Source organism: Ambystoma mexicanum, chromosome 3q (genome assembly GCF_040938575.1).
Source record: "Ambystoma mexicanum isolate Mex_15411 chromosome 3q, UKY_AmexF1_1, whole genome shotgun sequence".
Classification (NCBI taxonomy): Eukaryota; Metazoa; Chordata; class Amphibia; order Caudata; family Ambystomatidae; genus Ambystoma; species Ambystoma mexicanum.
Genome location: NC_090926.1, coordinates 566,153,316 through 566,225,404, shown reverse-complemented (window position 1 = coordinate 566,225,404; position 72,089 = coordinate 566,153,316).

Genomic DNA, 72,089 nt, shown 5'->3' with positions numbered 1-72,089 from the left:
GTCTTGTTCATCTGTGCACCCTGTTCAGCTTTGCACCTTGTTCCTGAAACGAGCTGTCAAAGCAGATCCTAGTGGATCACTCCATCTCACGCTTCAGGAAGGATGAGGAGATCCTACTTTTCAAAGAACATTTTGACAGTCACTGATCACTCCACTCAACCATGCATCTCTCCTGCCCGTCTCAGATACTTATGCTAACCCCCGCATCCAATCCGTAACCCCTTGTGTGACTGTGCTCCATTGCTTCACATTTAGACGACCACTTTATGACTCCCATAAAAACATGCACACAAACCTTCACACTCAATTCCGCAACACCTTGAAATGACAGGGGAATGTGGGTGACATCCAGTTTTAAAATAACTGGCCCAAAGTTGCTTATAAAATTAAAATCATATGAACTGAGAAGGGCTTTCATTGGCTTAACTTTGAGCCAATCCTGAACAGGTTTGTCTAAGATCCTAACAACTAGCAATGTCTCTGGCTGACCATTATGGGCAGGGCATTGATGTTTAAAATGGATTCTCTTTCACAGTTCCTATCTGTGGAGAAAAATTACCTCTACCTGATCTCCAAGTCCTACTTCTGTAAGATGGAAACATAATTGGGCAGATTGCTATTAAATGATCACACGCCCAGATTTGCCCTGGTCACACTCTTCAGACCAGTTTTGGATGGATGCTTGGATCGCCCTAATATACAATGGTACTTTTGGGCCACCCACATGATAATATGAAACAAATGATTACATTTACCAAGATAAAATCCCTCATTACAAAGAGACATGGAAATATTGGGTGGTAACCCACTGCTAAACCATATGTTTTCTAAGCTAATCACAAAAAGGCTTCAGCCTTCCTTCCGCACAGAAGACTTGATTAGGATTTCAAAATTGGGTGAGGTGCTCTAGCAACGTATCTTGAAACTATGTGAAAGACCTTAGTGATGAGTGTGGCTTGCATACATATTAATTCCACCAGGTTTTAGAACTTAGTGAAACTGTAAGCAGGTCTAGGGCAGTCTTGAGGATGTCCATGATGCCTCTCTCATAAACTCTTGTGTTCTTGGCAAGAAAGGTAATAGGAAGGCCATTTACAAACATCACACTTTTCAGTTGCTGGCACTCCTGTATCCCTGGAGAACTTTAAAATGTGCTAGGAGTCAAATCTTGGGACTTAGGAAGTGGAAGAGTGGTCTAAAGCCCCCTCATAAGTGGCAACTAAAAACGGGCTTATATTGAAAATGTTGATGTGTCGCCACATCTACTTGACTGGAGAAACACTATTTAAAATAGATTAGCTACCCAAACATTTTGCCAATGTGAGGAAAAGACAACAAACTTCCTTTATAGTACTTATGACTGCACAGCACTGCAGGAATTCTTGGAGGGTCAGTTATGCAACCAGTTCTGGTGCTTCTTGAGGTGGAGACTGGAGCCAGCTTCCAAGAAGTTCTTGTTGAGGACCATCTATTGTATAGAAGTTATCCAATGCATTAAACATTGGCTTTCCTTGTGGTTGGTGGCTGTCTGGCTTAGACATTGCAGTCTAGTACAAGCAGTTGGTCCCATCAATGCTTACAAAATGAATGAGAAGGATGGACCAATGCATAGCGGTGGAAAGGGTTGTCATTTTAAACAAGGGATCACCACAGAAGTTTGGTAAAGTGTATGGTGCATGGGGACAATGTTTTAGAGGTGAAATAAAGGTGTGGTTCTTTAGCCCAAGTGGATTACTGACTGAATGTACTCATTAGAAGGTGGTGTGGTGAGTGACCTGCTGTGAAGCATGGTCTTCATGTTAGATTAGATTGCACATCGAACACATTGAAGATTGACATGTCATATTGGGCAAAATACAACGAAATTCCAGGTATTGTTGCTAAAATCCCATGCATCTTTTTTCTTTGTAATGTATTAACATTTTTGTGTTTTTTGAAATTGAAACAAAACTAATATATATAACATTGTTCATCTCATATTCTCCTTCCCCAATGTTAATGAGAACAAAAAGGATTACTTAAATTGGACAAGTGTGCTTTGGTTTTTATATTTTTTATATATGTGGCTTTATATTTCAGTCTAACTACAACTGCATGAATTACCCAATGTATAGTGGGATTGATACTCTATGCTAGGAGGAGTGAGTTACACAGACGAGGGCCCCTGCAGAGAAAATCTGGAGAGGAAAAGAAAGAGGAGAGTCTGAATTTCAGAGTGTCCAATCTCTGCACCTCCTTGCTACAAGTCTTTCTAAAACCACCAGACATCGGAAGTTTCTTCATGAGATACAACGGATGGACCAAGATGAGAACTGTGAATGTGAAATATGCAAATGTAAGTGGCTGCAATGGTTTAGAGGAGGCCATTGAAGAGTACAGATGATGGGAGGGATGATATCAAATTTCTTTGCCATGGAATGGAAATTTCAGGGTCCAATGTGGTAGCAGACAAATGCATCAACACAGCATTGACACCATCTAATCTGGACACCATCAGATAACAGTTCCTCATGCAATAGTAAGTAGCTTCCGTTTGTGAACATGTTTAATGAAATCTTGCAGCCCTTATGGTCTCTTATGAACATGTGTATGTGAACTAAAGATTGCTGTTGTCAAGCAAGTCAAAATGGCGGTCCTTCTCTATGTCGACTTTTCCACCGATGGTAATGAAAGTTTAAAAAAGTAGAATAAGTCCCTGGTGATTGTCTATCATTTGATGTAAACGCCCATTCTGCCATTGTATGACATTACATTATATTGTTATTCTAATGTGATTGAAAAATAAAGATTCTAAAACATTAAAAAAAAACTAGAATAAAGATCAGCTGACGACTCGCTTGAAACCTCCACCATTATCAAACTTCTCAAAAAACTAACTCCAAACCCCACTGTAGTGTGGACCGACAGCTGATAGCTAACCTTCCAATTTTACCAAGCGACTGTAAAAAAAAGTTTGTATGTGAAACAAAATCAGTAAGTAGCATGTAACTGAGCTGATCCAGTGCAATCCTGATTCCCAACTGGACATGCCAGTGGGAGGCTCTTGGTAATGACTGTGATGATGCCCTGAAGATTTCTAATGAGGATCACTTCACTACTGCTATCCTATACACTACATTTCATTTGGAAGGCCACATGAAACCAGGGTCTACCAGATGGAAAAAGGGGGAGCAAGACCACAGTATATTCCATGGCCGCAGACTGACAAGGATAATCTAAGGTGTAAGTTCCCGAGTTTGACTTTGGGCACTGGAAATGGATATACAAATTAGAAAAAAGGACAGGAGGAAACACACTGGCCATTGGGGACATAAAAGGTCTCCTGGCAGCTGTTCTTGGGGAACGAGCTGATGACATATGGAGGAGAGCAGGACATGACAGCACAAAACTGAGTGCATGAAGGAGTGCCATTTAATAATTGCAGAGCAGACGTGTGGAGGGCTCTCAGGGTAAGTATCCCGATACATCATATATGAGTGCAATTATGACATGTAAGATGAAGAAAGATGAAGATTCTATTGCTTACATTTAAGACTTTCAAGAGAAATGGCAACTTGAAACTCGCGAGCTGTGGGAAAATTTGTGGCATTATTTTACCACATTTTATGCCAGGGGTTGACTGAGCCAGTGCAAAGGCAGATGAAGAAAAAAGTGGGATGGAAGCGAAACCATGGGCTGAGATGAAGCTGACGATAGTGCATCACTGTCGGTTATTGCAAGAGAAAAATAAGAAGAAAAATGAGACTAGGAAAATCGAGGAAGCCAAGTTAGTTCAGAAAGAATTGTCTAAATTTGTCATAGAAGGGGCGGTATTAACAAGCAGAGAAGGATTGGGAATGCAGGAAGCAGTGGTTACATCCCAGGTGAATAATCAACGCCCAGTGGACAAAGGTGGATATGGGTTTGTGTCACGAGGAAGAGATATGGGCTATAGAGGAAGAGAAGGAGGATGACAAAATAATCAAGGTGGGTTTCAGAATACACAAAATGAGAATCAGAGTACCCAGGAAGGGTATAACCAAGGGGGACCTGTCCGACGGGCACCCACAATATGTTGGACTTTCGGGATGACAGGGCACATTGCATGCGTATATGGAATCCAAGGGAATGTCCAATTTTCAAGAGGGGGACAGCTTATCCTCTACCATACAGCAAACAAACTAGAGAAGGGTTCATCCCAAGATCAGACATTGTATCAGACACAAGCGCAGCGAGTACAGCAGGTACAGCAGCAAGAGCAGACACAGCAGTATGTGAACACAGGACAGGTGCTGACACACAGAATAGGAGGTGTTACTGTGGTAGGAGGACATCTTTTCACAGGGATGGGGATGAGCCTGTACCCACAAAAGGGCAGCTCACAGCGTGACTTGTTGTGTTCATTACTATCTGTGACACTAGACCCCCAAGAGGAACCAAGGGTCGATGTGATGATAGGAGGGAAATCTTTTTCTTTTCTAGTTGACACTGGGGCTACTCCTTCATGTATACGAGAGGGAAAATATCCAATGTCAGGAATTGTCATGAATGCTCAGGGGTTCTCTGGAGCTATGAGTCAAGTACCTTTTACTGATGAATTAACACTCTGTAGGAAAGTGTGACATGTCTGTTCCTTTGTTATATTCACGACAGACACCGGTTAACATTTTGGGAAGAGATTTAATGATGAAACTAAACATTGCGATTTCATTTACCGATCAAGGAATAGTGTGTTCCACTCCAGTAATACATGATTTAAACGTGGGTGGATTTATACTGGCATTCACAGGACAAGTGGCTCTTCGAGGCATTCCAGTAGATCCAGAGATTTTTCTATATGGGTTAAGCATTCTACTGACATGGCTACCTGGCTTAGTGGGAAAGATTGTGAGCATACCTGATGAGTTTTTATTAAGACCACAAATACCCATGGACAAAGAGGGGGGACAGACTATCCCTATAGAATTAGAAGCAGCCATAGTACGAAGGGAAATTGCAATGCTCAAAGGAGTAGATGATGAGGGTAGACCATGGAGAATGGTAATAGCTCTTGAAGAAGGGTACAGAATAACTGATGACTGCATGTTGAGAGAAGACCAAACAGATGATGAAGTGGTGTTCTTTATGAGCATCACGTACTAGATAAGAATAGAGAAAAAGGAAGTCCCACAGCGAATGGCGATAATGCGGCAGAGTCCAGCTTTTTTTAAGGAAGACTTGGAGAAGAGGCCAAGAGTCCTATGCACCACATGCCCTTGTGACATAGGTTTATTAAAGGGAATAGGGGAAGTCAAAATAAAGCTGAAGCCAGGAGCAATTTTAACTTGAGCAAAACAGTACCCCATGTTTCGAGAGGCTGATGAAGGTATATTTCAGACTATTTCAGCACTGATTAAACAAGGGATTCTGGTGCCATCAGAATCATAGTGTAATACCGTGGTGTATCCAATCAAAAGATCTAAGGGAGAGTTGTGGAGATTTATACAAGCTATGAGACTGATTAAGCAGATTGTAGATGCAGAGTTTCCTTTAATTCCTAATCCGGTGACAATACTATACAGTATCCCGGTGGAAGCTCGATATTTCACAGTGATCGATTTGAAAAATGAATTTTTCTCAATCGATTGCACAAAGACTCACAAGACATGACTTCCTTTACGTCCCGCCAAACTCGTCTGAAACATACTAATTTGCCCCAGGTACTAAGAGTCCCCATCAATCTTTAACAGAGTCCTACAGATGGATTTTGGCAATATTGATCTTCAGAGTGCAGTGATACAGTACGTAGATGACATTTTAATTTGTAACACCACAGAAGTTGAGTGCAGACAAGATTCTATTCAGTTAATGAATATTCTAGCAGAAAAGGGATATAAGGTAGACAAGGAGAAGTTACAATATTGTCAAGAAGAGGTGTTATACATAGGGCAATTGATTTTGCATGAAGGAAAGAAGGTGACACCTGAAAGAGCTGAGGCAATTATGAAAACTTCAAAGCCAAATACAGTGAAACAGTTGCCACAGTTTTTGAGGCTATGCAACTATGAAAGAGTCTGGGTGTTTGATTACAGTACATACACGAAACACCATTTGCAAGCTTTAAAGAAAGCGCAAATGGATAAAGTAAAAATAGAATGGACTGAGGAAATGGAGGAAGGGTTTGAGGAGCTGAAAAAAGCAATTTGTACAGCCCCTGTTTTAGGAATTCCCAATCATGCTGAGGAATTGTATTTGTTTTTGCACATAAATGGAACAGTCATGAAAGCAGTGCTTAAACAGAGAAATATTTTGGGGTACAAGCCTTTAGCATATTACAGTGGGATTTTAGACCCAGTTATGAGAGGACACTTTCCTTGCCAACAGTCATTGGCAACTGCCGCTTTTGCAATTGAGAAGTCTACAAGTATTGTTATGGGCTGCTCTATGGCTCTCTTCATGGAGCATGCACTGTTTGCTATTTTAGAGAAACCCAAAGGCACATTGACATCTCAGAGAGCTTCAGCTTTTGAGTTAAGGATTTCAAACCCAACGATTAAAATTGTAAGATGTAAAATAATGAATCCTGCCACATTTGTAGCTGAGCAAACAGCAGAAGGCGGTCATGTGCATGACTGTGCTAATTATGTTGAATTATATGATAATATACCCTGTGTGAAGGAGAATGCTTTAGCAGCGGGGGAAATTCTCTTTATTGATGGTACTTCGAAAATTGATCAGACTAGTGGGGAAAGGCATTCAGGTGCAGCGGTGGTAAGACACAGATTAAATGGCGACTTGAAAGTTGCAGCAAGTGCAAGACTACCTTCTCACTTTTCAGCGCAAGCAGCAGAATTAGTGGCGCTTATTTTTGCACTTGAGAAACATGAAGGGCAGGAAGTGACGTGTACAGTGACTCCGCCTATGTGATGTCAAACGTACATGCATGATTAGCACGTTGGAAAAGGGGGGCTACCTCCGTGCAGACGGCACTCCAGTGCAGCATGCATCATTATTGGACAGGCTTATTAAGGCACTACAACTCCCAGTGGCCATAGCGGTCATTAAATGCGCAGCTCATACTAAGTGAACAGATTTTATCTCTTGGGGGACCAAAGCCACAGATGCAGAAGCCAAAAGGGTTGCATATTCCCCAGATATTTCCAATTTTGATACTGAGAGGATTAAATAAAAAGTCGTTACAATCATGTTAATGCAAGAAGGGTTTAATAAATTATCAATAAGCCAACTAATGGAGATTCAAGGGAGTGCACCACAGGAAGAGCAGGAATTATGGAAGCGAAAGGGGTGTTCATTATTTACCACAGAAGCATTATGGTGATAAGACAGCACTGGAAAGTAGGTGATGCCAGAAAGAGCTGAGGCAATTATGAAAACTTCAAAGCCAAATACAGTGAAACAGTTGCAACAGTTTTTGAGGCTATGCAACTATGAAAGAGTCTCGGTGTTTGATTACAGTACATACACGAAACACCATTTGCAAGCTTTAAAGAAAGCACAAATGGATAAAGTAAAAATAGAATGCACTGAGGAAATGGAGGAAGGGTTTGAGGAGCTGAAAAAAGCAATTTGTACAGCCCCTGTTTTAGGAATTCCCAATCATGCTGAGGAATTGTATTTGTTTTTGCACATAAATGGGACAGTCATGACAGCAGTGCTTAAACAGAGAAATACATTGGGGTACAATCCTTTAGCATATTACAATGGGATTTTAGACCCAGTTATGAGAGGACACTTTCCTTGCCAACAGTCATTGGCAACTGCCGCTTTTGCAATTGAGAAGCCTACAAGTATTGTTATGGGCTGCTCTATGGCTCTCTTCATGGATCATGCTCTGTTTGCTATTTTAGAGAAACCCAAAGGCACATTGACATCTCAGAGAGCTTCAGCTTATGAGGTAAGGATTTCGAACCCAACGATTAAAATTGTAAGATGTAAAATAGTGAATCCTGCCACATTTGTAGCTGAGCAAACAACAGAAGGCGATCATGTGCATGACTGTGCTAATTATGTTGAATTATATAATGATATACCCTGTGTGAAGGAGAATGCTTTAGCAGCGGGGGAAATTCTCTTTATTGTTGATACTTCGAAAATTGATCAGACTAGTGGGGAAAGGCATTCAGGTGCAGCGGTGGTAAGACACAGATTAAATGGAGACTTGGAAGTTGTAGCAAGTGCAAGACTGCAAGCAGCAGAATTAGTGGCGCTTATTTTTGCACTTGAGAAACATGAAGGGCAGGAAGTGACGTGTACAGTGACTCCGCCTATGTGATGTCAAACGTACATGCATGATTAGCACGTTGGAAAAGGGGGGCTACCTCCGTGCAGACGGCACTCCAGTGCAGCATGCATCATTATTGGACAGGCTTATTAAGGCACTACAACTCCCAGTGGCCATAGCGGTCATTAAATGCGCAGCTCATACTAAGTGAACAGATTTTATCTCTTGGGGGAACAAAGCCACAGATGCAGAAGCCAAAAGGGTTGCATATTCCCCAGATATTTCCAATTTTGATACTGAGAGGATTAAATAAAAAGTCGTTACAATCATGTTAATGCAAGAAGGGTTTAATAAATTATCAATAAACCAACTAATGGAGATTCAAGGGAGTGCACCACAGGAAGAGCAGGAATTATGGAAGTGAAAGGGGTGTTCATTATTCACCACAGAAGCATTATGGCGACAAGACAGCACTGGAAAGTAGGTGATGCCAGAAGCATTATTAAAGGTCGCGCTTGAACAGCTGCATTACCCCATGCATGTAACTAGGGAGAATCTTGCTGCTACAATTCCAGAAGACTGGTACATTCTAAATTTGTTGGAACACATTGCACTATTTATGGTAAACTGCATTGTGTGTCAAATGTTTACTGCTGGGCATACACTGAAAACAGTTAGAGGGGTAATACCTCAACCGAATAGTCCATTTCAGCATTTACATATTGACTATGTCGATTTGCTGCAGGTATGTAATGGCTATAGGTATCTATTAGTGGTGGTGTGTCCCTTCTCTAGGTGGATCGAGGCATGTCCATGTACACACCCTGGTGCCACTTGCGCAATAATGTTTTTAGTGTGTGAAGTCTTCCCGAGATGGAGTGTGTGTTTGAAGTGCTGAGATCCGATAATGGGCCACATTTTGTTAATGAACTATTTGAACAGATAGGGCTTCTATTGAATTTAATACAGGTTTTCTTCTGCTTATCACCTGAAAGCAAATGGGATATGTAATAGACTCAATGGCCTCCTTAAAGAAAGGATTGGCAAGTTTAAATTGACTTTGAAGAAGGGATGCCTACTCCTAGCGTGTTATGCCATGCCGGTAAGATAGCTCAGCGGGTTGAGCACTCGCTGCTGTGATCTGAGCGTGATCTGCAGGTCACAGGTTTGAATCCCGGCAAGGCCAACTCAGCCTTTCATCCTTCCGAGGTCGATAAATGAGTACCAATTTCGGTTGGGTGATATAGTATGTAAATATGTGCTCTGTAAAGTGCTTTGGATTAAGGAGCTATATAAATGACACATCATTATCATTATATGCCCTTTCGGAATCAGCCAGGTTCAGACCATCACCTCACCCCTCATGAACTAGTGACAGGACATTGAATGTGAATGCCCCTTACTGCTCCATGTAGAAGTGATGTCCAGAGCGAAGCTAAAACTTTAGGTGATGAATTGCATGACTATTTGACATGTATGACCTCGCGCATCTCTCTCATTTCAGATCAAGTCACGCGCAAAGGGGGTTAGTCTCAGAACACAGAAGAAAACAATTCAACAACCGAGCCAGCTCAACTTCTATTGGCACCTAATTTATATGTTGGAGACCTAGTCTTCATCAAGAGCTTTACCCGAAAGTGGCATGAGCCGCGTTTTAATGCCCCCTTTTGCATTGAAGATATAACCCCTTCAGCTGTGAAGGTCCAAGGGAGACGAGCTTGGTTTTACTTAGGAGATGTAAAAGCCTATAAAGGTGAGACCCACCCTCCCACTGTTGCAGGTCCAGAAGCCAGGCATAACGAATTTCTGCGTGTACAGACTCGATCGATGACGAAGATGAAGGACGATAAAGCAATGACCAGTGAATGATACAGATTTAGCTTGGACAAAAAATTCGGTGAACACTCCTTATAGATACTTTAACAGGAGTGCAAAGATTTGCTGAGAATTTTAGTAGGCCAAAAATGAACTTAAGAAAAACATTAACGTATCAAATTTTTGCCTAGACGTCAGTTCTTGATCAGGAATTGGAAACAAGATCAGTATCCAGATTAATTTCGTGGGGCATATCTGTTCTAAGCAGTTAAACATATGGTACTTACTGGCAATGATGTTCATCGGCTTGTGCTTGCTGTTTTTATATTTATACTTCAAGCTTATCCTGCTCTTGTCAGAAGAGATGTTGATATTCACACTTTTTTACAGGATCCTAAAAATGGCCCTGTGATTAGAAGGCACTTAATTTCAATAATTGAGCAAATTTTACAGTTGAAGGTGTAAATAAAATTTGATGATTGTATTAAAATGAGAAATGAAGTAGCTGGCATGGTTCTAGAGAAAGTACCAGTGCAACAAGCACCAGGATGGCGCAAAAGGTAGATGCCTATGTTTGTGTGCATAATATACGCCTATACGATTACTCTTATTGTCTTTCTGTTTCTCATGTTTCAAAGTCTCTATCATGTTAGTAATAGTACTTCCGCTGAGAGAGAGGCCTCTCTGGATCTCCCTACTATGAGAACTGCATTTTGAGTTGCTTCATGATTATTACAAAAACTTTGCATATGGGAGACATAAGAGAAATGTAGAAGAAGATAATGAGGGGATAAATATCTATCTAGACAATGCAGCACACTTGAGTAATAACCTGTGGTATCAGCAAATGAAAAGGGTGGGAGAGAGAACATCTAAGGAGAATTGCTACATCTGCACTCTCATATCATATGCCATGAATGTAGTGCAAACTTTCATCTCCAGAGACGTTCCAGAACACGATGCCAGGTGTCTCGTTCATATTGCAGCATGTATAGCCAGAGGACAATTCCAGGGAAGTCAGACTACTTTACTATGGAGATCGAAAGGGTCATTTCTCTTCCAGGATGATTATATCAAGACTTCACAGATGGAAAAGGAACCTGGGTGACAGAGCAATATGCTTATGTATCCTGCAGAAGGACAGGAAGAGGTAGTCATGAAAGACATGAAGAGAATGGAATGCCCTGATATAACAGAAATAGCTGGATCAACTGGTTGTTGGGAACAAACTCAGATCTTAGTCTATGGACGAGTGAAGTCCAAGAAGGGATGAGAAGGAAGACTGATGTCCTGTACAGCTCATCTACTGAAGTCAGAATATGTGGAAGAGGTACAGAGAGTAAACAATGGGTGTTTGAAGTCATGGGCTAAGCATGCCAAACTACTTACATGGGTAGAAGATGAATCATGTCCACTTGTTATGATTCCATTGGCGAATGCGACATTGTGTTTCCGAAGAGAAGGAAAGAAGCATGTGGGAGGTAATATAGGCTGCAAAACTGCAGTTGACTTTTCAAGAATAGGAACAGGGACAGCCGTCCTGATGGATCGATATTGGACTTGTGGGCCTAGGGCCTACATGAAGCTGCCTAAGGATTAGGAATGAACGTGCTCCTTGGTGCTCATCCATGTTCCAGCATTAGTGATTCCTCAGAGTGGCCTGAACATTGGAGAATTTCAAAAGTAGATGCCCATTTGAGAAAAGGAAGAGCACTTCAATTTCTCAATTTAACCAGAAGAGAGAATTACTTCTCAGCCAAGTAAATAGAAGTGTATGATGCCATTCCTTATGAGCAAAACTTGTTCAGCAAGACTACTTCAATATTTACGACTATGTTCATGCCTGGAATCCAGACAATGGCCAATGCCAAGTGGTTGCAGATTACGAGATGGGAGCTCCTGCAGACAATCAACACCACTGTAAAGGTATTCAATGATATCAAGGAAGAGCTGAAGGCCATGCGACTAATGATCCTGCAGGACAGATACGTCCTTGACATGATCATAGCAATGGAAGGAGGAGTTTGCACCAAAATAGGGCCATCATGCTACATTCATACCTTCTCACGATGAAGAGAATGGGACCCTGACAGAGGCTATAATGTTGTTGACAAACCTGCATAACAAGATGGAAGACGAGACAGAGACAGAGGATATTGGAGATGACAACTGGTTTGCTTCTATATTTTCATGGATTCCGCAGTGGATGGCAAACATCTTCAAGTTTCTTCGAGCAATATTGTGATGGTGATGTTTGGATTCTCTGTGATCAGGATAATAATTGCCCAATGCAAGAAGACAGCAAAGAAATCAGTAGGAATGAAGATTATGATTGATGTTGAATCAGGGTTTGAACCCAAGGAATTGACTGATGAAGATGTTAGAAAATACATAGAGGCCAGCATCGTAGCACCTGGTAGAACGAAGTTAACAAAAAGAACAGGAAGAAGAGCGTGAAGCCTTGAGAATTTTGACTCAAGAGAATGCATAGAAACTGATGACGAAGTTAAGAATCGAGTAAACCTTCATATGCAAAAAGAAGGTTGCACGTGTAAGAAGCACTTCAGAAAAATGCAAACTATTCAATAATTGTACATATGCTGTAATGTAAGTAGATTAAGTAATCTTAGAAGCTGGCTATAAGTAGTGAATTGACTGCAGGCAAAACCGCCATTGTATAGAAACCGGACAGCAGTGTCATGAATTTAGTAAGGCCGGACCCATTGAGCGAAAGGCTGAGAAATGTGTTGCAGTGAGAATAAGTTGAGATCCTGGGCACGAATGGCGAGGCTGTCTGGCCTGGTGTCAAAGCTGAAGCAGCCAAGACTGATTATCTATTCTTGACGGCGGTGAATGTGAGAAGCTGAATAAGCCCTTGTTAAGGTGCAAAGAAAGAACACCAAGCAAGCAAAGTTTTATTCATTTAAGACATTTACAGGGTAATTCATAGAATTTCGCACAAAAGTGGCGCATGCGGCTGGCGCACAGTGTCCCCGTGTGATACACTGCGCCAGCCGCGTGCGATAAAATCCATTTCACCGCACAGCGTATTCATGGATTTTAGCCTCCAAAACCAGCCGTGGCGCAGAGTGGCTCAGCGACCCTGCAGCAGCGCCAGTTACGCCCCCAAGAACGCCCTTGCGCAAGGAAAAGTCATCAAAATCCCCAATTCATCGCAAATGTCTGCGCTAACCCTGGACCAGTTCACAGGGCTGCCAAACAGCAAACGCCAAGCGGGGAACGTGCATTTCAGGGGTTTGCGGGAAGTTTCAGACGCGATTGTCCTGGGTACGTGTATTTCAGGGGTGCACGTGAAGTAACACACGCAATTCCATCAGGGCACGTGTATTTCAGGGGTGCGCGGGAAGTTCCACACGCGATTGTCCTGGGTACGTGTGTTCCAGGGGTGCGCGGGAAGTTTCACATGCAAATTCAGCAGGATACGTGTATTTCAGGGGTGCGCAGGAAGTTTCACGCGCAAATTCTGCAGGGTACGTGTATTTCAGGGGTGCGCGGGAAGTTTCACACGCGATTCCATCAGGGCACATGTATTTCAGGGGTGCGCGTGAAGTTTCACACGCGAATTCAGCAGGGTACGTGTCTTTCAGGGGTGCGCTGGGAGTACTACACGTGAATTGGCCGTGTGGGTCCTCCCAGGTGTTCCCTCTACATCCTCCACGGCCCCTGCAGGCAGTCCACACCACAGGGGACTACCCTGCACCCCTGCTCATGTCCCGCAGGCAGCCCATCCACCATGGGCATGCCCCCCATCCCAGCCACATGTCACCTTGCAATACTGATCAACAACGCATGTTTCCCAGCACCCTTTCCCCCCAGCACTGTGGGGCACCTGCCAGCAGGCCCCCACTCATGTCCAACTCATGTCCCCCTGCACCACCACCCCCAAGCATCCAGGGGCACCCTCCACCATGCCCCCACTCATGTCTCCCAGCACCCCCACCCCCCAGCAGTGCAGGGGCACACTCCACCAGGCCCCCACTCATGTCCAACTCATGTCCCCCTGCACCCCCACCCCCCAGCATCCAGGGGCACCCTCCACCAGGCCCCCACTCATGTCTCCCAGAACCCCCACCCCCCAGCAGCACAGGGCACCCTCCACCATGCCCCCACTCATGTCTCCCAGCACCCCCACCCCCCAGCAGTGCAGGGGCACACTCCACCAGGCCCCCACTCATGTCCAACTCATGTCCCCCTGCACCCCCACCCCCCAGCATCCAGGGGCACCCTCCACCAGGCCCCCACTCATGTCTCCCAGCACCCCCACCCCCCACAGTGCAGGGCACCCTCCACCATGCCCCCACTCATGTCTCCCAGCACCCCCACCCCCCAGCAGTGCAGGGGCACACTCCACCAGGCACCCACTCATGTCCAACTCATGTCCCCCTACACCCCCACCCCCCAGCATCCAGGGGCACCCTCCACCAGGCCCCCACTCATGTCCAACTCATGTCCCCCTGCACCCCCCCCCGCAGCATCCAGGGGCACCTTCCACCAGGCCCCCACTCATGTCCAACTCATGTCCCACTGCACCCCCCCTCCCCAGCATCCGGGGGCACCCTCCACCAGGCCCCCACTCATGTCTCCCAGTACACCCACCCCCTGCAGTGCCGGGCACCCTCCACCATGCCCCCACTCATGTCCCCCTGCACCCCCCAGCATCCAGGGGCACCCTCCACCAGGCCCCCACTCATGTCCAACTCATGTCCCCCTGCACCCCCACCCCCCAGCATCCAGGGGCACCCTCCACCAGGCCCCGACTCACGTCCCCCAGCCAACACGTCATCAGAATCTAGATCCCTGGCCCTTATGGGCTTCCTCCACATGCCAAACACCCACCCAAGTATTGCATCCACCCACTTAGAAATTCCAATTACATGATACAACCCCAATGGCAAGTATGCAAATGAACACATGTCCCTCACATACACACAATGGTTTAGGGTGAATGTCAAAACCCATATCATGATATGCATGAAACCAATGAGATGCTACTACACATTGAAGTTTGATGAAGAAAATGTATTAAAAGCAACATAAATGGAATCAAAAATAAACAAACGACAATGGGAATTAAAAACAAAAAGCAGCATGTCCGTAAAATAATGTAAAACCACAAATCATAATCCAAAGGAAAGGTGTCCAAAGTCACAGTTCAAAAAAGTAAATCCAATGGAAAATCAAAACCGAAAACCATTGCTCCATGGGTAAATTCCAAATAAAAAAATAAAATCCAACAGTCAACTATATACAGCTTAACCAATCCAGGGTCCATGATCCCAACAGAAGAAATGAAACCTATCTAATAATACTTCCTAATAAAAAAAATATATACAAAAATGTGGTCCATTGTCCAAAAGGTCAAAAAAACAAAAGAAAACTAAGGAAACCTAACATTAACTCCATAACTATTTACAAGGGCAGCGGGCTAGTCCGACGGCTCACTTCGGGATGTTCCGGGCCAGGGCATCATCGAACTCCTGCTCAATGTCCTGGAGGCGGTCTTCCTCCATGGCCCCGAGGGTCCGCAGGGCTGACAACATGTTCTCCTCCAACTCCCTGCGGATTGCCTCGAAGCACTCGGCCTGCCCGCTGCCGCTCCGGATCTATGGCGTGGCCCAACCGCTGCCACACGGGAGACATTTCCCGTCCTGGGTCCTCCTGCCCTCCGGCCGATGCCTGCCCCTCCGATGTCGAAGGCCCCAAGCCATCATGGCTCCCACCTCGTTGCTGCTGCTGCTGTGCCTGTGCCCGTGCCCTGGCTCCTGCTGCCTGCACATCCTCCACCGGCTGGGGTGCAGTCGTTGATGTGGCCAACCCTGCTGGACGTCCGACTCCCGACTGTGGCAGGGATGTGTCCTCCACCAGCCTGGCCGCACCGTCAGAGGAAGCTCCACAGGGCACCCAGGTGACAAATGGGTGCAAAGATGGCACAGAGGACGACTGGCGCATAGGGTGTTCAGTTGAGGAGGGGGACGGAACAATCTCCAGCAAACAGAGGAATCCGGCCTGGGTGACCTGTCCCAGTAGGCCGACGCGGTCAACGAGCTATTCGAAATGACGTGCAGTCTCCTCATGAAAAGACTGCAGGTCACCTCACATGGCCCGTTGACGCAACGCCACACCAGTCAGGACAGGCTCAACCCGTACCTGGATAGCCACGTCCGCAGGCAGAGGAAGGCCAGTTGTTGTAAGCTCATCCCCTGCCTGAAAACGGGTCTGGACGTAGGCATCCCTGCTGGTGCAAGATGATGCAGTGACAGGATCAGGGGCAGGATTGCACACAGGCACCTCCGCGGCGGCCTGTGCTGCCTCCTATCCCTGGTCCTGCACTGCACCACTAGCATCAGTGGAATCCCCACCTCCAGTCCCCGTCTCTGTCGCTTGCACGGCCTCCCCCTCCACCAAACCCCCCACCAACCTGGATGACTCCGTGCCATCTTCCCCCGTTGGGCCCTGTGGGGTCCCAGCTGCCCCTTCTGCTGCTGAGGAGTCCAACTCCGACCTCCGCCTCTTGGACCTCCCCCCGGCAACTGCGGCCTGGGACGCGGCACCGGACTCCTCACTCCCCGACGAGATGACAACCTGGGAGGGGAGCCGGGCCTTGCGTCTCCATCTGGCGGTGCGATCCCCGCCGCTGTGCTCCACAGAACCTTCTCTGCCCTCTTCATAAGTTGACGCTGCAGACAGGGAGAAATAAAACACAGGCATCAGGGCACTGTACAATGGACACATACACACATGACAGTTGTACATGAGTGGCATTGGCAAACCTCAGACATGGCATTACAATCGCCAACACACATGTCATTTCAACTCGCAGACATGAGCCATACCACAGCCATATCGCAACAGCCAGCACCATCCATACACATACAACAGCATGAGCAGGCAAAGGTGAGCCAGACATCACATGCAACACAGGGAGTGCACTACACATCCACACACACCACCACACGTGCATGCATGTGTACACCTATGCCAACTGTCGCAGTGTTCAGATTGGCATCAATGTCACATCTGCCAATCAGGCTTCCACATCCCGCTGTCACATGCATCTATGCTGCATCACTGTTGCACCGTTGTCAAATACACACACATGCACATGTACACAGTGCTGATACATGCAGCTGAAACCAACATCCATGTGTGACATCACGAACATGCCTACTTACATACACATTCATCCAAACATGTGTGCCCACACAACTGCATTTGGCATGCAAGCCTACACACACAAGCACCATCCATGTCTAACACATGAGAGCCCTCGCATGTGTTAGCCTCACGGCCCTGTACACCCCCCCATACTTGGCCCCATAAAAACACATGTGCAACCTGCACACTACTGGCACATCACCACACGCACAGCTTACAATCATGATGCATGTACACTTACCGCTCGACTCCAGACGGGTCTGCCTCTCAAGGACCTGGACGTGGAGCGCTGGGGATATGCGTTCCAGGACCGTCATCTGATCGTCCGACAAGTGGCCCTGTCGCCCCTTAGCATCTGCTGCCTTCAAGAGGCGCCGGGCCTTGTTGAGGGTCCTGGACCTGAAGTCCTCCCAGCGCTTCTTGACATGATGGAATACTCGGACTGTCACCCCCTCCGCGTTGATGGCAGTCACGATGTCCATCCAGATCCGAGTCCATCCTTCCTTGTCAGCGCGCAAACTTCCGAAGAGGGCATCATACTGCCCCAGGACTTGCTCCACCAGGACACCAACTTCGGTGGCAGTGAAGCTGGTGCCCCTCTGCCTCTCTGGCCGGGGGTTGCCAGTGGTGCCAGATGTTGCAGTGCCCGATATGACAACCCCAGAGGCTAGAGTGGGTGGGCAACTGGGTCCTGGCGCTGGTCTGTGGAGCGATGGAATCCCAGTCGGGAGTCTTCGGTTCCAGCAGGGGTGGTCACAGCAACAGCACCCCTGGCTGATGTGCAGGTAGCAAATGGCAGGGCACGTGGGCAGTAGGCAATCAGGCAGCAGCAGATGGCAAGTGGGAGCGTGCTCGGGGCTCTGGGGGGCAGTAATTCGGCCTTCTGGGCAGGAGCGTGGTCTTCCGTGTCCTTACGCGTGGCCAGCTTGATACGGAGTGATTTGGCACGTGTAAATCCAGCACGTCTGCATGTAATTCGAGGAAAGGGCCTTAGCGCGTAAGCGCGTCAGCACACGTACGCGAATTCATTGGCCCAAAGGCCACCAGCGCGTATGCGCGTCTGTGATGTGCGTGCACGGGCGTTTCCCTGTACACGGGTGCATGTTACACGTCCAATGACTGCACGTCAGAGTGTCAGCTCGTGTAATTGGAGGATGGGGCCTTAGCGCGTACACACGGAAGTGACGCTGGACGTGTGGGCATGTTTAAAAGGTACGTGTAGAACGCCATTTCCTTGTACGTGCTTTTCGTGGAGAGCGAGTGGGTGAAATCTGTACTTCTTGTCAGTTCACACGCGATTTACTTCACGGCGTTCCAAGTTCGTACTCCCTGTTACCTCTGACAGCTTTTTCTTTTTTTGTCTTTTTCCTGGGCCTGTTTCCTCAAACAGCGTTCACTTCTTCTGTTGTCCTGTCTCCTCAGACAGCGTACAATTCTTCTTTTGGCGGGGGTGTTGCCAACGCGCACACGCGCTTTTTTTCACGCGATTTTTCCAGGCAGACAGTGAGTCGCGCAAGTATTTAACATCTGTGCTTGCCCCGTGTGTTGCGTACCCCTTCAGAGGTCATTCTAGGCTGCGTGTGACACGCATACGTTCATTTTTGTGTTTCTGGGTGCCACAGTGTAGTGCAGGTTTATTTTTCCACGCACGTGGTCTAGGAGGGGTTGCGTGCACATTATCACCCTTTTTTGGGGTGCCTGTGCATTGCGTGACCCGTCATATTCCCCCAGGGGTCACATACAGCCTTGCTAGAGCATTAGGGTACGAATTCCATCTAGTACCCTACCCCTTTGACCCCCAATTGCCCAGGACAATAGTTTACTGCAACTCCCATACGCACAACAACATCAGTGCCATGGTTGGGAGGCGAGCATGCGGTATGGGTGGCAAAGGTGGGCGAGCCTCAAGAGGTGGCTGTGGTGGATACGGTAGGGGACGTGGCCGGGACTTGCAGGGTGCCCCTAGCCCCCCGTGTGTGGGTGACCAGTCAGGGACACCCATGCCCCCCCCCTGGTTGAGGGTAACGTGGCTGACACCATCCCTGCTCAGCCCTTGTTGGACCAGCCCATTGTGGCACCAGACCTGGCACAGGGTGACTCCATGGCTGACTTCCAGGTCAGCAGGTCTAGGCCACGTGTGGCGGTGCACGTTGGTGTCACCAGGCCACATGGATCAGGGGCAGCTATGTCATCTGCTGCCCCGAGTAGGCAGGGTGGGGAGGCTGCAGGGGCAGCTGCGGCTCCATCCACCCCAGCTCTGAGTCTCCCAGCCAGGACAGTGTCGGTCCCAGTCCATCCTGCTGACGTTCCCCCTGTCTACATCACACTTCAGCTAATGCCTGCACCAAGTTCCATGGTGAGTGTTCATTCCCACACTCCTAGTCCACAGTCCACCGGGGCTCCTGCCCCTAGTGTCCAGAGCGGCGTAGGACACTCAGGATCCCCACCACCTTCCAAGCGGAAGAGGAAGAGTGCTCGTCCAGTACAGGCTGATGCCCCAGACACAGCTACACAGTCCGGCCCACCAAGGAAGCCCAGCTTCAATCAGGCCGAACTTGATGCACTTGTGGAGTATGTGTCTGCACATGATAGCGAAATGGTGATTACTGCAGGATGCAAGACCACACCCGCACAACGTCAGGCACACTGGCAGACCATCGTGGACATCATAAGTGCCCTTGGATTCGTGAGGCGCACAGCTAATGATTGCTACAAGCGCTGGAATGACCTGAAGCGCAGGGCACAGAAAAAGCTGGCCTCAAGTCATGCCGCAACTCTAGTGACTGGAGGTGGGTCTCCAGCAGAGGACATTGAACTCACTCCACATGAGTATGTTGCTGGGACCTACGTCATGGAGGGACAGATCCAAGGCGTGGGAGACCTGCCAGATTACGAGGCATTGTCCGGTGAGTGCACATGCATGTGTGTGTCATCCATGTGCATGGTGTGTGTGTGAGGGCTTCTGATTGAGTGCCAGGTGAGGGTGTGTGTGCCTGAGTGGTTTGGGTCACCCATGTTCTTCATCCAATACATTCAGGATTTGGGTATTGCAGTATCCCTTCTGGCAACAGTAGACATTCAGCCCAACCTCACGCCAGTTGCCCTTGAAGTGTCATCTTGCCACAACATAGTTGCGTATTATTCTGTGTTCATTCAGGCTGATTGTTTGCAATCCACCACTTTCACTAGGCATTTCTCAGTCCTATTGTCACATGTGTGACATGGCTATGGTACATGCCATCTGTGTGATGGCATGTGTCATGTATGTGTATTGGACATGCCAATTACAGGCCAATGTGTGATGGCACTGCTAGCCAGCATGCAGCAAATGTGTTGGTCTTCCAGGTTGGTGTCATCAATGTGTGCCATTTGCCTCCCCTTCATACGCAGTGACGGTGCATGCATGGGAGGGTTATAGTCATGTGGGACATGTGTCAATGAAGTACTGTTTCTGTTGCTTCTCAGCCCTAATTCTGTGCCATGGTGCTGATGCCTTTTCCCATTTCTTTTCTTTCATGTCTTTGCAGGGGATGACGCACTTGATACTGCTGGGGTTGTGGAGATGGTGCAGAACCAGGAGGGGTCTCAGGCCCGACCGGGCACCAGTGAGGGACGTGGTGTGGTGGTGGATGAGAACCCACACTTGCTGCAGACCATTATCTCAATGGGTGTCTCTGGGTGCACCTCCCCCGAGCTCTATTCAGGTGTCGATTCGGATGATGAGACCTATGTGCGGGCGCAGGTAAGTGTTTCTGGGAGGGATTCTGTACTGTCCAACCCACCTGCACCAGGGGTAGAACCCTCAATGGGGATGTCAGTGTTGGTAGGTTCGCCTTTGGTGGTTACGGATGCAGGGTCACACTCTGCAACATCTGATCCTGTTCCTGGGCCAGCAGATCAGAGGGAGAATGCAGTCCTGGAGCCTCAGGCAGTGCCGGCACAGCAAGGCGCAGTTCGCCTAGCCCCAGACAGGTGTGGTGCCCGCTGACGCGGTGGCCGTACACCACCTGGCAATACCGCATGGGAGCAATCCATATACGGTATGGCAAACCAACAGGCAGCATCATCTGAGATGATGGCTCAGGCCATGGATAGGATGGCCACTTCCATTGTCCCCCAAGAAAGGCTGATGGAACAACTACAGCAGGCAGCAGACTCCATTTGCCAGTCACACAGGGAGGACATGTTGGAGTCCAACAGGGACAGACAGGCGGCACTGGAGACTCTGCGGGAAGCCATTTCTATTGAGTCCCAGGGCCACAGGGAAGCCCTGAGGGTGGAACTCCGTCAGCTCAGGGTGACTCTTGTTGAGGCTTCAACTGACACGAGGACAGAACAGCAGCTGGAGCGGCTCACACGTACGCTCTCAGCTGAGATGCAGGCAACTAGGGAGGAGGTCCGGGCATCCCGTGAGTTGTTGCATGGGGACCTCCGCACGATTATCCTCCAGAACCAGACCTTCCACACCCGCATGATTGCTGCCATGGAGGACCAGACTAGAGCTTTGCGTGGGCTGCCTCCCATAGTGCCACCACCTCCTGATGCAGCTGCAGAGGTTGAGGAGAGTGACAGCAGCAATTCTCCCACAATAGGGTAGCCGTGCAGGCCATGAGCCCATTGAGGTGTTTTTTTTCCGCAAGATCCACACAGGTGGGTTTTGGTGTGCACCCTGTCCTCGGACCTCCTGGGTGGCCTCCCCCAACTCCCCTGGCCCATACATGGCCATTTTTGATTTTTGATTTTTGATTTTTGTTTTTTGATTTTTGATTTTTGATTTTTTTGAGTGTGTTGCTTTGTGTGGCTCCCGTGGGCATACGCTGTATTGTGGCTGGGCACATGCAGGCTTGTCCTGAATTTGGGTTAGATGCTTGGGTTTGTGTGACACACACCCCTCCTGCTTCCCATTTCCATGGGCTTGCAAAGGGTGTGCCCAAGTGACATTGACTTACACAGTGACGTTGGACTCCCATTTGATGTGTGGGCAGTCTGTAGTCAATACTGTGTATACATTCCTAGTGCATATTGTTGGTGTATTGTACACTGCATGGTGTATTGATATGTGCCTCTGCATCCATCTCATCCTCCTAATTTACAGGTCCATTTCTCATGTCTTCACAAGGCGGTCTACTTTGGAAATGGAGTCCATGTTGTAAGCAGTGCACCTACACTTTTGCGTGGCGCTAACACTGTACAGTTGGAAGTGTTCGAAGTGCTGGCATTATAAGGTAGTGAGACTACCAATTTTTTAAATCCGTACTGTCATGTTTATGGTAGGTTGGAGGTTGTGTAAGTGATTAGTATTATTGGTAAATATTTGGTAATGTGTGTTGTTGGTCCTGCATTACTGTGAGCATTTCATGTGTGGCCAGTTTCCATTAGGGACACTGTAGTTTGTGACACTTGTGTCATGTTGTGGGGATTAATTTGTTTGCTCTCACATAGCATGACATGCCATGGTGTGTTGTGTGGCGGTGCCGGGGAGGGGTTGGGTGACATGGCACTGTTCTCATGTTGTATTTTGCAAGTGGGTATTCATTTTTGCTGCATAGAAGTGTGTCTTTTGGTGACACTGCATTGGTGGTGTTTGTGTATGTAGGTATGCACACATTGTGACACTTCCAGGTGGACAATCTCAGGCTGCTATGGTTCTGACAGTTGACTGTCCCTTAATTCATCAGAATTGTCAGATTGAGTCATCATTGATTGTCAGATGGAATGTGCCAGGGCTGTATGCACTCCACAGGGGTGTGATTTTTATGTGAAGTAATTAGCCACCAGCTGCGTACGGGCTGCCTCACCCCGTGCCCTTTCCCCTCCCATGCGCAGCGGCCGTGCATGTGGTTGGGGATTTGGGGGCAGCACCATGTCCACAGCCAGGCCCCGGCGTGTTGCAACATTGTGCAGGACACATGCTGCCACTATGATCCTGCACACTACTGGGGGAGCGTATAACAGCTGCCCCCCAGAACGGTCAAGGGAGCGAAAGTGTGACTTGAGCACTCCGAATGTGCGCTCCACTATGCCCCGGGTTGCAATATGGGCTGTGTTGTATCTTACCTCGGGAGGCGTGATGGGGTTCCGAATTGGCGTCATCATGTGGGTGCTCAGAGGGTAGGCACTGTCCCCTGGGGAGGTTGTGATGGGGATCATTAGTGGGGTAGTGGCATTACTCTGTATCTGTCATGCATGCATTTGCTGTGGCATTTATACTCACCAAGCAGCCATGCATCACCATGCGCCCAGCTTCCATGTCCCAGTTTAGGGTTGACATCCTGTAAATGAAGCTGTCGTGGGTGGACCCTGGATAGTTTGCATATACTGAGGTGATGATTCCCTTGGCATCACATACTACCTGGACGTTGATGGAATGCCAGTGCTTGCGGTTTCTATAGATGTGCTCAGATGCCGTGGGGGGACGTAGAACCACATGGGTGCAATCAATGGCACCTAGCACTTTGGGGAATTGTGCCACCCTGTAGAAATCCTGGCTGACAGCCTGCCTTTCTGCAGGTGTTCTGGGCAGGTAAATGTGCCTGCGGACTGATGGGCGTGCAGTGATGATGGCCAACACCTGGTGTAGGCACCTTGACTGCCTGGCCTGTGACACCCCCCCCACTATGGCACTTGTCCGCTGAAATTATCCGGTAGCCATGAAGTGCAGTACATTGAGGACCTTCTCCAGGGGGCTGAGTGCTTGGGAGCACAGGGTGGGTGATGTGAGGTCATCCTCCCAGTCACTGACCAGGTCGAGTATTATATGTGGTGGAAACCTGTACCTCCCATACACCTGGTCATCAGGCATACCAAAAAGGCTGGTTCTGGGTGTGAAGATTCTGGCCCTGACTATCCTCCTCCTCCTCCTGCGGTATCCCATGGCCACTGCTGCTAGAAACGGTATATTCATCCTGGCGTCTGAGCTTGTTTGTTGTTTGGGCGCACTTTTATGCTGCGCGGGACGTGCGCCTGCTTCATGCTGGCATACGTGTTTCCGGATTGGACCTTTTTTTTGGCGCGTTGTAGGCGACCGTGTAAATCTTCCCGCCCACCCCAGGAATACACGTAACACGCTCTCCCAGGCCCAGTCGCGAGTGAATATTCCCGCCCACCACAGGAATACACGTAACACGCTCTCCCAGGCCCAGTCGCAAGTGAATATTCCCGCCCACCCCAGGAATGCACGTAACACGCTCTCCCAAGGCCAGTCACGAGTGAATATTCCCGGCCACCCCAGGAATACACGTAACACGCTCTCCCAGGCCCAGTAGCGAATAAATATTCCCGCCCACCCCAGGAATACATGTACCCCACTCTCACAGGCCCAGTCGCGTGTGGAAGTTCACGCGAAGCCTGTAATACACGTACCCTGCTGATATCGCGTGTGGAAGTTCACGCGGACCCATAATACACATACCCTGATGAAATCGCGTGTAAGACTACCCGCGCACCCCGGAAATACACGTACCCAGGCAAATCGCACTGCTGGGGGGTGGGGGGGATGGGGGACAGGAGTGGGGGCCTGGTGGAGGGTGCCCCACAGTGCTGAGGGGTGGGGGTGCAAGGGGACATGAGTTGGACATGAGTGGGGGCCTGGTGGAGGGTGCCTCACAGTGCTGGGGGGTGGGGGTGCAGGGAGACAGGAGTGGGGGCCTGGTGGAGGGTGCCCCACAGTGCTGGGGTGTGGGGGTGCAGGGGGGCATGAGTTGGACATGAGTGGGGGCCTGGTGGAGGGTGCCCCTGGATGCAGGGGGGTGGGGGTGCAGGGGGACATGAGTTGGACATGAGTGGGGGCCTGGTGGAGGGTGCCCCTGGATTCAGGGGGGTGGGGGTGCAGGGAGACATGAGTGGGGGCCTGGTGGAGGGTGCCCCACAGTACTGGGGGGTGGGGGTGCAGGGGGACATGAGTTGGACATGAGTGAGGGCCTGGTGGAGGGTGCCCCTGGATGCAGGGGGGTGGGGGTGCAGGGGGTCATGAGTTGGACATGAATGGGGCCTAGTGGAGGGTGCCCCTGGATGCGGGGGGTGGGGGTGCAGTGAGACAGGAGTGGGGGCCTGGTGGAGGGTGCCCCTGGATGCAGGGGGGTGGGGGGGTGAGACATGAGTTGGACACGAGTGGGGGCCTGGTGGAGGGTGCCCCTGGATGCTGGGGGGTGGGGGTGCAGGGGGACAAGAGTTGGACAAGAGTGGGGGCCTGGTGGAGGGTGCCCCACAGTGCTGGGGGGTGGGGGTGCAGGGGGACATGAGCTGGACATGAGTGGGGGCCTGGTGGAGGGTGCCCCTGGATGCTGGGGGGTGGGGGTGCTGGGAGACATGCGTTGGTGGGCAGTAGTGCAAGGTGACATGTGGGTTGGCTGGGGGCATGGCCATGATGGATGGGCTGCCTGCGGGACATGTGCAGGGGTGCAGGGTAGTCCCCTGTGGTGTGGGCCGCCTGCAGGGGCCGTGGAGGGTGTAGAGGGAACAGCTGGGAGGATCCACACGGCCAATTCACGTGTAGGACTCCCCGGCACCCCCGAAATACACGTAGGCTGCTGGATTCGCGTGTGGAATTTCCTGCGCACCCGGAGTAGACGTACCCTGCTGAAATTGCGTGTGGGACTTCACGCGCACACCGGAATACACGTATCCTGCAAATTTGCGTGTGAAACTTCCCGCGCACCTTGGAATACACGTACCCTGCTGAAATTGCGTGTGGATTTCCCGCCCACCCTAAAATACACGTACCCAGGCCAATCGCGTGTGGAACTTCCCGCGCACCCCGTAATACACGCACACGCTATTTGTCACGCAGCGGGTGTCCGTGTTTGTCGGTACCCCTTTGCTCCTCCTCTGTCATAGAGGGCCACAGTATGGATCATTCATCATAGCTGTATATGGGTTTTGTTTTTTTTAGCGCACATTTATTTCAGGTGCAGGGACGCTACCGCCTGCTTTCTTGTGGCGGACTTGTTTGGCCCTGTGCGCGTCTTTGACCGTGCGCTGGTTTGCCCTATTCGATTCCATGAATACGAGTTGTAGGCGAGCGTGTGGGCGTTCTACGCACTTGCCTCCTTTACTTCCCCCGTGACGCCCATATTTTCACGCATTGTTCCCCATTCCGAGTGTTACACCCTGTGTTCCGCCTGCTTTTGTTATGTGCGCCGTGCTATTTGCGATTTCGTAGCGGCCGTGGCGCACGCCGTTGGATGACCTGTGCGCCGGCGTGCGCCGCGCACTTTTTCAGCGCACATCCAATATTTTTCTCGCGCATGGACTTCTATGAATCGATGTGCGTTGGTTTCCCTGCGATTTTCGCACTTGCACTGCGATTCGCACGTTTTGGCACCTCTGCGCCGGAATTTTCGGCGCACATTAATTCCATGAATCGGTCTATTAAATGCTCCAAAATGGACAAAATCGAGGGCCATATAACAAAGGGCCTTATAGTTTGAGAGCCAATGATATACTGTGTACTTAATAGTGTTGAAGATTACATGTTTTAGAGGTAGGCATAAGTTGTCCACCTGACAGTAGACATCCAATCACAATCCTACCCCTTATAGAAAGTATACTTAGATGTTTCCCCTTGAGCCTACCACAACCCCTCGTATGTTTTTCTCATTTGTCATGTAGTATGACATCACGTCTGATGTATTTTTTGTACAAAAGAATGTTTTTATTAGAAATGAATAGAGAGCTCGAGTGAACGTCCGTTGATATCCATTGTAACTCCCTGGTTTAGATCATTGTTAATAAAACAGCATCCTTTTCTATCTTCCTGAGTTAGTTCGATTATTGATGTCGGAGTTATTCTACATCCCCATCCAGTGCATGCATGATACCCAAAGGACGATACACTCAGTGGGCAGATGCATGTGCATACATTCGGTCTCTAGAGAGGTCTATTGGTCTCATATATAATTAATATCCTATTGTGAATGAGTGGTTGGGGAGCTCAAGTACAAAGTATCATATTATTAAACAGTGGTTAGGTAGCTCATAGATAATCTATATCGTATTGGTAGAGAGTATGAAGGTGCACGAGTGCGCTGGATAGTATAGGGTTTTTCAGGCCTGATTACATCAAAATGGCCATGACGCACTCAACCCCAGATTGATTTGAAACCCTAGCGGCAAACCTGGCCACTACAATTGGTATTGGTATTGTTCATTTATAAAGCGCCTATATACAGGCAAGTGTTTCAAAGCACTCAAGGAGGTTGGGAACATGGGGAAAAAACAACAGTCGCTCAGAGCCCTTCAATTTCTGAAGCGATAACGGTCTGCGCAGGCAGATTAAGTGAATATGATACATTTAACATTTAACAGTTAAGATACAACAAATAGGCCTGACTGCGATTCTGCGGTTTTTTCAAGTACACATTAAGGGGTCAAAAAAGGAAGGACATAACGATCTACAGGCAGAGCTGTAGTGCAAGTGCAGGCAGGACGAGGGAGGGGTAGGGGACCAAGTGCACCCAGTCAGTAGAGACTGTGGAAGTGTGGAGAGAGAAGCACAAACGTGGTCTCCTAACGAATGATGAAGAAAGGTTCCTCAGGACAGATCACCCCCGTATGGCAATGATTTACTTTTTACCCAAAGTACACAAAGTTTTCATGCTCATCCTAGAGGGAAGACCAATACTGAGTGGTATCAGTTGTGTAACGCAACCTATTGCAAAATACATCAATAATGTAATAGACAGAGAAGTACCCAAAATCCCAACTTAATTCAGGGATACAATGCATACCCTCCTAATCCTGCAGAACATCACTTGGAAATCAGGATACCTTCTCGTGATGCTTGATGTAAAGATCCTGAACAGGAAGTGTTGAGTATCGTCCCTTCTCCAGTTGCCCCCCCTCCCATTGCCTATTGAGTTCACACCAAAGTATGTGACTTATGAAGAACAGTTGAACCAGCAAAGAGCAGCATATGGGCTCTGCCCAGTACCTGTCAGTATGACAGCACCTATTACTATACCGACACCTAAGAAAACCTGGACAGTAAGGTATCCATTAAAAAAGCCATACCTGCATTCTAAACAATATGACGTTTGTTTGAATAAAATACCCAAAGAAGCAAAGAAGATAATGAAGGAAGATGAATGGTGACGTCATAATAAACCGGAATGACGCAAATATAAAAGATAAAAAGATATAATGACCTGAGAATACTGACAAGTGATGAACTATAGAGAAGATACCATGGATAAGTCACATCTTGAGCCCAAGTTGAAGAAGTTGATGTTAAGATGAAGAAACTTATGCCACATACATTATGAAGATATTTATTTAGTTTAAACATGTACAGATGCAAGTAACTGCAAGAGGCAAAGAAATTGTGAAGCTTGCTTATGCAGAGGATCCTGTTCAGAAAGGTCAAGATAAAACACAGATGTCAGAGAACTGGTAAAATGTAATCAAATATACGAAAAGACACAGAGAAATGCCGATTTCACAGTGTCGAGTCACGTGACAAAGGCCGGCTGTTAGAGTTAGACTTTCACACCTACGCATGGATCCCCGCCATGCCCACACTCCTTAAAAGTTCTCAGAGCACAGAGCAGACTCAAGGCCAAACTACAAAGAAGTAATTGACACATGACTACTGAGGTGATGATTGATTGTAGCATAATTGGTGGGAAGCTGGGGTGCAGACAAGCTTCTCTGTACCTGGATGTTCTTTCTGCATGCTGCTAGACGTGGATAGAAAAGTATGAGTGGGGTTGATGCCAACCCAATCATAGTGGACCATGTAATCTAGGGTCCTATATTGAGTAGAGCCAATGGGACGTCATACTTTTAGTGACGTTCATAGTGGCCATTTTGAAGGGAGGGCTTAGTTGCCCCACCTGACATTGATTATCCAATCCCCTCTCCCCGTTACCATATACAGATATACAGGGTAATTCATAGAAATTCAAACAAAAGTGGCGCACGCGACTGGCGCACAGCGTGCCCGTGCGAATGTCTGCGCCAGCCGCGTGCGCTAAAATCAATTTCCGCGCACAGCGTATTCATGGATTTTTGCATCCAAAACCAGCCGTGGCGCAGCATGGCGCAGCGACCCTGCAGCAGCGCCAGTTACGTCCCCAAGAACGCCCTCGCGCAAGGAAAAGCCTTCAAAATCCCCAAATAATCGCAAAGGGCTGCGCTAACCCTGGACCAGTTCACAGGGCTGGCAAACGCCAAGCGGGGAACGTGTATTTCAGTGGTTCGCGGGAAGTTCCACACGCGATTGTCCTGTGTACGTGTGCATTAGGGGTGCGCGGGAAGTATCACATGCAAAATCAGCAGGTTACGTGTATTTCAGGGGTGCGCGGGAAATATCACACGCGATTCCAGCAGGGTACGTGTATTTCAGGGGTGCGCGGGAAGTTTCACACGCGATTCCAGCAGGATACGTGTATTACAGGGGTGCGCATGAAGTTCCACACGCGATTTCAGCAGGGTACGTGTATTTCAGGGGTGCGCGGGAAGTTCCACACGTGATTGGCCCCGTGCGAGCAGGGTACATGTATTTCAGGGGTGCACGGGAAGTTCCACACGTGATTGGCCCTGTGCGAGCAGGGTACGTGTATTCCAGGGGTGCGAGGGACGTTCCACACGCGATTGGCCCCGTGCGAGCAGGGTACGTGTATTTCAGGGGTGCGCGGGAAGTTCCATACGCGATTTCAGCAGGGTACGTGTATTTCAGGGGTGCGCGGGAAGTTCCGCACACGATTTCAGCAGGGTACGTGTATTTCAGGGGTGCGCGGGAAGTTCCACAAGCGATTCCATCAGGCTACGTGTATTTCAGGGGTGCGCGGGAAGTTCCACACGCGATTGGCCCCGTGCAACCAAGTACGTGTATTCCAGGTGTTGCCGGAAAGTTCCACACGCGATTTCAGCAGGGTACGTGAATTTCAGGGGTGCGTGGGAAGTTCCACACGCGATTTCAGCAGGGTACGTGTATTTCAGGGGTGCGCGGGAAGTTCCACACGCGATTGGCCCCGTGCGAGCAGGGTACGTGTATTTCAGGGGTGCGCGGGAAGTTCCACACGCGATTGGCCCCGTGCAAGCAGGGTACGTATATTCCAGGGGTGCACGGGAAGTTCCACATGCGATTTCAGAAGGGTACGTGTATTTCAGGTGTGCGCGGGAAGTTCCACACGCGATTTCAGCAGGGTACGTGTATTTCAGGGGTTCTGGGGAGTACTACACGTGAATTGGCCGTGTGGGTCCTCCCAGGTGTTCGCTCTACAACCTCCACGGCCCCTGCAGGCAGCCCACACCACGGGGGACTACCCTGCACCCCTGCTCGCAGGCAGCCCATCCACCATGGGTGCCCCCCAGCCAACCCACATGTCACCTTGCACTACTGATCAACAATGCATGTCTCCCAGCACCCCCACCCCCCAGCAGTCAGGGGCACCCTCCACCAGGCCCCCACTCCTGTCTCCCTGCACCCCCACCCCCCAGCAGTCAGGGGCACCCTCCACCAGGCCCCCACTCCTGTCTCCTTGCACCCCCTACCCCCCAGCAGTCAGGGGCACCCTCCACCAGGCTCCCACTCCTGTCTCCCAGCACCCCTACCCCCCAGCCACCAGGGGCAGCCTCCACCAGGCCCCACTCATGTCTACCACAACCCCACCCCCCAGCCACCAGGGGCAGCCTCCACCAGGCCCCCACTCATGTCCCCTATTACCCCCACCCCCCAGCAGTACAGGGGCAGCCTCCACCAGGCCCCCACTCATGTCTACCACCACCCCCACCCCCCAGCCACCAGGGGCAGCCTCCACCAGGCCCCCACTCATGTCCCCTATTACCCCCACCCCCCAGCAGTGCAGGGGCAGCCTCCACCAGGCCCTCACTCATGTCTACCACCACCCCCACCCCCCAGCCACCAGGGGCAGCCTCCACCAGGCCCCCACTCATGTCCCCTATTACCCCCACCCCCCAGCAGTGCAGGGGCAGCCTCCAACAGGCCCCACCCATGTCTCCCACCACCCCACCACCCAGCCACCAGGGGCAGCCTCCACCAGGCCCCCACTCCTGTCTCCCTGCACCCCCACCCCCCAGCAGTGCAGGGGCAGCCTCCACCAGGCCCCCACTCATGTCCCCTATTACCCCCACCCCCCAGCAGTGCAGGGGCAGCCTCCACCAGGCCCCCACTCATGTCTCCCTGCACCCCCTACCCCCCAGCAGTCAGGGGCACCCTCCACCAGGCCCCCACTCCTGTCTTCCTGCACCCCCACCCCGCAGCAGTGCAGGGGCAGCCTCCACCAGGCCCCCACTCATGTCTCCCTGCACCCCCTACCCCCCAGCAGTCAGGGGCACCCTCCACCAGGCTCCCACTCCTGTCTCCCACCACCCCCAACCCCCAGCAGTGCAGGGACAGCCTCCACCAGGCCCCCACCCATGTCTCCCACCACCCCCACCCCCCAGCCACCAGGGGCAGCCTCCACCAGGCCCCCACTCATGTCTCCCACCACCCCCACCCCCCAGCAGTGCAGGGGCAGCCTCCACCAGGCCCACACTCATGTCCAACTCATGTCTCCCACCACCCCCACCCCCCAGCAGTGCAGGGTCAGCCTCCACCAGGCCCCCACCCATGTCTACCACCACCCCCACCACCTGCAGTGCAGGGGCAGCCTCCACCAGGCCCCCACCCATGTCTCCCACCACCCCCACCCCCCAGCCACCAGGGGCAGCCTCCACCAGGCCCCCACTCCTGTCTCCCTGCACCCCCACCCCCAGTAGTGCAGGGGCAGCCTCCACCAGGCCCCCACTCATGTCCCCTATTACCCCCACCCACCAGCAGTGGAGGGACAGCCTCCACCAGGCCCCCACTCATGTCTCCCTGCACCCCCTACCCCCCAGCAGTCAGGGGCACCCTCCACCAGGCCCCCACTCCTGTCTCCCTGCACCCCCACCCCCAGCAGTGCAGGGGCAGCCTCCACCAGGCCCCCACTCATGTCTCCCTGCACCCCTACCCCCCAGCAGCCAGGGGCACCCTCCACCAGGTTCCCACTCCTGTCTCCTACCACCCCCACCGCCCAGCAGTGCAGGGGCAGCCTCCACCAGGCCCCCACCCATGTCTCCCACCACCCCCACCCCCCAGCCACCAGGGGCAGCCTCCACCAGGCCCCCACTCATGTCTCCCACCACCCCCAGCCCCCAGCAGTGCAGGGGCAGCCTCCACCAAGCCCCCACTCATGTCCAACTCATGTCTCCCACCACCCCCACCCCCCAGCAGTGCAGGGTCAGCCTCCACCAGGCCCCCACCCATGTCTACCACCACCCCCACCCCCCAGCAGTGCAGGGGCAGCCTCCACCAGGCCCCCACTCCTGTCTCCCTGCACCCCCACCCCCCAGCAGTCAGGAGCACCCTCAACCAGGCCCCCACTCCTGTCTCCCTGCACCCCTTACCCCCCAGCAGTCAGGGGCACCCTCCACCAGGCTCCCACTCCTGTCTCCCAGCACCCCCACCCCCCAGCAGTCAGGGGCAGCCTCCACTAGGCCCCCACTCCTGTCTCCCTGCACCCCCACCCCCCAGCAGTGCAGGGACAGCCCTCACCAGGCCCCCACTCATGTCCCCTATTACCCCCACCCCTCAGCAGTGCAGGGGCAGCCTCCACCAGGCCCCCACTCATGTCTACCACCACCCCCACCCCCCAGCCACCAGGGGCAGCCTCCACCAGGCCCCCACCCCCCAGCCACCAGGGGCAGCCTCCACCAGGCCCCCACCCATGTCTCCCACCACCCCCACCCCCCAGCCACCAGGGGCAGCTTCCAACAGGCCCCCACTCCTGTCTCCCTGCACCCCCACCCCCCAGCAGTACAGGGGCAGCCTCCACCAGGCCCCCACTCATTTCCCCTATTACCCCCACCCCCCAGCAGTGCAGGGGCAGCATCCACCAGGCCCCCACTCATGTCTCCCTGCACCCCCTACCCCCCAGCAGTCAGGGGCACCCTCCACCAGGCCCCCACTCCTGTCTCCCTGCACCTCCACCCCCCAACAGTGCAGGGGCAGCCGCCACCAGGTCCCCACTCATTTCTCCCTGCACCCTCTACCCCCCAGCAGTCAGGGGCACACTCCACCAGGCTCCCACCCATGTCTCCCACCACCCCCACCCCCCGGCCACCAGGGGCAGCCTCCACCAGGCCCCCACTCATGTCTCCCACCACCCCCTCTCCCCAGCCACCAGGGGCAGCCTCCACCAGGCCCCCACTCATATCTCCCACCACCCCCTCCCCCCAGCAGTGCAGGGGCAGCCTCCACCAGTGCCCCACCCATGTCTACCACCACCCCCACCCCCCAGCAGTGCAGGGGCAGCCTCCACCAGGCCCCCACTCATGTCTCCCATCACCCCCACCCCCCAGCAGTGCAGGGGCACCCTCCACCAGGCTCCCACTACTGTCTCCCTGCACCCCCACCCCCAGCAGTCAGGGGCACCCTCAACCAGGCCCCCACTCCTGTCTCCCTGCACCCCTTACCCCCCAGCAGTGCAGGGGCAGCCTCCACCAGGCCCCCACCCATGTCTCCCATCACCCCCACCCCCCAGCCACCAGGGGCAGCCTCCACCAGGCCCCCACTCCTGTCTTCCTGCACCCCCACCCCCCAGCAGTGCAGGGGCAGCCTCCACCAGGCCCCCACCCATGTCTCCCACCACCCCCACCCCCTAGCCACCAGGGGCAGCCTCCACCAGGTCCCCACTCATGTCTCCCACCACCCCCACCCCCCAGCAGTGCAGGGGCAGCCTCCACCAGGGCCCCACCCATGTCTACCACCACCCCCACCCCCCAGCAGTGCAGGGCAGCCTCCACCAGGCCCCCACTCATGTCTCCCATCACCCCCACACCCCAGCAGTGCAGGGGCAGCCTCCACCAGGCCCCCACTCATGTCTCCCACCACCCCCACCCCCCAGCAGTGCAGGGGTAGCCTCCACCAGGCCCCCACTCCTGTCTCCCTGCACCCCCACCCCCCAGCAGTCAGGGGCACCCTCAACCAGGCCCCCACTCCTGTCTCCCTGCACCCCTTACCCCGCAGCAGTGCAGGGGCAGCCTCCACCAGGCCCCCACCCATGTCTCCCATCACCCCCTCCCCCAGCCACCAGGGGCAGCCTCCACCAGGCCCCCACTCCTGTCTCCCTGCACCCCCACACCCCAGCAGTGCAGGGGCAGCCTCCACCAGGCCCCCACCCATGTCTACCACCACCCCACGCCCCAGCCACCAGGGGCAGCCTCCACCAGGCCCCCACTCATGTCTCCCACCACCCCCACCCCCCAGCAGTGCAGGGGCAGCCTCCACCAGGGCCCCACCCATGTCTACCACCACCCCCACCCCCCAGCAGTGCAGGGCAGCCTCCACCAGGCCCCCACTCATGTCTCCCATCACCCCCACCCCCCAGCAGTGCAGGGGCAGCCTCCACCAGGCCCCCACTCATGTGTCCCACCACCACCCACCCCCCAGCAGTGCAGGGGTAGCCTCCACCAGGCCCCTACTCCTGTCTCCCTGCACCCCCACCCCCCAGCAGTCAGGGGCACCCTCAACCAGGCCCCCACTCCTGTCTCCCTGCACCCCTTACCCCCCAGCAGTCAGGGGCACCCTCCACCAGGCTCCCACTCCTGTCTCCCAGCACCCCCACCCCCCAGCCACCAGGGGCAGCCTCCACCATGCCCCCACCCATGTCTCCCACCACCCCTACCCCCCAGCCACCAGGGGCAGCCTCCACCAGGCCCCCACTCCTGTCTCCCTGCACCCCCACCCCCCAGCAGTGCAGGGGCAGCCTCCACCAGGCCCCCACTCATGTCTCCCTGCACCCCCTAACCCCCAGCAGTCAGGGGCACCCTCCACCAGGCTCCCACTCCTGTCTCCCACCACCCCCACCCCCCAGCAGTGCAGGGGCAGCCTCCACCAGGCCCCCACCCATGTCTCCCACCACCCTCACCCCCCAGCCACCAGGGGCAGCCTCCACCAGGCCCCCACTCATGTCTCCCACCACCCCCACCCCCCAGCAGTGCAGGGGCAGCCTCCACCAGGACCCCACTCATGTCCAACTCATGTCTCCCACCACCCCCCAGCAGTGCAGGGTCAGCCTCCACCAGGCCCCCATTCCTGTCTCCGTGTACCCCCACCCCCCAGCAGTGCAGGGGCAGCCTCCACCAGGCCCCCACCCATGTCTCCCACCACCCCCACCCCCCAGCCACCAGGGGCAGCCTCCACCAGGCCCCCACTCCTGTCGCCCACCACCCCCACCCACCAGCCACCAGGGGCAGCCTCCACCAGGCCCCCACTCCTGTCTCCCTGCACCCCCACCCCCCAGGAGTGCAGGGGCAGCCTCCACCAGGCCCCCACTCATGTCTCCCTGCACCCCCTACCCCCCAGCAGTCAGAGGCACCCTCCACCAGGCCCCCACTCCTGTCTCCCTGCACCCCCACCCCCCAGCAGTGCAGGGGCAGCCTCCACCAGGCCCCCACTCATGTCTCCCTGCACCCCCTACCCCCCAGCAGTCAGTGGCACCCTCCACCAGGCTCCCACTCCTGTCTCCCACCGCCCCCACCCCCCAGCAGTGCAGGGGCAGCCTCCACCAGGCCCCCACCCATGTCTCCGACCACCCCCACACCCCAGCAGTGCAGTGGGAGCCTCCACCAGGCCCCCACTCATGTCTCCCATCACCCCCACTCCCCAGCAGTGCAGGGACAGCCTCCACCAGGCCCACACTCATGTCTCCCACCACCCCCACCCCCCAGCAGTGAAGGGCAGCCTCCACCAGGCCCCCACTCCTGTCTCCCTACACCCCCACCCCCCAGCAGTCAGTGGCACCCTCAACCAGGCCCCCACTTCTGTCTCCCTGCACCCCTTACCCCCCAGCAGTCAGGGTCACCCTCCACCAGGCTCCCACTCCTGTCTCCCTGCACCCCCACCCCCCAGCAGTGCAGGGGCAGCCTCCACAGGCCCCCACCCATGTCTCCCACCACCCCCACCCCCCAACCACCAGGGGCAGCCTCCACCAGTCCCCCACTCCTGTCTCCCTGCACCCCCACCCCCCAGCAGTGCAGGGGCAGCCTCCACCAGGCCCCCACCCATGTCTTCCACCACCCCCACCCCCCAGCCACCAGGGGCAGCTTCCACCAGGCCCCCACTCATGTCTCCCACCACCCCCACCCCCCAGCACTGCAGGGGCAGCCTCCACCAGGGCCCCACCCATGTCTACCAGCACCCCCACCCCCCAGCAGTGCAGGGGCAGCCTCCATCAGGCCCCCACTCATGTCTCCCATCACCCCACCCCCCAGCAGTGCAGGGGCAGCCTCCACCAGGCCCCCACTCATGTCTCCCACCACCCCCATCCCCAGCAGTCAGGGGCACCCTCCACCAGGCTCCCACTCCTGTCTCCCAGCACCCCCACCCCCCAGCCACCAGGGGCAGCCTCCACCTGGCCCCCACCCATGTCTCCCACCACCCCTACCCCCCCAGCCACCAGGGGCAGCCTCCACCAGGCCCCCACTCCTGTCTCCCTGCACCCCCACCCCCCAGCAGTGCAGGGGTAGCCTCCACCAGGCCCCCACTCATGTCCCCTATTACCCCCACCCCCCAGCAGTGCAGGGGCAGCCTCCACCAGGCCCCCACTCATGTCTCCCTGCACCCCCTACCCCCCAGCAGTCAGTGGCACCCTCCACCAGGCCCCCACTCCTGTCTCCCTGCACCCCCACCCCCCCAGCAGTGCAGGGGCAGCCTCCACCAGGCCCCACTCATGTCTCCCTGCACCCCCTAACCCCCAGCAGTCAGGGGCACCCTCCACCAGGCTCCCACTCCTGTCTCCCATCACCCCCACCCCGCAGCAGTGCAGGGGCGGCCTCCACCAGGCCCCCACCCATGTCTCCCACCACCCCCACCCCCCAGCCACCAGGGGCAGCCTCCACCAGGCCCCCACTCATGTCTCCCACCACCCCCAACCCCCAGCAGTGCAGGGGCAGCCTCCACCAGGCCCCCACTCATGTCCAACTCATGTCTCCCACCACCCCCACCCCCCAGCAGTGCAGGGTCAGCCTCCACCAGGGCCCCACCCATGTCTACCACCCCCCCCCCCAACAGTGCAGGGGCAGCCTCCACCAGGCCCCCACTCCTGTCTCCCTGCACCCCCACCCCCCAGCAGTCAGGGGCACCCTCAACCAGGCCCCCACTCCTGTCTCCCTGCACCCCTTATCCCCCAGCAGTCAGGGGCACCCTCCACCAGGCTCCCACTCCTGTCTCCCAGCACCCCCACCCCCAGCAGTCAGGGGCACCCTCCACCAGGCCCCCACTCCTGTCTCCCTGCACCCCCACCCCCCAGCAGTGCAGGGGCAGCCTCCACCAGGCCCCCACTCATGTCCCCTATTACCCCCACACCCCAGCAGTGCAGGGGCAGCCTCCACCAGGCCCCCACTCATGTCTACCACCAAGCCCACCCCCCAGCCACCAGGGGCAGCCTCCACCAGGCTCCCACCCATGTCTCCCACCACCCACACCCCCCAGCCACCAGGGGCAGCCTCCACCAGGCCCCCACCCATGTCTCCCACCACCCCCACCCCCCCAGCCACCAGGGGCAGCCTCCACCAGGCCCCCACTCCTGTCTCCCACCACCCCCACCCCCCAGCCACCAGGGGCAGCCTCCACCAGGCCCCCACCCATGTCTCCCACCACCCCCACCCACCAGCCACCAGGGGCAGCCTCCACCAGGCCCCCACTCCTGTCTCCCTGCACCCCCAACCCCCAGCAGTGCAGGGGCAGCCTCCACCAGGCCCCCACTCATGTCCCCTATTACCCCCACCCCCCAGCAGTGCAGGGGCAGCCTCCACCAGGCCCCCACTCATGTCTCCCACCGCCCCACCCCCCAGCAGTGCAGGGGCAGCCTCCACCATGCCCCCACCCATGTCTCCCACCACCCGCACCCCCAGCCACCAGGGGCAGCCTCCACCAGGCCCCCACTCCTGTCTCCCTACACCCCCATCCCCCAGCAGTGCGGGGGCAGCCTCCACCAGGCCCCCACCCATGTCTCCCACCACCCCCACCCCCCAGCCACCAGGGGCAGCCTCCACCAGGCCCCCACTCATGTCTCCCACCACCCCCACCCCCCAGCAGTGCAGGGGCAGCCTCCACCGGGGCCCCACCCATGTCTACCACCACCCCCACCCCTCAGCAGTGCAGGGGCAGCCTCCACCAGGCCCCCACCCATGTCTCCCACCACCCCCACCCCCCAGCCACCAGGGGCAGCCTCCACCAGGCCCCCACTCATGTCTCCCACCACCCCCACCCCCCAGCAGTGCAGGGGCAGCCTCCACCGGGGCCTCACCCATGTCTACCACCACCCCCACCCCTCAGCAGTGCAGGGGCAGCCTTCACCAGGCCCCCACTCATGTCTCCCATCACCCCCACCCCCCAGCCACCAGGGGCAGCCTCCACCAGGCCCCCACCCAAGTCTACCACCACCCCCACCCCCCAGCAGTGCAGGGGCAGCCTCCACCAGGCCCCCACCCATGTCTCCCACCACCCCCACCCCCCAGCCAGCAGGGGCAGCCTCCCCCAGGCCCCCTCTCATGTCTCCCACCACCCCCACCCCCCAGCAGTGCAGGGGCAGCCTCCACCAGGCCCCCACTCATGTCCAACTCATGTCTCCCACCACCCCACCCCCCAGCCACCAGGTGCAGCCTCCACCAGGCCCCCACTCTTGTCTCCCTGCACCCCCACCCCCCAGCAGTGCACGGGCAGCCTCCACCAGGCCCCCACTCATGTCTCCCTGCACCCCCTACCCCCCAGCCACCAGGGGCATCCTCCACCAGGCCCCCACTCATGTCTCCCACCACCCCCACCCCCCAGCAGCCAGGGGCACCCTCCACCAGGCCCCCACTCATGTCCAACTCATGTTCCCCTGCACCCCCACCCCCCAGCACTGTGGGGCACCTGCCAGCAGGCCCCCACTCATGTCCAACTCATGTTCCCCTGCACCCCCACCCCCCAGCACTGTGGGGCACCTGCCAGCAGGCCCCCACTCATGTCCAACTCATGTTCCCCTGCACCCCCACGCCCCAGCACTGTGGGGCACCTGCCAGCAGGCCCCCACTCATGTCCAACTCATGTTCCCCTGCACCCCCACCCCCCAGCACTGTGGGGCACCTGCCAGCAGGCCCCCACTCATGTCCAACTCATATTCCCCAGCCAACATGTCATCACAATCTAGGTCCCTGGTCCCTATGGTCAGCCTTCACATGCAAAACACCCACCCGAGTATTGCATCCACCCACTCAATAACATGATAGAACAGCAATTGCAAGTTTGGAAACAAACACATGTCCCTCACATACACCCAATGGGTGTCAGTATATCTCAAAACCCATATCATGATATGCATGAAACCAATGAGATGATACCACACATTGAAGTTTGATAAAAAAAATATGTGTTAAAGGAAACATGAATTGATTCAAAAATAAACTAACAGAAATGTGAATGTAAAAAAAGTAAAAAGAAGCATGTCCGTGAAAAAATGCAAAACCAAAAATCAGAATCCAAAGGAATGGTGTCCAAAGTCACAGTCCACAAAAGAAAATCCAATGGGAAATTATAATTGAAAGCCATTGCTCCATGGGTAAATTGTAAAAAGAAAAGAAAATCCAACAGTGAACTATGTACAGGTGAACAAGCCAGGGTCCATGATCCCAACAAAATAAATGAAACCTATCCAACAACACTACCTAATAAAAAATAACTATATACAAAAATGTGGCCCATTGTCCAAAAGGTCCAAAGAAAATGCAAAAACAAAGGAAACCTAACACTAACTACATAACTATTTACATGGGCAGCGGGCTACTCCAACGGCTCACTGGATGTTGTCATGGGCCTGGGCATCATCGAACTCCTGTTCAATGGCTAGGAGGCGGGCATGTTCCCTGGCCCCGAGGTCTCGCAGGGATAAAGCAGTGTCCAGCTCCAACTCCCTGCGAAGACCCTCGAGGCACTCAGCCCGCCTCAGCGCCCTCCGCATGGAGTTCTCCGCCCTGACCATTGTGAGCCGTTCCTCCTCTGCCCGCTGCCGCTCCGCACCTATCTCCTGGCCCAACCGCTCCCACATGGAAGCCACTCCCATTCCAGGGTTCTCCTGCCCTCCGGCCGATGCCTGCACCCCTGATATTGATGGCCCCGAGCCATGATGCCTCCCACGTCGAGCCTGCCGCTGCCTCCGACGCAACTGCCTGTGCCAGCACGACGGCATCCAGGCTGATGGAATCCACCGACGCCGTCGTGTACGTGCCCTGCCCGATGATGCCGTCACATCCTCCATCTGCTGGGGTCCAGTTGCTGGTGTGTCCACCCCTGCTGGACCTCCGACTCCCGACTGTGGCAGGGATGGGATCCCCACCGAGCCGGCTGCATTGGTCGGGGCAGGTCCACAGGGGGCCCTGGTGGCATCTGGGCCGGAAGACGGCATGGAGAACGACTGGTGCATAGTCTCCACAGAGGAGGAGAGGGTCACCAGATTGGCCGTCACATGTAGGAAACCCCCGACCATGGCCGAACCCAACTGGGCCACGTCGGCACGGTGCTCTCCGTGATGACGTGCATGCTCCTCCCGGGAAGCACGCACCACATCACGAATTGCACCTGTGCGCAACGCGACACCAATCAGGACCTTCTCCATACGGCCAGGGGTCCCCTCGTCCACAGGTGGAGGGGAGTCAGATGACATGGACATCCCCCCTACCTGCGGACGGGCCTGGGATGGGGCATCCCTGCTGGTGCATGGTGGTGCAGTCACGGTGTCAGGGACAGTGACATGCACAGGCCCTTCCACGGCGACCTGTGCTGCCTCCTGCCCCTGCCCCTGGACTGCAATACTTGCACCAGCAGGGATGCCCCAACCAGGCCCCATGTGCGCCTCAGTAGCGGCCTCCTCCTCCTCTGTGGAAACCACCAACCTGGATGGCTCCACCCCGTCTTCCGCCGTTGCAAGCCCCTGTGGGGGCTCACCCACCCCTTCCGCTGCAGCCGTGGGGGCATCCCCGCCGCTTTGCTCCACAGAGCCGTCTCCGCCCTCTTCTTCACGTGGCGCTGTGTAGAGGGAGACATAGAACACAAGCATCAGGGTACTGTACAATGGTCCCCTAGACAGGAAGCAATAGCAGATGAGTGGCACTGTCAAAGATCACTTCCTTCATGTCCCTCCACAACACATGGCTCAGTGCAGGTAAAACACATGCGGTAACAGGCATGGCGCATGCTATGGACATTAGCATACATGTCCAAGTGATTATTGAAACATACACTGTTGTTTTGGAACTCACATGCATCATGGGCCATGCCTATCACATGCACACACTTCACCCTAGTTTCATCCATCTGGCCTCGTACACCACAGACACAGTGGACACAAGGATGACTAGGCTGCATCAGTGAACCTGAACATTGCGACAGACATATGTCATGCATCCCTGGCATTCACAAGTCACAGACACGCAGGTCAGACACACAGACATGGACAGCATACATGTACATGGCATCAGCACCCATCCCTCACCCATATCCAGGAACAGAGACTGGCATGCTTTCATGTGGCCATTCCGCATAGGGCAACCCATGTTGCATTTGAACACATGCACCAACCGTGTGGTTCACACATTACTGGTCTCACATGCATGATGTCCCTGCACACACACATGCATACATGGCCTATGTCACACATACAGGCAAGTATCAGACAACCAGCACACTGCGACATGCCCTGTCTCACACAGCAATGCTTGGCCACTTACCGCTCAACTCCAGACGGGTCTGCCTCTCAAGGATCTGGGCGTGGAGCGCTGGGCCTACGCGTTCCAGGACCCTCATCTGGATGGTACTCATGCGGCCCCGGCCCCCCTCCACAAGGCGCCGGGCCTTCAAGAGGGTCCTGGACCTGCAGTCATCCCAGCGCTTCTTGACATGTTGGTAGTCGCGGACTGCCACCCTCTCCACGTTGATGGCAGTCACGATGTCCGTCCAGATCCGAGTCCGTCCTTCCTTGTTGGCGCGCTTACTTCCGAAGAGGGCATCATACTGCCCCAGGACTTGCTCCATCAGGACACCAACTTCGGTGGCAGTGAAGCTGGTGCCCCTCTGCCTCTCTGGCCGGGGGTTGCCAGTGGTGCCAGATGTTGCAGTGCCCGACATGGCAACCCCAGAGGCAGGAGTGGGTGGGCAACTGGGTCCTGGGGCTGGGCTGTGGAGCGATGGTATCCCAGTTGGGAGTCTTCTGTTCCAGCAGGGGTGGACACAGCAAATGGACCCCTGCAGATGGCTGATGTGCAGGCACCAAATGGCAGGGCACGGTGGCGGCAGGCAGGCAGGCAGGCAGCAGCAGATGGCTCGTGGGAGGCTGCTTGGGGCTCTGGGGGGCAGTAATTCGGCCTTTTGGGCAGAAGCGTGGTCTTCCGTGTGCTTACGCGTGGCCAGCTTGATACGGAGTGATTTGGCACGTGAAAATCCTGCACGTCTGCGTGTAAATCGAGGAAAGGCCCTTAGCGCGTATGCACGTCAGCACGCATATGCGATTTCATTGGACCAAAGGCCCTTAGCGCGTGAGCGCGTCTGTGACGTGAGGCACGCGGGTGTTTACACGTGATGACAGAGCACACGTGGATTTCCACCAATCGCGTGCGGAACTTCCTGCGCATCCCAGAAATACACGTACCCAGGCCAATCGCGTGTACGCTCACTTCCCTCCGATTACACACGATGACACTCGGACGTGCAGTTTTACCACGTGTGCTCACATATGCGATTTCATTGGCCCAAAGGCCACCATGCGCAGCTGTGACGTCACGCGCATGGCCGTAGAGAATGGCGCGTGTAAAAATGAAGAGATACACGTCCGAGTGTCAAAGCGTGTAATTGGTGGAAATGGCCTCATCGCGTATGCGCGTCTGTGACGTGTGTATAAAAGGTACGTGTACAATGCCATTTCCTTGTACGTGCTTTTCGTGGAGAGCGAGTGGGTGAAATCTGTACTTCTTGTCGGTTCACACGCGATTTACTTCACGGCGTTTCCAGTTTGTACTCCCTGTTACCTCTGACAGCTTTTTCTCTTTTCCTCTTTTTCCTGGGCCTGTTTCCTCAAACAGCGTTCCCTACTACTGTTGTCCTGTCTCCTCAGACAGCGTACAATTCTTCTTTTGGCGGGGGTGTTGCCAACGCGCACACGTGCATATTTTTCACGCTTTTGTTCCTGGCAGACGGTGAGTCGTGCACGTATTTAACATCTGTGCTTGCCCCGTGTGTCGCGTACCCCTTCAGAGGTCATTCTAGGCTGCGTGTGACATGCATACGTTCATTCTTGTGTTCCTGGGTGCCACAGCCTAGTGCAGGTTTATTTTTCCACACACGTGGTCTAGGAGGGGTTGCGTGCACCTTACTTCGCTTTTTTGGGGTGTCTGTGCGTTGCGTGACCCGTCATCTTTCCCCAGGGGTGACATACAGCCTTGCTAGAGCACTAGGGTACGATTACCATCTGGTACCCAACCCCTTTGACCCACATCGACACCCATACGCACAATAACATCAGTGCCATGGCTGGGAGGCGACCAAGCCGTAAGGGTGGCAAAGGTGGGCGAGCCCCAAGTGGTGGCCGTGGTGGATCCAGTAGGGGACGTGGCCATGACTTGCAGGGCGCCCCTAGCCCCCCATGTGTGGAGGAGCAGTCAGGGACACCCATGCCCCCCCGGTTGAGGTTACCGTGGCTGACACCATCCATGCTCAGCCCTTGTTGGACCAGCCCACTGTGGAACCAGATCTGGCACAGGGTGACTCCATGGCTGACTTCCAGGTCAGCAGGTCTAGGCCACGTGCGCCGGTGAACGTTGGTGTCATCAGGCCACGTGGATCAGGGGCAGCTAGGTCATCTGCTGCCCCGCGTAGGCAGGCTGGGGAGGCTGCAGGGGCAGCTGCGGCTCCATCCACCCCACCTCTCACACACCCATCCAGGACAGTGTCGGTCCAAGTCCATCATGCTGACATTCCCCCTGACACCATCACACTTGAGATAATGCCTGCACCAACTCCCATGCTGAGTGTGCAATCCCACGCTCCTGCCCCTAGTGTCCAGAGTGGCGTAGGACACTCAGGACCCCCACCACCTTCCAAGCGGAAGAGGAAGAGTGCTCGTCCAGTAGAGGCTGATGCCCCAGACACGGCTACACAGTCCGGCCCATCAAGGAAGCCCAGCTTCAATGAGGCCGAACTGAATGCACTTGTAGAGTATGTGTCCGCAAATGACTGTGAAATGGTGATTGTTGCAGGATGCAAGACCACACCTGCACAACGTCAGGCACACTGGCAGACCATTGCGGACATCATAAGTGCCCTTGGAATCGTGAGGCGCACAGCCAATGAATGCTACAAGCGCGGAATGACCTGAAGGGCAGGGCAAAGAATAAGCTGGCCTCAAGTCATGCCGCAACTCTAGTGACTGGAGGTGGGTCTCCAGCAGACGACATAGAACTCACTCCACATGAGCAGGTTGCTGGGACCTACGTCACGGAGGAACAGATCCAAGGCGTGGGAGAACTGGCAGATTACGAGGCATTGTCCGGTGAGTGAAAATGCATGTGTGTGTCATCCATGTGCATGGTGTGTGTGGGAGGGCTTCTGTTTGGGTGCCAGGGGAGGGTGTGTGTGCCTGAGTGGTTCGGCTCACCCATGTGCCTCTTCCTATACATTCTTGGCAACAGCATTTGGATATAGCAGCATCCCTTCGGCCAACATTAGACATCCAGCCCAACACCACGCCAGTTGCCCTTGGAGTGTCATCTTGCCACAACACTGTTGCTTATTTACCTCTGTTTATTCAGGCAGATTGTTTGCATACCACCACTTTTACTCGGGATTTCTCAGTCCTATTGTCACATGTCTGACATGGCTATGGTACAGTGGACTGGCTCAGTTTCGTGGACATGATTAGTTTGGACATGTCCCTGTGCTATAGGACCATTTTTGACTGGCAGCTGCAGGTTAAACATTTGAACCATTACAATGAAAATAATCAATTATATGAACCACCTGGACTGAATGAACAATTGGTGACCTCCTCTCCCTCTTCACTTCATGGCTAGGGTACATGCCATCTGTGTGATGGCATGTGTATTTGACCTGCCAATCACTGGCCAATGTGTGATGCCACTGGTAGGCAGCATGCAGCAAATGTGTTCATCTTCCATCTTGGTGTCATCAATGTGTGCCATCTGCCTCCCCATCACACGCAGTGACGGTGCATGCATGGGAGTGTTTTAGTCATGTGGGACATGTGTCAATCAAGTACTGTTTCTGTAGCCTCTCAGCCCTAATTGTGTGCCATAGTGCTAATGCCTGTTTCCATTTGTTTTCTTTTATGTCTTTGCAGGGGAAGATGCACTTGATACTGCTGGGGTTGTGGAGATGGTGCAGACCCAGGAGTGGTCTGATGGCCGACCGACCACCAGTGAGGGACGTGGTGTGGTGGTGGGTGAGAACCCACAACTGCTGCAGGTCGTGCTCTCAAGGGGTGTCTCTGGCTGCACCTCCCCCGAGCTGTGCTCAGGTGTCGATTCGGATGATGAGACCTACGTGCCGTCGCAGGTGAGTGTTCCTGGGAGGGATTCTGTTCTGTCCGACCCACCTGCACCAGGGTTAGAACCCTCAATGGGGATGTCAGTGTTGGCAGGTACGCCTTTGGTAGTTACGGATGCAGGGTCACACTCCGCGACATCTGATCTTGTTCCTGGGCCAGCAGATCAGAGGGGGAATGCAGTCCTGCAGCCTCAGGCAGTGCCGGCACATCAAGGCGCAGTTCGCCTTGCCCCAGACAGGTGTGGTGCCCGCCGACGTGGTGGCCGTACGCCACCTGGCAATACCGCATGGGACCAATCCATTTACGGTATGGCAACCCAACAGGCAGCATCATCAGAGATGATGGCTCAGGCCATGGATAGGGTGGCCACTTCCGTTGTCCCCCCCGAAAGGCTGATGGAGCGACTACAGCAGGCAACCGACTCCATCTGCCAGTCACACAGGGAGGACATGTTGGCGTCTGACAGGGACAGGCGGGCGGCACTGGCGACTCTGCAGGAAGCCATCTCCATAGAGTCCCAGGGCCACAGGGAAGCCCTGAGGCTGGAACTCCTTCACCTCAGGACGACTCTTGTTGAGCTTGAGGCTTCAACAAACTGAAGGACAGAACAGCAGCTGGAGCGTCTCACCCGTAAGCTCTCAGCTGAGATGCAGGCAACCAGGGCAGAGGTCCGGGCATCCCATGAGTTGTTGCATGGGGACCTCTGCACACTTATCCTCAGAACAAGACCTACCACACCCGCATGCTTGCAGCCATGGAGGAACAGACTAGGGCTTTGCGTGGGCTGCCTCCCATAGTGCCACCACCTCCTGATGCAGCTTCAGAGGGTGAGGATAGCGACAGCAGTGATACTCCCACAATAGGGTAGCCGTGTAGGCCATGAGCCCATGGAGGTGTTTTTTTTCGCAAGATCCACACAGGTGGGTTTTGGTGTGCACCCTGTCCTCGGACCTCCTAGGGGGCCTCCCCCCCCGGGCCCATTAATGGCAATTTTTTTTGTTGTTTTTTTTGGGTTTTTTTAGACAGTGGCCCTCATTACGACCCTTGCGGAAATCGACTGACCGGAGCGCCACAGCGTAAATAGCGTTTCCGCCATTGCACGAAGGAGCAAAGTGCGGCCCATTCCGACCCATCGGGCACGAGCACCACGGCATGGCGGAAGTGCAAAGTCCGCGATGGCGGAAAAGACCCCAAAACGGCCCACACCGCCGCCGTACGGGGCCCCAGGTGCAATACCGCCACCCCTCTTAGCGGTCACCGCAGTGTGCGCCTACCGGAAAGTACGGTGGCCGGAAATATACGGAAACGGAAGTAAAAACACGGGCCCGGAACGGGAAACATCCCGGCGTACACCTATAAATACACTAAAACCACACAACCACTAAAAACACTACCCTGAGACACACCCCACCCCGTCAACCACCCTAGCGAAACCAAGAAAAATGGGAAAAGCAGCGAAGAAAGCGTGCAACCGCAAGCGGCAGGTCCACTTCTCCCGTGAGGAACTCACCGTGCTAACAGAGACCCTCCAGGAGAATGCTGCCGTGGTCTTCTCCACGCAAATGACCAGGACGGCACTTGCAAACAAGAAGGCCATATGGGCTCTGGTGGCACAGCGGGTAAGTGCGGTGGGGACCGCACCCCGCACCCCACAGCAATGCCGCAAGCGATGGGACGACCTGCGGATACGCGTCCGCAGCATACTCTCTGCCAACCGCAACATTGCCACAGCCACCGGGGGAGGTCCTGAATCACCCATCAAGTTGACCCCCTGGGAAGAAATCTGTGCCTCCACCATCGGAATGGAGAGCATTGAGGGAGTCGGAGGGATGGAGAAAGGAGTGCAGACATCCGAAGATTCAGGTAGGTGGGCCAGATATAACAAGCCACACAGTCCATCCATGTGAAGCACCATGCGTCCACATAGTGCAACAGAAACACATGTCCAGGATAACGTCCACACACATCGGCCTGATAGCGCACGTTAAAACCCACAATAAATACATAAATAATTAAAAACCCCTAATACACGCACTACACGTGCAGCAGGCACACCCAAACTGCAGGCTGCCAAACAACTGCACCCTCACTCCACACACAAATCAAAGCACCTCCAAGGCCCCGACCCAAATCACCCTCAGGTACCACCCCAAAGCATGTGATACAATGCCATTCCAATTCCCACAGACCCATCAATAACCCTCGCCCTCCTTTACTCCACCACAGGGTCCGATCCAAACGACGAGCCACAGGACACCCCTACCAGCACACCTGCAAAGAGGGCCAAGACCAACGGCCAGAGACCCTCCACCTCAGCTGCACGCATCAAGACACGGCAGCAGCACAAATCAGGTGGTAGCACAGAGGAGGGAACATCAACAGGCACCCCAGCAGCCAGCATGGCCACAACACCACCACCACAGGTCCCCCCAATGGATGCCACAGAAGGCACTGCCTCTGGTGGCAGCAGCACCATAGGTGACACCCCATTGATGGCAGCATGCTCGGACACAGAAGACGGGGATGTCGAGGTCAGATCCATCCATGACCTGTCCCAATCCCCCTGTCTGTCCCATCCCGTACAACGTGAGGATACCACGCAGGTGCAGCCACAAGACGACGACTGGCCATCCCCCCCAAGCCCTGTGGCAAGGCAACATGAGGACAACAGCCCCTCTGTGACACCCCCGCAAATGGGCATGGCCCAGCAGAGGCAACAGTCCCTCGACAAGTTAATCGTCCAACAGCAGCAAATGGCCACACTCCTCAAGGACCATGCCGATGAATGTGGGGGCACCAAGGCAGACATAGAAACATCAACAGAGACACTTAGGGCAGAAATGGAGAGATGTACAGAGACGCTAAGGGCACAAATGGAGAGTAGCACCGAGAGCCTGAGAGTCCAAATGGAGAGAAGCACCGAGAGCCTGAGGGGGGAACTGCATGCGACGTCCAAAGACGTATGTGCCGAACTTGCCGCAGTGCGCCGTGTGCTCACTGAGCTCTCGCAAACCCTTAGGGACATGCATGGACGTGAGCAGGCAGACACATCATCCGTTGCAAGTTCCGTCCAGGGCAGCCCCCAACGTAGATCAGGGAGGAACCTGCGCTCCACAGGCAGGGGTGCCCCTGATACCCGCAGAGGGGGCTTGCAATAGCGACAGGCCACTGACAATGAGCATCTTTGGACACTGGTGTTCGGGTGGGAGGTAGGAGGGTGGAGGGGGTGTGTTGGGCTCACTTGGGTGGCGGGTCGATAGGGTGTTCAACATGATATCACATATGCCATAAAAAGTGCACGATCACCCAATGAGATGTGTGGACATTGATCTTTGTGTACTAGGCCATCATAGGCGTACAGTCCATATTGTGCATGTCCCAGACACACGCAGTGCCACGAGTCCCGTGTCCATGTATCAGCCCCCAGGCGTGAGTGCTAGAAGCATACATCAATGAGATGCTGACGGATGTCACGGCCCTCCGGTGCCTCGCAGACTCCTTGAGGTGCTGCCACATCCCCACCCTCATCATGACCATCATCCGGTGCTTGCAGTTCAGCGTCAGGGGGCATGGGCACATTTCTACGTACGCACATGTTGTGGAGCATGACACATGCCATGACCATCTTTGCAACCTTCTCATGGCGGTACAGGAGTGCCCCGCCAGACCTGCTGAGGCAGCGGAAACGAGTCTTCAGTAGGCCGAATGCCTGTTCTATGACTACACGGGTACGTGAGTGGGCATGGTTGTAGTCCTCCTCATGCTGGTCCCGTGGGTTCCGGACTGGTGTGAGGAGCCATCTCTTCAGTGGATATCCAGCATCACCTGTATGTGGACGATAAACGTAGGATGTGGAATGCCATTGATACGTACGCACACCCCCCCCCTTCCTGCCAGTACATTGCCAAATCACATACCCCACATCATCATGCATGCAATGAGACTCACCGAGTAGCCAGGATCTGTTCCCTGCGTGTCGCTCCATGTAGCGTGGTATGGTAGAGTTCCTCAAGACCATGGAATCATGGGTTGATCCAGGGAATCGGGCACAACAATGCGTAATGATCCTGTTGGAGTCACACACCATTTGTACATTCAGGGAATGAAATTGTTTTCGGTTGCGGTACTGGGCCTCCATGGCATGTGGGACGACCAATTCAACATGGGTGCAGTCGATGGCACCAATGCAACCCGGTATGCCGGCAAGTGCATGGAATCCCACTTTTGTGTTCGTAATTTCCTGCTCCGAGCGTGGTAGGGAGATGTAGTCGTCTGCGTGCTGCAGGAGGGCATCGAGCACTTGGAATAGTGTCCGTGAAAACAGTGGCTGTGATATGCCATGCAACTGTCCGACTGTGTGCTGGTAGGTGCCTGTGGCCAGGAAGTGGAGTACAGACACCACCTTCAGTAGGGGTGGGATTGCGGTTGGGCTATCTATCATGCTGACTAGGTCAGCCTGTGTCATGTCCACAATGGCGGCTATGGTGTCCCGGTCCAGACGGTAGAGGGTGTGGATCTGCTCATCAGTGAGGTTGAACGGATGTGCTCGGAGGCGTGGGATTGCGGGCTGCCTGCGTGGTGGTAGTGGCTGTGCTGCTGGGCCTTGCTGGCCCTGCCTTGGCCTCCTCCTCCTCCTGCGTCTCCTCCGTGCGGCTGGTTGTAGTTGTTGTTCATCTTCTTCTTGGAGTTGGAGCACTTGCAGTGCTATCAGGTCCCCCAGGGCCAACATCGCGAGTCCTGCCGGTAGCATTTCGCTGTGGTTGTGGGAGGAGACTGGCTGTGCAATTTATGTGTTTTCAGGCTGTATGGCCTCCACCTGTGGTGATTGGTTCCACCTGTGCAAACGGCTCTCCCCTTTGGCCGAGCACGTCCCGCGCACTACGCTGCAATTCGGGTAATGGTATCTTGCTATTGCAATCATGTATTTGTACCCGATGGGCGTGTAAGATTGGTTGATATGTTCATTCTGCTGTGGTCCCATTGTTTCCCATACTATCTGTGCAGTCGCGAACGGACTTGTGAAGGGTCAGTGGAACGTAGTACTCGAGTAACGGTGGGCCCTCATGCATCACTGTACCGAGTTGCAACGACGGCCGGGGCGTCCCATTTGTGGGTGAAGGCAGTTGCCATTTTCACACACAGCCGCACTCGATGGAATAATTAGTGATTTCAAACGGCCAGAGATGCCTTTTCGACGTGATGTTGCAAATGAGGAATTCGAAGGGCGGCGCTTTCGGTTTCCAGCTAGCGGCGAGGAGATGCCCACAGGTCTGACTGCAAATATAACGTTCTATTGTTCTATGTCCTTGAGACAGGGCCCATGGCGAGGGAGCAATGATTGATATGAATAGTTTGGGATGCGCAATAGCTACGTGGGCGATGAGGCCGGCCATTCCCAAATACATGTTACTTCACAACACTGGATTTACGGGCTGGGGCACTGTGGATGTAGCAGGCTGCATTACGCACAGACTCAATGGACGTTTCTAATGTCATGTGAGTAATTATTCAGGCGTTTTGATCCCGGGATGAGGGAATGATGAATGGATGCATGGGCAGGTGATTTGGTGCAGAGTTTGCCATGTACAGGGCTTCTTGGGATCTATCCGCCTCCCCTACGCTATGTGATGCAGGGCTGCCATAGTGGGACCATCGTCTATCTGGCCTTGTTGAGCCCTCCCTGTCTCGACGCGCCCTCAGGCACTTGTGTCCATGCACGTTAACATTCCCATCTGATGGATTCTGTTTTGGCAGACGCATGCACAGGTACACTCGTTCGTGATGGTGTTTACACCTAGGTATAGATGGTTATGAGTCGCATGTGGCTTTGGGGTGTTGATGATCCTTTGGAGTGGGCTGGCATGCATATGGCTGTGGATTTCGTGTGCTCATTGAAGTGAGTTGTTCGAATGTAGTTCTGATGGCCATTCTGTTCTTGTTCTTTTCTTTTGGTTGACAGGTATCTCCTCCCCTTTTGCCACTGCCATCTGTATGCCACTCCTGCAGATGGATTTTACTCCCGACACCTGCTGCTTCGTGTTAATCGGTGGAGCAGCATTACGATCTTATGGGACGATCGCCAGTGGCCCACATGCCCTTACGCAGTACTGGTGGCTCGGAGCAACATTTCGGCCTTTCAGCTGGACTAGTGCCTCCCCATTGGGACGGCCCTGCGGTTGTGTGCGCTTCCTTTTTGCCTTTTCGTACGTGATTGTGGCTCTGTGTACCATGATGGGACAGGGCGTCACACAAGTAGTGGCTGGTCATTTCTTGCGGATGCAGCCCACAATGGTGAAATGTGTTTTGGAGTTCCTGGCCTGATGGCTGTATGGGCTTGGTGATTTTGTTGTGCATTAAATTTCTATTCTGATTTGGGCCGTGTAGCGTTTTTCTTTGCAAGTGATGTGGCATGTGCCTATATGTGGGGCGATGTATTGTGAGGAGATCTGCATTGGGTTCCTGCTTCGGGGTTTAGTTGCGTGGTACTGTGCTGGGCGCGTTTGCCTACTGAGCCCGTGAGGTCAGGGATGGGGGCTGCCTATATGACAGTTTGGATGTTGTCATGCTCAGGGGCGGGGGATTGGGTTTTGTGTGACAGATGGCGGTCAGCCAGGTGGACTGGTGGAATGATGTGATTTTCGGAATGTTGCTGGTCACAGGTGCCTGTGTTTGCGTGCGTTTCGGGGGGGGGGACTGTGGTCATGTCCATTGGGATGGCTTCTGTATTCGTGCCATCTGTGCCCTGCAGCTCCCATTGGCCCCTCTTGTGTTTCTTTTGTTCGTTGGCATGCATGGGTGCTTTGTACATTTCAATGGTTGCATTGTGACTTCATTGCACCTACAGGGAGTTGTACTTTGTGGGCAGGGAGCGGTGTACAGGCACTCAGTGGGGCCGTTTACGGTTGATTCGCGATGCCGTACTTCTCGCCATGGCGGAATGGTCCATTCCGCCATGCCTGATGGCGTTAGGTACATGTCCGCTAGGGTCGGAATTGGCGTACCGTTGCACCATGGTGGTGTTTGCGGTTTGGCATGGCGCGCGCGCGCGTGCTTAGTGCAGTTAGCGTTGGCGTTCACTACGGTGTCGCTAATGGCTTCGTACTTTGCGGTGACGGGTCATAGTCGCACCGAGCGCTATTCGATGGCGGTATTGCATTTCCGCCATCGTTTTCCCCTTTCCGCCAGGGTCGTAATGAGGGCCAGTGTGTTGCCTTGTGTGGCTCCTGTGGGCATACGCTGCATTGTGGCTGGGCACATGCAGGCTTGTCATGGATTTGGTTCAGATGCTTGGGTTTTTGTCACACACACCCCTCCTGCTTCCCATTTCCATGGGCTTGCAAAGGGTGTGCCCAAGTGACATTGACGTACATGGTGACATTGGACTCCCATGAGCTGTGTGGGCAGTCTGTAGTCAATACTGTGTATACATTCATAGTGCATATTGTTGTTGTATTGTACACTGCGTGGTGTATTGATATGTGCCTCTGCATCCATCTCATCCTCCATATTTGCAGGTCCATTCCTCATGTCTTCACAATGCGGTCCACCTTGGAACTGGAGTCCATGTTGTAAGCAGTGCACCTACACTCTTGCGTGGCGCTAACACTGTATACTTGGAAGTGTTCGGAGGGCTGTCATCATCAGGTGGTGAGGCTAGCTAATTTCTAAGTCTGTAATGTCATGTTTAAGGTAGGTAGGAGGTTGTGTAGGTGATTGGTATTCTTGGTAAGTATTTGGTAATGTCGGTTGTAGGTCCTGCATTACTGTGAGCATTTCATGTGTGGACATGTTTCCATTAGGGACACTGTAGCTGCTGACACTTGGGGCATGTTGTGGGGATTAATTTCTTTCCTCTCACATTGCATGACATGCCATGGTGTGTTGTGTGGCCGTGCCGGGGAGGGGGTGGGTGACATGGCACTGTTTTCATGTAGTATTTTGCAAGTGGGTATTCATTTCTGCAGCATGGAAATGTCTTTTCATGACACTGCATTGGTGGTGTTTGTGTAGGTAGGGATGCACACATTGTGACACTTCCACATGAACAATCTCAGGCTGCTATGGTTCTGACAGTTGACAGTCCCTTTGTTCGTCTTAATTGTCAGGTCGAGTCATCATTGCTTATCAGATAGTATGTGCCAGGCCTGTGTGCACTCCACTGGGGTGTGATTTCTATGTGAAGTAATTAGCCACCAGCTGCGTACGGGCTGCCTCACCCCGTGCCCTCTCCCCTCCCATGCGCAGCGGCCGTGCATGTGGTTGGGGATGTGGGGGCACCACCATGTCCACAGCCAGGCCCCAGCGTGTTGCAACATTGTGCAGGACACATGCTGCCACTATGATCCTGCACACTACTGGGGGCGCATATAACAGCTGCCCGCCAGAACGGTCAAGGGAGCGAAAGCGTGACTTGAGCACTCCGAATGTGCGCTCCACTATGCCCCGGGTTGCAATATGGGCTGTGTTGTATCTTACCTCTGGAGGCGTGATGGGGTTCCGAATTGGCGTCATCATGTGGGTGCTCAGAGGGTAGGCACTGTCCCCTAGTGAGAAGGTGATGGGTATCATTAGTGGGGTAGTGACTGTTAGGCGGAAACCTGTGCAGTTCCCTCTGGGACCACTGCAAAAGATTTAGGACTACAGGTGTTTTGCGGTGAACCCACCTGGTAGCAGTCTGTACCACACAGATTCACTTGGTAGCTGTGGCTGAGCAGTCAGACTTCCCTCAAGAAGAGTTGAGCAGTATGTGGAGTATACAAAATAGGGCAATTCTTCACAGCAAGACAAGCAAACACGCAACGAGGCTTAGTGTAAAGATATTAAGGTATTTATTTATAACGAAACATCTATCAAAAACACTATGGCACTTTCACGGCAAACAAATCAAACACAATTACTCTACGAAGAAGAAACGATCAATCCCCCTAGCAATATTTCGACAAGCCTAGGTTCTACCGGCACTACTTATTTACAGACAGAGGTGTATACCTCAACCTAGATGGCACTCTAATATTAGTTAGGACGGGAGAGAAAAAGATAGGCAGGTTACGAAATCAACACAGTTCAATACTTCACGGGTAAAATGCAAGGCAGGAAGGCAAGAATCACAATAGATCGTGAAGTTCAGAGGCCAGGCCCACTCGGAGAGAGGCAAGGTGATATGTCCCAAAAAGTCTCTAGTGGAGATGCATTCCAGTCTTTGTAGCAAATTGTTATCGGCAGATTGAACCAGTTTCAGAACCATAAATGAGAAAAGTTTGGAGGCGACCCAACGGAAAGGAGAGGATTAAGACTCCTCACTCGAACCGATCGAAAGGGAAGCCAGGCGGACACGGTACCTTGTTGTGGAGGGCAGCTCCGGCGGGGGCAGTTGTTCCTAGTGGTGGATGCACGTCGGGTCTTTGCCAAGAGTAGAGATGATCTCGTCATCGAAGAAAAGTGAAGTCCGGTGCACCACCAGGGAAGAGACCAGCCGCGGAGTGCTCTGTCACAAGGCACCACCTTTTGGTCGCGGTACAGGGGTGGTGGCTATCCGGTTGCCGAGGTGCGCTGCACGGGCAATTCGACCACTGCGTCCTGAGGCGAATAAACAGCAAAGGGGACTGGTTGTTCCCACCAGTCAGGGGAAGAGACTCTCCGGCAGGGAGATCTCCTCTGTCGTCGGGAAGTGGTGAGTCGGCTCAGCAGGGCTCCACCAGAGGTGTCGTCGTTGCAGGTCGGCTCAGCGTTACCCTCGTCGGATTCTTAGGTCCTGTGGCGACTTCTGAAGATCCAGTCCCAAAAGCCCTGCTTTTATGCAGAAAACCCCCATTCATTCAGCCTAGCTGTCAATCAACATATGCTAAGTGGTGAGCGGGGAGGCTCACCACTTGGGCCAATCACTCCAGAGTGCGACCGGAGTTGGCAAGGCAACTCGGTCCAGGGTGCCTAAACCCCCTCCCACATCCCTGTGGTAACCCAGACAGAATGGCACCACTTTGGAGGGTCTCTGTACAGAGCCCGCCAAAAGTGGAACAAAGGGCTCGACCTTTGGTTTAGGAGTTACAGAGACAAACACAGACGCCATTTTACAAACCGAGTTCTGGCAGAAAATACCATCCGTTAAACTTATTTAAGATAAGTAGATCGGTGGTACGTTAGAGATTAACGAGAAAAAGTATCAATCTCCAACAATGGGACGAATCCCATAGGGTTAGGTTCGGGGTCGAACATAACAAGTAGTTTCCACTGCCACCAGCCAAAACTCGACGAGGGGGGACGGGACAGTGCCCCCTCGAGTAACAGATCCAGGAGTAATCGAATTACCCCTACTAGCACGTCCACAATAAGATGGTTTGTACTAGTTCTGTTAGTAAATTTAGGTCTAGTAAAGCCAATGGTGACTTTACATGCCCGGGGAGACAGTAGTCTCTCCCTGGGTATGGAGTCTATGGTGGAGGTCCGCTAGGACATCCCCGTGTTACGGCACGTAGGGTGCGGTGTAACACACATAGAAAAACATATGAGACCCTATGGAGTAAAAGACCCCATAGCCCATAGAACACATTGACATTCAAAGGAATTACACACATGCATGTCCAAGAGCGGGAGAAAAGAGCCCCACTCTTGGCAGGATGGAAAAAAACAAACTCCAGAAATCCCGCAAGGCTGCTGGGGGACTCACTAGGTTAGGAAATTCAGCCTAAACAGAGAATTCTCCCTAACACCCCCACTCATGTCTCCCATCACCCCCACCCCCCAGCCACCAGGGGCAGCCTCTACCAGGCCCCCACTCATGTCTCCCACCACCCCCACCCCCCAGCCACCAGGGGCAGACTCCACCAGGCCGACACTCATGTCCCCTATTAACCCCAGCATTGAAGGGCCAGCCTCCACCAGGCCCCCACTCATGTCCCCATGCACCCCCACCCCCCAGCAGTGCAGGGGCAGCCTCCACCAGGCCCCCACCCACTGACTACTGTCTCCCCGGGCATGTAAAGTCACCATTGGCTTTACTAGACCTAAATTTACTAACAGAACTAGTACCAACCATCTTATTGTGGACGTACCAGTAGGGGTAATTCGATTACTCCTAGATCTGTTACTCGAGGGGGCACTGTCCCGTCCCCCCTCGTCGAGTTTTGGCTGGTGGCAGTGGAAACTACTTATGTTCGACCCCGAACATAACCCTATGGGATTCGTCCCATTGTTGGAGATTGGCTCTTTTTCTCGTTAATCTCTAACGTACCACCGATCTACTTATCTTAAATAAGTTTATCGAGTGGTATTTTCTGCCAGAACTCGGTTTGTAAAATGGCGTCTGTGTTTGTCTCTGTGACTCCTAAACCAAAGGTCGAGCCCTTTGTTCCACTTTTGGCGGGCCTCTGTACAGAGACCCTCCAAAGTGGTGCCATTCTGTCTGGGTTACCACAGGAGTGTGGGAGGGGGTTTAGGCACCCTGGACCGAGTTGCCTTGCCAACTCCGGTCGCACTCTGGAGTGATTGGCCCAGGTGGTGAGCCTTCCCGCTCACCACTTAGCATGTGTTGATTGACAGCTAGGCTGAATGAATGGGGGACTTCTGCATAAAAGCAGGGCTTTTGGGACTGGATCTTCAGAAGTCGCCACAGGACCTAAGAATCCGACGAGGGTAACGCTGAGCCGACCTGCAACGACGACACCTCCGGTGGAGCCCTGCTGAGCCGACTCACCACTTCCCGACGACAGAGGAGATCTCCCAGCCGGAGAGTCTCTTCCCCTGACTGGTGGGAACAACCAGTCCCCTTTGCTTTTTATTCGCCTCAGGACGCAGTGGTCGAATTGCCCGTGCAGAGCACCTCGGCAACCGGATAGCCATTACCCCTGTACCGCGACCAAAAGGTGGTGCCTTGTGACGGAGCACTCCGCGTCTGGTCTCTTCCCTGGTGGTGCACCGGACTTCACTTTTCTTCGACGACGAGAACCTCTCTACTCTTGGCAAAGACCCAATGTGCATCCACCACCAGGAACAACTGTCCCCGCCGGAGCTGCCCTCCACAACAAGGTACCGTGTCTGCCTGGCTTCCCTTTCGTTCGGTTAGAGTGAGGTGTCTTAATCCTCTCCGTTCCGCTGGGTCGCCTCCAAGCTTTGCTCATTCTTTGTTCTGAACTGGTTCAATCTGCCGATAACAATTTGCTATAAAGACTTGAATGCATCTCCACTAGAGACTTTTCGGGACATCGCGCCTTGCCTCTCTCCGAGTGGGCCTGGCCTCTGAACTTTATGATCTATTGCGATTCTTGCCTTCCTGCCTTGCATTTTATCCGCGTAGGATTGAACTGTGTTGATGTCATAACCTGCCTATCTTTTTCTCTCCCTTCATAACTAATATTCGAGTTTCATCTAGGTTGAGGTATACACCTCTGTCTGAAAATAAGTGGTACCAGTAGAACCTAGAGTTGTCGATATTTTGCTAGCGGGATTGATCGTTTTCTACTTCGTAGAGTAATTGTGTTTGATTTGTTTGCCGTGATTTGCTTAGTGTTTTCCATAGAGGTTGTGTTATAAATAAATACCTTGATATCGTTACACTAAGCCTCGTTGCATGTTTGCTTGTCTTGCTGTGAAGAATTGCCCTATTTTGTATACTCCACATACTGCTCAACATTTCTTGAGAGAAGTCTGACTGCTCAGCCACAGCTACCAAGTGAATCTGTGTGGTACAGACTGCTACCAAGTGGGTTCACCGCCAACGCCTGTAGTCCTAAATCTTTTGCAGTGGTCCCAGAGGGAACTGCACAGGTTTCCGCCTAACACTGGTGTACAGCGGTGGGATTTGTATCGAGTATACAGTTTAGAGTGCTTTTCGACACTGTAGGATAACTAACCACAAAAACTTTGCACAAAAAGCAACTTTCAAAAACATGTCTACGATGGAAACTTACAGTCAAGAGTCTTTGTCAGGTGAAAATACTGAGAGTTTGCGAGCTCTCTGTAGGCAAGCAAATCTTTCTGTAAGAGGCAAGAAGATAGAACTAATAGAGAGATTGCTGGCGAACCAAAGTCTGGGTACTGGTTCAGAGGAACCAATCTTCCCAGCGAATGTAGACGACAGTAATGGTGTTGATCTGAATCGTAATTCTGATGATAGCGATGAAGAGGCTGACGAGGACAGAGAGGCTAACAAAACTGTCTCCCCGGCTCCTCTACCTGCCTTACCAGCTGTGCCTACGGGGCCCATACCAGGTCCCACAAGTAACCCTGCTTATTTTGAACTTGAAAAAATGAAGCTTGAATTAGAATACAAACGGTTCTTGGCTCAATCTGAACGAAACCAAGAACTCGAGTTCAGACGGATGAATGCCCAGGCTGAGCAGAAGCAAGCTGAGTTGAGACTCAGAGAAATAGAACTAAATCACGAATTAGAGATGAAAAAGTTGTCTATGAAAATGCTTCTCTCTCCTCTGGTTCCTCTAGGAGCTCCAGTCCCAAAAGACCCCGGATGCCGAAGGAATTAGTGGGTATGTATGAACCGAGATTGGATGTGTTGGATTGGCTGAAACTGTTTGAATACAATCATGGGCTCCAGGACATCACCGGGAATGCGTTGCTTCCCTGGTTGTTCTCTAGGCTCCCTCCTGTTGCGACTGATGTGGTAATGGAGTTGGGGGAGGCGGATAAGACGGATTACAAAAGTGTGAAACTAGCTTCGATAGCTAGGTTCGGGAAAACCCCTTCCCAGTATCTTAAGAGGTTTAGAACCCTCAAAAAGCATGATGGTACCCCTTGGGCTACCTGGGTGAGTGAAGGGTTGAAAAACTTAGAGGGATGGATTAAGGGGTACAAAGTGAACACTTATGAAGGTATGAGAAATCTTTTTATGTTGGAGTCTATTTATGATGCCTGTTCTCCTGAGCTCAGACAGCACTTGGCTGATTCGAAGGAATTGGATTCCAGGGCACTAGCTAAGGCTGCTGACTTGTGGGTGGCCAACAGGGCTACTCATAAGGATTCTGGGGCAACTCAGAAAAAGGACGAGGGAAAACAGCCTAAAAAAGACTCAAAAGAGAATTTGAATAACTCACATTCCAAAGAGGGCCCCAAACCAAACCAGAAGGGTAAGCCACCGGGAAAACCACAGCAGAATAGTGTGTCTTCTGGTGCCAAACCGGAAGGAGGTCAGAACAAGCCACCATTCCAGAAAGCATTTGGTGAATGCTTTGTTTGTGGCTCGACTGACCACGTGAAAGGAGATCCCAGATGCAAGGGTAAACCTTCAGGGGTCCAGCTTGTCTCCTTAGCCTTCGCTCCAGAGGAGGAAGTCCAAATGGCAAGTGGAAACTTTCTACTGCTAGCTGACGAACCCATTGGAGTCTCAGCCAGCGTTTCTTTAGTATCTCTGGGGTTGTGGGAACAACAGAATTTAGATGTCTATAATTCTATCCCCGATAATACTAAAGAGTATTATAAGGACAGTGTCCAGGTGAATGGTCAGGAGACTCCTGCCATTAGGGACACTGGGGCCAGCATAACTGTGGTGGATAAATCGTTTTTTCAGGCTGAGGATGTTGCTAAGGCACCCAAACGCCTCACCAAGTTAGCTGGAGGGCCTGTGCAGATGCTTCCCCAATTACCAGTTCTCATCCAGTGTAACGACATGACTGTGAAGATACCTGTCAGCATACAGAGTGAGGTACCAGGACGGTACTGTTGGGTAACGATTTGAAACCTCTCGGAGTTGTATCGCATACTCCCAGACCTCCTAGTAAACGGTTACAGGAGCTAACCAGACCCGCAAGAGAGAGGACCATGCGCGGTACTCTCCAGGAGATGATGAAGAGAGAAATCACTCCTGCTCCACTGGAATTGTTGGCCGCTGTCTCCAAGAAATCAGAAGCGAAGGGGAAACCTAAGACTTCTATCCCGAAACCAGCCGCCAGCATTCCAGTGCAGCCGACACGGACTTCCCCGCGGTTGTCCAACGTCACACCCGTAACTCCACCTCCAGCCGAGGCTGAGAGGGAGGTACAACCCTGCGTGGTAGAATTAGACTCTGAGGAAGAGCTAATGGAAGGCCAGGAACTCATTGGAGATCTGGATCCTGTTGACCATCCTGAGCTGCAGTCTTTACTGGCAGAAGTTGGACCCAGCAGGGCAGACTTCAGTAAGGGACAGAGAGAATGTCCAACTCTGAAAGGTCTTCACCATCAGGCAGAAGCTCAGGCTGAAGGGCAAGAGCCTGGGAAATACAGGTTGCACTGGGAAGATGGCCTCTTCTACAGTGAACCGACCGAGTCTGCACCTGGAGACTACAAACGACTTGTAGTACCCCAAGAGAACAGACCACAGTTCTTGCAGTTAGCCCACGAGAATCCTTTGGCTGGTCACTTGAGTTTCAAGAATACTAAGGAAAGGCTCTCGCTCTACTTCTATTGGCCAAAGATGGGGGCCGAAGTATAAAAACACTGCAGGAGCTGCCACACCTGCCAGATCTCTGGTAAGGTTGGATCCAAGAATGTGGCACCGTTAGTACCTCTCCCAGTTGTGGGAGTCCCATTTGAGAGAGTAGGGATTGACATCGTTGGTCCCCTTGATCCTCCAACCTCCTCAGGCAACAGGTTTATACTTGTTGTAGTAGACCATGCTACTAGGTATCCTGAGGCAATTCCTATGAGGACTGTTACAGCTCCGGCTGTGGCTAAGGCCCTCCTTGGTATTTTTACCAGGGTCGGGTTTCCTAAGGAAGTAATCTCTGACAGGGGGTCAAACTTTATGTCCCACTACATGAAAGCCATGTGGAAAACCTGCGGAGTAACTTAAAAGTTCTCAACGGCTTACCACCCACAAACCAATGGGTTGGTAGAACGATTCAACCGAACCATGAAGAGCATGATAGGTGCTTTAGAGGAACCCCTTAAGCGTTAGTGGGACCTTCTATTGCCATGCCTTCTCTTTGCTTATAGAGAAGTCCCTCAGGAGGGAGTAGGTTACTCTCCCTTCGAACTACTCTATGGTCATCCTGTCAGAGGTCCATTGGCCCTGATTAAGGAGGGGTTGGAGAGTGCTCCTTCCCCCAAGCCAGTCAGAGTGATTGACTACGTGATAGGTCTCCGGAGGAGAATGTCGCACATGATGACGGAAGCAAGCGATAACTTGAAAGCTGGACAAGCATTGGTCAAGCACTGGCACGATCAAAAGGCTAACATGGTTGAGTTCGCTCAAGACCAGCTCGTTCTCGTTATGATCCCAACAAGGCAGAGGGCCTTGCAAGATAAGTGGATGGGACCCTACCGAGTAGTGGGTAAACTCGGAGAGGTTAACTATCTGGTGGACTTGGGCAATCCCAAGGAGGCTCCGACAGTCTTTCACACCAACCGACTTAAAGCGTATGTCTCGCGACCTGATGTAGGAGCGTTGCTTCTAGCATCATCAGAGGAAGAAGAAGAGAGTGAAGCTCTTCCGGATCTCCTCAGAGGCTTACCTTTAGATGAAAAAATTGAAGGAGTGAATCTCTCCTCCAATCTGACACCCGAGCAACAAGAAGAGTGCAAATCTATGTTGAATCAGTTTGCCTCTCTGTTCTCGCTTTCGCCAGGCTTGACCCCTTGGGGCCAGCACGACATACTCACTGGTGACTGTCTGCCGGTCAAAAGCAGAGGATACCGCATGTCAGAAAACGTACGAACCCACATCAAAGGTGAGGTCAGCAAGATGCTTGATCTCGGGGTAATAGAGCCCTCTACTAGTCCATGGTCTAGCCCAGTTGTGTTAGTACCAAAGGCCGGATCTAAAGAACTTAGATTCTGTGTGGATTATAGAGCTGTTAATGCAGTCACCAAGACTGGTGCCCACCCTTTGCCAAGAACAGATGAGTTGGTGGATAAACTTGGTGCCGCCAAGTTCCTCAGCACATTTGACTTGACGTCAGGCTATTGGCAAATAGCCCTGACAGACCATGCCAAGGAGAAAACTGCATTTTCTACCCCCGTTGGCTTATACCAGTTTAAGGTAATGCCTTTCGGACTGAAGAATGCACCTGCTACGTTTCAACGGATGGTAAACCAGGTTCTGAATGGGATGGAGGACTTCTGCATGGCATACTTGGATGACATCGCAGTGTTCAGCAATTCCTGGGAAGAACATGTAACCCACCTGAGAGATGTTTTGCAGGCTCTTGGACGAGCCAATCTGACCATAAAGGCGAGTAAATGCCAAATTGGACAGAGTAAGGTAGTCTATCTTGGGCATGAGGTAGGCGGTGGAGAAATAAGGCCTTTGCTCAGTAAGATTGAAGCTGTGCAAAATTGGACAACACCGACTACTCATACCCAGGTGAGAGCCTTCCTAGGCCTCACTGGGTATTACAGGAATTTCATAGAGAACTATGGGACCATAGCTTCTCCACTGAATGTCATCTCCTCGCCCAAATTTCCTAAAAAGGTTAAATGGAACGAGGAGTGCAATCAGGCTTTTGAAAACCTGAAAAAGGCTCTTTGCCAAGCCCCAGTACTCAGAGCTCCTGATTACCGCCAACACTTCATTGTGCAGACAGACGCTTCCAATGTAGGGATAGGTGCCGAACTCAGTCAACTGGATGGGAAAGGTAGGGAGCACCCCGTTTGCTTCATCAGCCGCAAGCTGAAGGATCCTGAAACAAGGTGGGCAACAATCGAAAGAGAGTGCTTTGCTATCGTGTGGGCTCTGAAGAAGTTTAGGCCGTACTTGTATGGTTCTACTTTTGTTATTCAGACTGACCACCAACCCTTGAGATGGTTAATGCAAATGAAAGGGGAAAACCCAAAACTATTGAGATGGTCGATCTGCCTGCAAGGGTTTGATTTCACCATTGAGCACAGGTCAGGGTGTCACCACCAAAATGCTGATGGTCTCTCTAGGATGTATGTCATCGACTAGAGGTATGAGATTCATCCAGGAGTGGATTAAATCCTCCTGTCCCTTAGTCTAGGGAGAATTCTCTGTTTAGGCTGAATTTCCTAACCTAGTGAGTCCCCCAGCAGTTTTGCTGGATTTCTGGAGTTTGTTTTTTTCCATCCTGCCAAGAGTGAGACTCTTTTTTCCCACTCTTGGCCATGTATGTGTGTAATTCCTTTGAAATGTCAATGTGTTCGATGGGCTATGGGGTCTTTTACTCCATAGGGTCTCATATGTTTTTCTATGTGTGTTACACTGCACCCTACGTGCCGTAACACGGGGGTGCCCTAGCGGGTCCCCCACCATAGACTCCATACCCGGGGACTGACTACTGTCTCCCCGGGCATGTAAAGTCACCATTGGCTTTACTAGACCTAAATTTACTAACAGAACTAGTACCAACCATCTTATTGTGGACGTACCAGTAGGGGTAATTCGATTACTCCTAGATCTGTTACTCGAGGGGACACTGTCCCGTCCCCCCTCGTCGAGTTTTGGCTGGTGGCAGTGGAAACTACTTGTTATGTTCGACCTCGAACATAACCATATGGGTTTCGTCCCATTGTTGGAGATTGGCTCTTTTTTCTCGTTAATCTCTAACGTACCACCGATCTACTTATCTTAAATAAGTTTATCGAGTGGTATTTTCTGCCAGAACTCGGTTTGTAAAATGGCGTCTGTGTTCGTCTCTGTGACTCCTAAACCAAAGGTCGAGCCCTTTGTTCCACTTTTGGCGGGCCTCTGTACAGAGACCCTCCAAAGTGGTGCCATTCTGTCTGGGTTACCACAGGGGTGGGAGGGGGTTTAGGCACCCTGGACCAAGTTGCCTTGCCAACTCCGGTCGCACTCTGGAGTGATTGGCCCAGGTGGTGAGCCTTCCTGCTCACCACTTAGCATGTGTTGATTGACAGCTAGGCTGAATGAATGGGGGACTTCTGCATAAAAGCAGGGCTCTTGGGACTGGATCTTCAGAAGTCGCCACAGGACCTACGAAACCGACGAGGGTAACGCTGAGCTGACCTGCAACGACGACACCTCCGGTGGAGCCCTGCTGAGCCGACTCACCACTTCCCGGCGACAGAGGAGATCTCCCTGCCGGAGAGTCTCTTCCCCTGACTGGTGGGAACAACCAGTCCCCTTTGCTTTTTATTCGCCTCAGGACGCAGTGGTCGAATTGTCCGTGCAGAGCACCTCGGCAACCGGATAGCCACTACCCCTGTACCGCGACCAAAAGGTGGTGCCTTGTGACGGAGCACTCCGTGGCTGGTCTCTTCCCTGGTGGTGCACCGGACTTCACTTTTCTTCGACGACGAGAACCTCTCTACTCTTGGCAAAGACCCAATGTGCATCCACCACCAGGAACAACTGCCCCCTCCGGAGCTGCCCTCCACAACAAGGTACCGTGTCCGCCTGGCTTCCCTTTCGTTCGGTTCGAGTGAGGTGTCTTAATCCTCTCCGTTCCGCTGAGTCGCCTCCAAGCTTTGCTCATTCTTTGTTCTGAACTGGTTCAATCTGCCGATAACAATTTGCTATAAAGACTTGAATGCATCTCCACTAGAGACTTTTCGGGACATCGCGCCTTGCCTCTCTCCGAGTGGGCCTGGCCTCTGAACTTTATGATCTATTGCGATTCTTGCCTTCCTGCCTTGCATTTTATCCGCGTAGGATTGAACTGTGTTGATGTCATAACCTGCCTATCTTTTTCTCTCCCTTCCTAACTAATATTCGAGTGTCATCTAGGTTGAGGTATACACCTCTGTCTGAAAATAAGTGGTACCAGTAGAACCTAGAGTTGTCGATATTTTGCTAGCGGGATTGATCGTTTTCTACTTCGTAGAGTAATTGTGTTTGATTTGTTTGCCGTGATTTGCTTAGTGTTTTCCATAGAGGTTGTGTTATAAATAAATACCTTGATATCGTTACACTAAGCCTTGTTGCGTGTTTGCTTGTCTTGCTGTGAAGAATTGCCCTATTTTGTATACTCCACATACTGCTCAACTTTTCTTGAGAGAAGTCTGACTGCTCAGCCACAGCTACCAAGTGAATCTGTGTGGTACAGACTGCTACCAAGTGGGTTCACCGCCAACGCCTGTAGTCCTAAATCTTTTGCAGTGGTCCCAGAGGGAACTGCACAGGTTTCCGCCTAACAGGGGGCCTGGTGGAGGGTGCCCCTGCACTGCTGGGGGTGGGGGTGGTAGGAGACATGAGTGGGGGCCTGGTGGAGGCTGCCCCTGGTGGCTGGGGGTGGGGGTGATGGGAGACATGAGTGGGGGCCTGGTGGAAGCTGCCCCTGCACTGCTGGGGGATGGGGGTGGTGGGAGACATGAGTGGGGGCCTGGTGGAGGATGCCCCTGGTGGCTGGGGGTGGGGGTGATGGGAGACATGAGTGGGGGCCTGGTGGAGGCTGCCCCTGCACTGCTGGGGGGTGGAGGTGGTGGGAGACATGAGTGGGGGCCTGGTGGAGGCTGCCCCTGGTGGCTGGAGTGGGGGTGATGGGAGACATGAGTGGGGGCCTGGTGGAGGCTGCCCCTGCACTGCTGGGGGGTGGGGGTGGGGGCCTGGTGGAGGCTGCCCCTGCACTGCTGGGGGGTGGGGGTGCATGGGGACATGAGTGGGGGCCTGCTGGAGGCTGGCCCTGCACTGCTGGGGGGTGGGGGTAATAGGGGACATGAGTGGGGGCCTGGTGGAGTCTGCCCCTGGTGGCTGGGGGGTGGCGGTGGTGGGAGACATGAGTGGGGGCCTGGTGGAGGCTGCCCCTGGTGGCTGGGGGGTGGGGGTGATGGGAGACATGAGGGGGGGCCTGGTGGAGGCTGCCCCTGCACTGCTGGGGGGTGGGTGTGGTGGGAGACATGAGTGGGGGCCTGGTGGAGGCTGCCCCTGGTGGCTGGGGGGTGAGGGTGATGGGAGACATGAGTGGGGGCCTGGTGGAGGCTGCCCCTGGTGGCTGGGGGGTTGGGGTGATGGGAGACATGAGTGGGGGCCTGGTGGAGGCTGCCCCTGCACTGCTGGGGGGTGGGGGTAATAGGGGACATGAGTGGGGGCCTGGTGGAGTCTGCCCCTGGTGGCTGGGGGGTGGGGGTGGTGGGAGACATGAGTGGGGGCCTGGTGGAGGCTGCCCCTGCACTGCTGGGGGGTGCGGGTGGTGGGAGACATGAGTGGGGGCCTGGTGGAGGCTGCCCCTGCACTGCTGGGGGGTGGGGGTGGTGGTAGACATGGGTGGGGGCCTGGTGGAGGCTGCCCCTGCACTGCTGGGGGGTGGGGTGGTGGGAGACATGAGTGGGGGCCTGGTGGAGGCTGCCCCTGGTGGCTGTGGGGTGGGGGTGATGGGAGACATGAGTGGGGGCCTGGTGGAGGCTGCCCCTGCACTGCTGGGGGGTGGGGGTGGTGGTAGACATGGGTGGGGGCCTGGTGGAGGCTGCCCCTGCACTGCTGGGGGGTGGGGTGCATGGGGACATGAGTGGGGGCCTGGTGGAGGCTGGCCCTGCACTGCTGGGGGTGGGGGTAATGAGTGGGGGCCTGGTGGAGTCTGCCCCTGGTGTCTGGGGGGTGGGGGTGGTGGGAGACATGAGTGGGGGCCTGGTGGAGGCTGCCCCTGCACTGCTGGGGGGTGGGGGTGGTGGGAGACATGAGTGGGGGCCTGGTGGAGGCTGCCCCTGGTGGCTGGGGGGTGGGGGTGGTGGGAGACATGAGTGGGGGCCTGGTGGAGGCTGCCCCTGGTGGCTGGGGGGTGGGGGTGATGGGGGACATGAGTGGGGGCCTGGTGGAGGCTGCCCCTGGTGGCTGGGGGGTGGGGGTGATGGGAGACATGAGTGGGGGCCTGGTGGAGGCTGCCCCTGCACTGCTGGGGGGTGGGGGTAATAGGGGACATGAGTGGGGGGCTGGTGGAGTCTGCCCCTGGTGGCTGGGGGGTGGGGGTGGTGGGAGACATGAGTGGGGGCCTGGTGGAGGCTACCGCTGCACTGCTGGGGGGTGGGGGTGGTGGGAGACATAAGTGGGGGCATGGTGGAGGCTGCCCCTGGTGGCTGGGGGGTGGGGGTGATGGGAGACATGAGTGGGGGCCTGGTGGAGGCTACCCCTGCACTGCTGGGGGGTGGGGTTGGTGGTAGACATGGGTGGGGGCCTGGTGGAGGCTGCCCCTGCACTATTGGGGGGTGGGGGTGCATGGGGACATGAGTGGGGGCCTGGTGGAGGCTGGCCCTGCACTACTGGGGGGTGGGGGTAATAGGGGACATGAATGGGGGCCTGGTGGAGTCTGCCCCTGGTGGCTGGGGGGTGGGGGTGGTGGGAGACATGAGTGGGGGCCTGGTGGAGGCTGCCCCTGGTGGCTGGGGGGTGGGGGTGATGGGAGACATGAGTGGGGGCCTGGTGGAGGCTGCCCCTGCACTGCTGGGGGGTGGGGGTGGTGGGAGACATGAGTGGGGGCCTGGTGGAGGCTGCCCCTGGTGGCTGGTGGGTGGGGGTGATGGGAGACATGAGTGGGGGCCTGGTGGAGGCTGCCCCTGGTGGCTGCGGGGTCGGGGTGATGGGAGACATGAGTTGGGGCCTGGTGGAGGCTGCCCCTGCACTGCTGGGGGTTGGGGAGGTGGGAGACATGAGTGGGGGCCTGATGGAGGCTGCCCCTGGTTGCTGGGAGGGTGGGGGTGATGGGAGACATGAGTGGGGGCCTGGTGGAGGCTGCCCCTGCACTGCTGGGGGGTGGGGGTGGTGGGAGACATGAGTGGGGGCCTGGTGGAGGCTGCCCCTGCACTGCTGGGGGGTGCGGGTGGTGGGAGACATGAGTGGGGGCCTGGTGGAGGCTGCCCCTGGTGGCTGGGGGGTGGGGGTGATGGGAGACATGAGTGGGGGCCTGGTGGAGGCTGCCCCTGCACTGCTGGGGGTGGGGGTGGTGGGAGACATGAGTGGGGGCCTGATGGAGGCTGCCCCTGCACTGCTGGGGGGTGCGGGTGGTGGGAGACATGAGTGGGGGCCTGGTGGAGGCTGCCCCTGCACTGCTGGGGGGTGCGGGTGGTGGGAGACATGAGTGGGGGCCTGGTGGAGGCTGCCCCTGGTGGCTGGGGGGTGGGGGTGATGGGAGACATGAGTGGGGGTCTGGTGGAGGCTGCCCCTGCACTGCTGGGGGTGGGAGTGGTGGGAGACATGAGTGGGGGCCTGATGGAGGCTGCCCCTGGTTGCTGGGAGGGTGGGGGTGATGGGAGACATGAGTGGGGGCCTGGTGGAGGCTGCCCCTGCACTACTGGGGGGTGGGGGTGGTGGGAGACATGAGTGGGGGCCTTGTGGAGGCTGCCCCTGGTGGCTCGGGGGTGGGGGTGATGGGAGACATGAGTGGGGGCCTGGTGGAGGCTGCCCCTGGTGGCTGGGGGGTGGGGGTGATGGGAGACATGAGTGGGGGCCTGGTGGTGGCTGCCCCTGCACTGCTGGGGGTGGGGGTAATAGGGGACATGAGTGGGGGCCTGGTGGAGTCTGCCCCTGGTGGCTGGGGGGTGGTGGGTGTGGGAGACATGAGTGGGGGCCTGGTGGAGGCTGCTCCTGCACTGCTGGGGGGTGGGGTGGTGGGAGACATGAGTGGGGGCCTGGTGGAGGCTGCCCCTGGTGGCTGGGGGGTGGGGGTGATGGGAGACATGAGTGGGGGCCTGGTGGAGGCTGCCCCTGCACTGCTGGGGGGTGGGGGTGGTGGGAGACATGAGTGGGGGCCTGGTGGAGGCTGCCCCTGGTGGCTGGGGGGTGGGGGTGATGGGAGACATGAGTGGGGGCCTAGTGGAGGCTGCCCCTGGTGGCTGGGGGTGAGGGTGATGGGAGACATGGGTGGGGGCCTGGTGGAGGCTGCCCCTGCACTGCTGAGGGGTGGGGGTAATAGGGGACATGAGTTGGGGCCTGGTGGAGTCTGCCCCTGGTGGCTGGGGGGTGGGGGTGGTGGGAGACATGAGTGGGGGCCTGGTGGAGGCTGCCCCTGCACTGCTGGGGGGTGGGGGTGGTTGGAGACATGAGTGGGGGCCTGGTGGAGGCTGCCCCTGGTGGCTGGGGGTGGGGGTGATGGGAGACATGAGTGGGGGCCTGGTGGAGGCTGCCCCTGCACTGCTGGGGGGGTCGGATGGTGGTAGACATGGGTGGGGGCCTGGTGGAGGCTGCCCCTGCACTGCTGGGGTGTGGGGGTGCATGGGGACATGAGTGGGGGCCTGGTGGAGGCTGCCCCTGCACTGCTGGGGGGTAGGGGTAATAGGGGACATGAGTGGGGGCCTGGTGGAGGCTGCCCCTGGTGGCTGGGGGGTGGGGGTGGTGGTAGACATGGGTGGGGGCCTGGTGGAGGCTGCCCCTGCACTGGTGGGGGTGGGGTGGTGGGAGACATGAGTGGGGGCCTGGTGGAGGCTGCCCCTGCACTGCTGGGGGTGGGGGTGGTGGGAGACATGAGTGGGGGCCTGGTGGAGGCTGCCCCTGGTGGCTGGGGGGTGGGGGTGATGGGAGACATGAGTGTGGGCCTGGTGGAGGCTGCCCCTGCACTGCTGGGGGGTGGGGGTGGTGGTAGACATGGGTGGGGGCCTGGTGGAGGCTGCCCCTGCACTGCTGGTGGGTGGGGGTGCATGGGGACATGAGTGGGGGCCTGGTGGAGGCTGCCCCTGCACTGCTGGGGGGTAGGGGTAATAGGGGACATGAGTGGGGGCCTGGTGGAGGCTGCCCCTGGTGGCTGGGGGGTGGGGGTGGTGGTAGACATGGGTGGGGGCCTGGTGGAGGCTGCCTCTGCACTGCTGGGGCTGGGGGTAATAGGGGACATGAGTGGGGGCCTGGTGGAGGCTGCCCCTGGTGGCTGGGGGTGGGGGTGATGGGAGACATGAGTGGGGGCCTGGTGGAGGCTGCCCCTGGTGGCTGGGGGTGGGGGTGATGGGAGACATGAGTGGGGGCCTGTCAGAGGCTGCCCCTGCACTGCTGGGGGGTGGGTGTGGTGGGAGACATGAGTGGGGGCCTGGTGGAGGCTGCCCCTGCACTGCTGGGGGGTGGGGTGGTGGGAGACATGAGTGTGGGGCTGGTGGAGGCTGCCCCTGCACTGCTGGGGGGTGGGGGTGGTGGTAGACATGGGTGGGGGCCTGGTGGAGGCTGTCCCTGCACTGCTGGGGGGTGGGGGTGCATGGGGACATGAGTGGGGGCCTGGTGGAGGCTGCCCCTGCACTGCTGGGGGGTAGGGGTAATAGGGGACATGAGTGGGGGCCTGGTGGAGGCTGCCCATGGTGGCTGGGGGGTGGGGGTGGTGGTAGACATGGGTGGGGGCCTGGTGGAGGCTGCCCCTGCACTGCTGGGGGGTGGGGGTAATAGGGGACATGAGTGGGGGCCTGGTGGAGGCTGCCCCTGGTGGCTGGGGGGTGGGGGTGATGGGAGACATCAGTGGGGGCCTGGTGGAGGCTGCCCCTGGTGGCTGGGGGGTGGGGGTGATGGGAGACATGAGTGGGGGCCTAGTGGAGGCTGCCCCTGCACTGCTGGGGGGTGGGTGTGGTGGGAGACATGAGTGGGGGGCCTGGTGGAGGCTGCCCCTGCACTGCTGGGGGGTGGGGGGTGGGAGACATGATTGGGGGCCTGGTGGAGGTTGCCCCTGGTGGCTGGGGGGTGTGGGTGATGGGAGACATGAGTGGGGGCCTGGTGGAGGCTACCCCTGCACTGCTGGGGGGTGGGGGTGGTGGTAGACATGGGTGGGGGCCTGGTGGAATCTGCCCCTGCACTGCTGGGGGGTGGGGGTGCATGGGGACATGAGTGGGGGCCTGGTGGAGGCTGCCCCTGCACTGCTGGGGGGTGGGGGTGCATGGGGACATGAGTGGGGGCCTGGTGGAGGCTGCCCCTGCACTGCAGGGGGGTGGGGGTAATAGGGGACATGAGTGGGGGCCTGGTGGAGGCTGCCCCTGGTGGCTGGGGGGGTGGGGGTGATGGGAGACATGAGTGGGGGTCTGGTGGAGGCTGCCCCTGGTGGCTGGGGGGTGGGGGTAGTGGGAGACATGGGTGGGGGCCTGGTGGAGGCTGCCCCTGCACTGCTGGGGGGTGGGGGTGTTGGGAGACATGAGTTGGACATGAGTGGGGGTCTGGTGGAGGCTGCCCCTGCACTGCTGGGGGGTGGGGGTGGTGGTTGACATGGGTGGGGGCCTGGTGGAGGCTGCCCCTGCACTGCTGGGGGGTGGGGTGCATGGGGACATGAGTGGGGGCCTGGTGGAGGCTGCCCCTGCACTGCTGGGGGTGGGGGTGCATGGGGACATGAGTGGGGCCTGGTGGAGGCTGCCCCTGCACTGCTGGGGGGTGGGGGTAATAGGGGACATGAGTGGGGGCCTGGTGGAGGCTCCCCTGGTGGCTGGGGGGTGGGGGTGATGGGAGACATGAGTGGGGGCCTGGTGGAGGCTGCCCCTGGTGGCTGGGGGGTGGGGGTGGTGGGAGACATGAGTGGGGGCCTGGTGGAGGCTGCC